A 70,132-nucleotide genomic window follows, 5' to 3' on the forward strand; every position below is an offset into this window, starting at 1 on the left:
CCTTCCTTTTTTGCCAAGGCAACAGGACACGGGATGACAGCGCACACGTGTCTGCCTTTCTGTGGAGTTTGGCTTTCCAAAGAAGCGTTTCTGTATCAGCACATCTGAGAAACAGCAGTCACTTTGGTAACGCTGACCCTGAAGAAGAGTCACAAAAACCAGTCATCCCCCTGGATGGTGAGCCTTCAGTTCATAACCTTTGGTGTTCAGCCTTGGCATAACGGCATAGCCGAACTGTGTGGCAGCTCTCAGGGATGATGGTCATGCAGGCATCTGTGATGGTGACAGCAAGCTGGATATGAGCCAGCGGTGTGCCACGGCAGCCAGGAGGGCCAACCATGCCCTGGGTGCACCAAGCACAGCATCGCTAGTCGGTCAAGGGAAGGGATTGTCCTGCTCTGCTCTGTGCTGGTCCTGCCTCACCTCGAGCACTGTCTGCAGTTCTGGGCACCACAGTACAAAAACTGTTGGAGAGTGTCCAGAGGAGGGCGATGAATATGGTGAAGGGCCTAGAGGGGAAGATGTATGAGGAGCGGCTGAGGGCAGTTGGCCTGTTCAGCCTGGAGAAGAGGAGGCTGAGGGGAGACCTCATCACAGCCTACAGCTTCCTCACAAGGGGGAGTGGAGGGGCAGGCACCAGTTTCTTTGGTCTCCAGTGATAGGACCCGAGCGAATGGTGTCAAGCTGAGGCAGGGGAGGTTCAGGCTGGACATCAGGAAGAGGTTCTTCACCGAGAGGATGGTCACGCACTGGAACAGGCTCCCCAGGGATGTAGTCACTGCACCAAGCCTGAGAGAGTTTAAGAAGCGTTTGGACTGTGCACTTAGTCACATGGTCTAAAATTTTGGGTAGACCTGTGTGGTACGAGGAGCTGGACTCAATAATCCTTATGGGTCCCTTCCAACTCAGGATATTCTATGGTTCTATGGGTTCTATGGTCAGAAGGCATCTGTGGGGGCATAGGCTGCTGTGGGAGCCTGCAGGGGCAGTGGGGACTGGGGCTGCCACCCACCAAAGGGACCCATGCACAGATTTATGGAGCTACGCTGTGTTCTGCCACTGCTTCCAGTGCAAGTGTCAAAAGGAGAAAAAACAAAGGTAGAAGCCAATAGATAGAACACCCTTTTAATCCTTTCACCAGCATTCACAGCCTTATTTCTTTCACATGTGATTGGGGATTTGTAGATGTATTTGCTTCCAGTTTGATCGAATTAATGGATGTATTTCACTGTGTGGTTTTATTTATTTATTTATTTATTTTCCTTCTTTTATTCAGGAAATACATTCTGTTATGGCATTGTTTTTCAGAGAGACTGCTGTTATTTCCTTTCATGTTTACCAACTGATGGAAATCTGTTTTTGGCTTTAGTAGTAGATTCTGACTGGAATGGATGCTGCACTTTATAGATAGCTTTCAATTGTTCTACAGCAATAAAAAGTTTATTAAAATGACATGGTTTTGCGACATGACATACGGCTATTGTTGCTGTCCAGGAAATGAATTTGCAACAGGCTTTTTTCCTATGATTCTTCTGGCAATTGTGTTTTCTGTTTCTGACAGCCTTTACAGGCTACCCTCAATTCCTGTGATTTGCAATAATGTTTTAAAAATAGGTTTTAATTCTGAAGTGGCAGCTTGAATTGAGGATAAATCATACCATTCTCTTGAGAAAAAAAAAATAATCCTGATATGGATGAGAATTACATTTACTTGAGCTTTCTCCTGTAAATGTTTTTTTTTGGGGGTGTTGGTCTGTTCTTTACATGTGCATTGAATGAACTGAAAGATGACAACATGCTCACCAGTACATGTTTCTTTGAGAAAAGCTTCTGGATTCGGCAGTGAACATCCACAGCCAGTAGCAGAGCTGAAATGCAGCCTCAGGAAAAGTCACAGGCACTTTGGAAACCTGGGTGATTAAATTCAGCCTCTTCAGCTTGGCCTGTTCCACAGTCTGTGGAAAGACTCAATTCTTTTTCTTCCAGACTTTAAGTAGAAGATATTCAGCATAACTGCAGTAGTTTCTGGTGCTAATAGTTTCTTCCCAAAGCCTTTTCCATTAAACTCTTTGTCAGGGAACATGAACCTGGGTTTTGCTCTCTGAATTCTATCAGAGTGTCCCCATGCCCAAGCAGTCTTGAACTAAATCATAAACCGGATATTGGTTTATGGTTTATGTCATTTCTTCATTGTATATGTGTCAAGGCAGCTGGAGAGAAGACCCTGATTATTTTTTCAAATGCTCTGTGTCATGCCTGTTGTGCGACTGTGGAACTGGCCATGTAGTTAGCAGGAACATCTCCGTATCATGTGGAGCAGTGGCGAGATGCACAAGGTAAAGGCATTTGTTTCCACCTTCCTGGGCTGCCCGCCTGCTGCTCACCTTCGCTCCTGTTCCCAGTGCCTCTGCCCTAATGAAACAAGGGAGATGTCAGAGCAAGGTAAAAAAAGGTGAGTTGCTTCCCCTGCGTGAAGTACTAAGGAAGAGGAGGGTGCAGCAGAGGTATTAAGAAATAAACCCTGATCCCTGTTTTTGTGGCAGCACCTGTGTCTCTAACTAAGCAAGAAAGTAACCACAAAGTGTCAGCAGCAGAACCAGAGCTAAAGTGCAACTAAAAACCACATTCAAAGCATGGGCTGCCCTTCACTTCCTTGCTCTCAACTTCTCTTTCTCTGCTTTTACTTAACCAGCCGGTGTGGCTCTTCCCCCATTTCCTCCTTTCTCTCTGGGCTCCAGGGCTCAGAGACGGTGGGACTGGGACCCCAGGGCTGTGGGAACTGGAGGGAGAGGGTACGGGAGGCTGCCGCCGCCTCCTCTGAGCAGCTCGAGGTTCTTGCTTTTTTGTCAGAGACAGCAGAAGGAGGTTGGGTGCCGTTACATCACTGCTGTGAAATGCATGTTAATGGCTCGTCAGCTCGGCTCCACGTTTGGTGGGAGGGAAAGCCGGTGTGTCTGGCGCTGCCAGGCCCTGCAGCAAATCGCAGGGCACTGGTGCTGGTGGTGGTACTGGCCCCAGCTGCTGTTTTGTTTTTTTTTTTTTTCTTTTTTTTCTTTTTTTTTCTTTTTTTTAGTGGAGAAAAGTAAATAAAACTTTGGCTTCTGCTTTATGGTTTGCCATAGGCTCCTTTTGCTGACCGTGTTACTTTGAAATCGTATTTTAGAGGCAGTTTTATCACTGAGCTCTTCAAGAAACCAACCCCAGGTGAATAACACCCTACAAGTACGATGTCCTGGCAGGGACGTGTCAGCCCAGTCTGGTTTTTGTCTGACAAGCCCATGGAGCAACCTGCAGCCTCTGTGCCTTCATTTGCTGTTGGGATCGAGGGGAACAGAGGAAGGCTGGCATGGCGAGTGAGCTGGTGCTGCGTGGACCTGGCATCCTGTGCCAAACATGGGGCTCTGCTCCAGATACAAAGGAAGAAATGAGGTGAGCAAAACAGAGAGGCTCAAGGAAGGATGAATTTGCTCCATTTCATAGGACAGCATGTTATTTTTCCCTACTTTGGCCATTTGTTAGGGCAGGATACTGATTAGAGGAGCTGAACCTAAGTTGCAGGGCTCCCTGGACCTCAAACCAGCAGCAAAAACCCTTACGATCCCATTCAGCTGTCTGCTCCTACTGAGCACAGTATCTGAGCATTTGCTTTTCTGAATACTTTTTTTTTTTTTTTTTTTTTTTAAACTTCGGCGAAGTAACTTGAATTTTTTTAGTCATGTTTATTCACTTCCTAATTTGCAAGAATTAGGCAATTCACAACGAATGTCTCGGTCAGTGTTGTGAATTGGTGAATGGCTATTGTACTAAAAGATCTCTCACATGTTGAATTCAATTTCTGAGAGCTTGGCAAACTCATGGTCTCTCTGCTCACGGATTTCCCCGAAGTACACCACATGGTGATGGTAATTATTCTGAACACATAACTTGAGTGGACTTTTTTCCAGTGGTCACTTGTAAAGCAGTAGTGTCTACATGTATTTTCCAAGTGCTGGCATTGAATCACTGTGCCGGTCCTTGTCTTTAATTCTTTCTTCTCTCTCTTCGCTACCCTGAATATTATCTGTTTAAACTTGAATGTTTTTAACATAATTACAGGTTAACAATTCGAGCTCAGACATACACACCCTTTCGATGTTGGCTGTGAGAACAATAATTTCCAGCTCACAAGCAGGATACACAAACTGCCAACATTTTGCCGACCGCATGCTGTGGGCCCAGACAAGCCTGGCAAACCGTACCCGGAGGCCTTGTCACCTTGTCACCCGCACCAGAGGCATGTCCCACTGCGCACTTCAGGCCCAGAACTGCCCTGTCTGTCTGTGAGACGAGCTGTCATCACAAGGAGATTTTTTTTTCCCTGCCCCACCTTCCAGTGGTTCAGGAAACCATCCCCATGGCTGCAGCGCTGCTGCAGCTGCCCGGCTGCGTAGCTGAATGCAAATTCATGTGCACTTTGACACTGCCATGCACAGGGCTGGTTACAGGTGTGGTCAGAAATGTTCTTCTGAGCCTGAGCCCTAGGACACAGCCCACCAAGCAGGCCTCTTCATGTGGGCAGCACAGGAGGCCAAGCCTTTCACTTGTTCCATGAGATCTCTCTGTAGCAGAGCCAGTGACAGGAATCTCCTTGTGTCTTAATCAGCTTTTACTATTATTTTTTTTAAATGCCCTCATTACCAGGAAATGCCACTGCTACTGCTCCTCAGAGAAGGGGAATACCTGTATCGTTAAGTGTCTCCCCAACCACCACACTGACCATCTCAGTACACATAAGATTTCTCCTTGTTTTTTTTTTTTGTTTGTTTGTTTTTTTTTGTTTTGTTTTGTTTTTGACAGACTTCTGTCTTGAATGCTGTATATTGTTTCTTCCAGCACTTTGCAGTGAAGCCCAGGGAACTATCAGGGCTGAAACTGGAGGTGAACAAGGGGACTTTCAACAGGGAAGAGAGCGGGATGTTACAGGCAGATGGCATGCAAAGGATCCAGGAATGAAAAATCAGTCTCACAGGGGCGAGAAGTTGGGCTGTGAAATACTGGAGGTTGATGTTAGGCTGCTAAAAGATGCAGTTAGGGCAGACTACACAGAATACACATAGATCCAGAAATGCAGCACGTGGGGCGATGCAGTGGCCAAGCATGTTGCTGGGGCACACCAGCTGAGCTCTGCTGAGCTGCTGTTTTCTTGGCCCTCTGGTTGCTGCCCAGTGAAGCAGCTGGTGGTCATATTTGTTGTCTATTTGGTGATTGTATGTGTTGTCTATGAAAACTATTTTTGCTTATGCTTGAGTGTTTTTATTATTATTATTATTATTTATTTTTTTTAATTTAGTAAACTTCCAGCTCATAGGAAGGGAACATCTGCCAGGTGTCAGGGCAGAGAAGTGCGCAGGGGCAAAGGTTCCCGAGGGCAGTGTATAAGTGCAGCTCCACACGGAAACCCCACTGTGCCAGTTCAGGTGCCCTTATGGAAATCGCTTTCACTTTTCACCTGCCCAGTCACCTCCTGGTGGTTTGAATACATCCTCACTCCATTCAAGATGAGAGTTATGTTTTACTTCCCATTTCTACTCTTTTCACAAACAAATCTCTGGTTGCCTTTCCCTAGAGGGAGAAGGAAGAAAATCAGCCTTCACACCTCCCTGCAGACCTTCACCTGGCTCTGGTGCTGCAGGTTGCCAGAAGCAGGGCAGGAGAACCGTATGAACCAGGCAGACAAGAAAACCAAATGTCTCATTTCCTCATATCCACTTCTTCCTTTCCTGCTCCTGCAGCTTGTCTCTAGTGGAGGGCACCAGACCTGCAGGGATTTGGGGGACTGGCTGCTCTGCATGACCTCTCTGCACAGGGACAACAGCAGAAGTGCTGGGCTGCCTTTTCAATCCAAAATGCAATAAACCCCACAGTAAGAGTTGTTGTGTCCAGTGCTGTGTCCAGGTAAGGAACGTGTGGGAGAGCAAGGGACAGCTTGGCCCATCTGACACATTTTTTTTTCTTTTAAAGGCAGAAAAGGCCTTAACACACAGAAAAAAAGGCATAACACACAGAATTCAAAGCAGTAACATTCTTCTGCACTGAGAACCCCAACAAAAACTTTCCCAGTGATGTGACAGGCAAGCTACAGGAGAGTAATGTGAAGAAATCTAACATGGCAGAGGTAATTAAAAAGAAACTGAAGATAGAAACTGTCAGCTGGAGATGTACAGCGCAGCAGAGCGTGAGGAGCTTAAGGACTTTTCAGAAAACCAGGCCAGCGAGTCCCAAATTGCCATACAGCAGTAATACATCAGGCCCGCAGGTGCAAGTGTTCAAATCATAGCTTGTAAGAAATTAATGACTTGTTCCATAAAAACATATTTTTCTGTTTTAGAATCACGTTGCGCATTATACTGTTCTAATGGACAACATCAGCTGGATGACTGTTGGGATGTATGTGGCTTTCTTCCACCCAAGCTAGCCTGTGTTTGTCACAGGGGGGTAATGCAGTGGTGTTAGCTGCCAGGGACACAGAAACAGCTGGAGCCTGCCCTCGCACACACGGAGCCTCACAAAAACCTCAGTGCCTTAACCTCGTGGGGCAGGGCAGGAGGCATCCCTCGCGCCTCAGCCAGGTGAGGATGGAGGCCCCGGCATGGCTGTCGTGGCTCTGGTGGCCTCAGCAGTGTGTGTGCGGCTGCTTCTCCTGGAAGAGTCTCGGTATCTCTAGGGCTGAGGGAATGTTTTTCAGCACCTGAAGGGAGCTTACAGACAAAATGGGGAGTGTTTTTTTGTTTGTTTGTTTGTTTTGTTTTGTTTTTGTTTTTGTTTTTACATGAGCAGATAGTGATAGACGAGGGAACGAGCACAAGGGTTTGTTTGGTTCGCTTTACATGGTGGGAGGAACTTCTCCACGCAGGGCGGTGAGGCGCTGCCCAGGGGAGCTGCGGCTGCCCCATCCCTGGCAGTGCCCACGGCCAGGCTGGATGGGGCTGGGGGCTGCACCCAGGGACCCTTCACCCCTGCCCCTCCCGGGCCTCTCGGCGCCGGACCGCCCGCCTCAGGCCGAGCCCGAGCGGGGCGGCGGCCGCGGCCTCGTCCCTCCGCTCCGCCAGGGGGCGGCGGCGGGCGGCGGGCGGGCGGAAGAGAGGCCGCGCTCCGCCGCTGCTGCCGCCGCCGCCGGCTGCTCGCCGCGCTCCGCCGCCGGCCGAGGGACGGGCGCCAGGGACGGGGCCGCTGCGGCGCAGCAGCACCGCGGGCCGGGGGGGGCGGGGGCCGGGCCGCGCCTCTGCCTGCAGCCGCCGGAGGAGCCGGAGCCGGAGCCGGGCGCTCGGGCCGCGCCAGGGGCAGAGGCAGGGGCAGGGGCAGGGGCAGGCCCCGCCGGACACGGACGCTTCGCCGAGGAGGCGCCAGGCCGCGGCCCAGGTACCGGGGCGGGGGGCGGCGGAGCGGGGCGGGGCGGGGCGAGGCGCGGCCGGCGCCGGCTGCCGCGGGGGGCTCGGTGGGGCCGCGGCCTCCCCCGCTGCCTGCGGGGCCCGGCCCGGCCCGGCCCGGCCGCTCGGTGCTCCCAGCGCCGAGGCCTCTTCTGGGAACCCCCGCGCAGGGTCGTGGCCGTGCGGGACCCCCCCGCCGGCCGCTGACGCAGCGCGATCTCTATCTCCAGTGACACAAAATGATAGTAATAAAAAAAAAAAGTGTTCCGTGCTTTCTGTCCCCTGCTGCTCTGTGACGTGCTGCTGGTCCTGAAACTAGGAAGCGTTCGGTGTTCCTGGTTTGTTTTCTTAAATATAACGTAAATTTTTTGGGGGAGCGGTCGTGCTAGGTGCGTGTGATGTGTTGTGAAGCTGTGTGCTGCCTGAGGAGAGCTTGGTGAGCCAAAGATTGAACGACGTGACCTGGGCGCCTTCGTTCCAGGGAGGCGAGTAACAGTGCTGGGAGAAGCAGTTTAAATGCAGATCAGAAATGACATTTGATTAGCATCGAGATACTGCGGAGCTTTTTTGTGCGTGCGGTTTTTTAACTCACCTATCGCAAGCTGCAAGGCCAGGCCCGGTGTTTTCCTTTCAGCGTGGCAGCGCATCGCCAGGAAACGCGTCTTCGTTTCGGCCCTAGGAGCTCCCGAAACCCTACAGTGACAGAGGAAGTGTCACATCCTGAGCTCGCACCTCTACATCTGCATACTTGTAAAGAGCAGATTTTGGCTCTGTCAGACACTGTGTGACTTTGGTTAATACCTACAACCTGATACCTCGTGGCGTGGCACATGTATTGAGCTGGAGAGAAGAAAAAAGACCAAGAAATACCATGAGAATTACAGTAAGCATGGTGCCTGTTCTGGTGTCAGAAGTGACTTTTTTATTTGCCATGAGCAATGACGACAGCTTACCTGCTTCATAAGACTGGCCTGATGCACCGGGGCACATGTCTTGGTAGGATCCTGTCACTGACTCACAGCTGTAGGAAATTATATTTTATGACCAGCTTCGTGGCTGTCTTGTGACACGAGGGCCTACTGAGTCAGCCAGGTAGCATGCACTCATCCTGATGGTAGTGCAGTGCAGGTGGAGGTGGCAAGGATTTTCTCCTCTCAGGCCAACCAGGTGCCTTTATGCAGGAGGAGGTTGTGTCTGGAGTTTGTGTGTGTGCAGAAACGTGCTGCTGGGTGTTTCTGAATGCTGAGAGTGATTATTTTTCAAGTTGGTTGCGTTCCCTCACGTTGAATCCCTGCTCTGAAACTTTGATGCCTTCTGTAGGCTTTTATTGCACGGTTACAGAGTGTTGAAAAGCAGTGCTACAAAACACAATTCACGTTTACTGCAGATGTATGTATTTTTACAAATAAGGGAGACTAAGTAAAAGCGCCAGTTAAGCAATGCTTTGTGACAATATGTCTTGGAGAGATAATTCTGCTCGTTGGGTATTATCAAGCACAGGCAAATATGTATTCCCAGGAGGGTGCGACAATATTAAGGTAACTCCACCTCTTCGAATTCCTTGATTGCCTTTACAAAACATTTATTCAGGAGGGAATGGCATCTGTTTTGCATTCTATCATGGAAGTTAGCGAGTTGCCTTCTTATTAATTAACCCATGGTAGTCAAATGAGACCTTACTATTGTGCTGTGTGCGCTGCACTTCCTAGTTTTTAAGGCGTTTTTATGAATGCTGGAATTACTGCCCAGCGTCCTCACTTCTGCATCAGTTCTGTGTTATTTGAATTTTTGCAGATTTTTTTTTTTTAATGAGCTTCTTTGCGACCTGAATTTTTGTATTAAGTATTTCTCAAAGCTTTGATAGTACCTTTTATGTACTTGGAGGCTACAGACGTTAGGTAAAATGCTGTCTTGTTTTCTACCGCATGTGGAGTTTTGGAAGGGCACGCTAATGGTTGATGCTAGCTTGAAGCAGGGGGTAGGAAGGAGTCTGGATGACCTTCTGAATTCCCTTTTGGTCCCGCTTTTCTGTAATTCTGACGCTTTATGATATGGTTTAATTACAAGAGCAGCTATTAAAGTGTGATTACCTTTGTCTAATTGGAGGCATCTTGCAGCTTTCTATCAAAAATAAGATTTGAGTCATCTGCTCCTTCCAAATTAATAGTGCCACAACAGTGTGCAGCTCTTTTATGTGGATAATGTGCAAAGCAAAAAGAGGAGTTGCAGTTCGAATAGCATATTTTCAAAGTTGTGTAATTGAAACCGTGTACATGTAAAAATTTCTGGTATGGAAATAGTCAGCTCTGTGCACTTTTACCACTTCTTTTTATCTGCAAATTGTAGCCAGGCATTAATTACATTGAACAAAAACCTCTCAGGTTGTTCAGTGATCTCCAGTCTCAGCATTCACTGTACCTGTAGGTTTTTGTAACTGTAGGTAAACCTCGAGCAAGATGAAAAATTCCTGCTGCTGTGAGCGCTTGAGGTTGCGCTGTTGCAGCAGGAGAGCTTTTGAAATGTCACATCGCTAATTTGTTCTCTAGTTTAGGGTGCTTATTAGGGCGAGTTGTTTGGCAGCTCCGCGTTCAGTCCCTTCTACCTGAGCCCCCCCGTCCCCATGTGTCCGTTCGGGCAGCGTTGTGCTTCTCGCCCTGTGAGGTGCGGAGGTGTCGGCCGCAGGGACACAAGTGGCTTCTGCTGGGAGGTGAAACTTTAGGCTGAGATCCCTGCCTCTTCCCCCTTCCCCCCCGGTTAAATTAGAAGATGATGATGTCTTGAATTATTTTAACGGACTTGATGTAGGCTTTTAAATGCATGCTTCAGTAGGACTTAAGGCTTAAACCGGTGTCATGTGAGTTTGGTCTTTCTTTAGCCTGAGCAGATTTACATGCTTTCGCTGTTCCACCTCACGGTGAAATGACACGTTCGCTTGTCCCCATTTTAAGTGCTCTTTGTGAAGGGTTGAATTCGGGTTTGAACCAAACTGGAAAGAGGCAAAAAACTGTGTGTCTACAGGAATAACTCTGGTTATTCCTCAGCAGCCCTCACGGCCTGCCTTTCTCAGATAACATTAATTTAGAGAGTAAGTTTCTTAGGCTTAAATAAGCAACTGCAATTTGCTTTCTAACTCCTTTGTTTTGGGTATTCTAGCTAACGTTTCACAGTCAGAAGACACTATAAAAACTTCCTGACTGTGGATTTCAAATATGCTAAAAAGAAGCACGTCTGAAGTCCATCCACAAGGGCACAAAATGAGAGGGGACATTACTGAATGTTCTAACTAATCCTTCTCTTTATTAAAAATCTACTCCTCCTGGTAAAATACCTAGCTGATTTTTAAAGATCCATTTCCTTTGCAGTTCTTCCCTTGCCTTCAAACGCTTAGAGAATTAATTACTGAAAAGTTAAATATGTCTTTGTAAAGAGAGCTCAAAAAAGGAGAGGTTGGAATTAGTACAGAGCTCCAGTAATACCGAAACTCAGTTTTCTAAGTTATTTTCAGAAATATCTTTTGATGAAGTTAGTTGCGAGTTACTGCTTGGACTTATTTTAAAATATTCAGGTATACTTTCAGTATCTCACCTAGAAAAATTAATTGCTTTTAACCTTACCCTGTTGTGTTTATTTTTCCTATCAGTTTATCTTGATACATTATTTCAGTAACAAGACATAATTCGTTAACTGAAAGTTTGACCGAAACACTGCAAGATTGGGAACATGATGTTAATATAGCTAGGATTATATGTTAAATTGAATTAATGACAACTTTTCACAGAATTGAATATGTGCGATTGTAAAAGAATTACCTATATTCGGTTGTTGGAGCGTGTGAAATGTCTTACCTCCTGTGAGGGTAGCTGTAGTAAAACACAGGAGACTGCTGCTGCTTTCGCTATCGCTTTTCTCTTTGCTCCTCTGGCCAGTGGCTCGCCTAGAAAGCCTTATGGTGGTCGGGTACCTTTTTAACAGCTTTGTTCAGAAGTACTCAACTTCCTAGTGTATCTGCTGAGGGATTTGCTTTAAAAAAATCCGTAGGCATTGAAATAGCAGCAGCCTTCTGGGTGCTGCGGTGGGTCTGTGCTGCTCGTGCCTCAGAGCATCCTGCTGCAGGGGAGTCTGACCTCTTGCCCCGGGTAAGCAGCTTGGGGAGCTCTTGCTACAGTGGTAGAAATGAGGCAGAAGTCATTTATGTCATTGTATTTTATTTTGATTACTACACGTAAAACATGCACATCACTGCTTTAGTAGGTCATACTTCTAATATATGTCAAAAGATCTTTTTTTGCCTGATGCTTTTTAACAGCTTTTTAAAATTAATTGGTGTAAAACATCACCTGTAGATCAGAACATCAACAGAAAAGCAGAAGAAAGGCTTGTTCGCAGAGAAATATGATTTTAGGAAAGAAAATCTGGGGGCTTTTCTTCTACCTTAGACCTTGGGGAGACTGACGTGCAGTGAACATAACGTGGATGAGCGCTGGGAAGCCTCTCCCACACAGTTTATGAATGCATCGTTCCTCTAACCTGTAACACCTGCTAATCGAGTCCTACGTTTCTTCTGAGCAGAGATTGGCACTGATGGAGAAACTTCACGGGGAATTTAAAGAGAGCTGGTAGTGGAGAGCTTAATGCACTTCTCGATAAAGGCTTTGTTCAACACATCACTAGGAAAATGCTGAGAAAGTAAAGTTAATCTCAAAAGTTGACTCTGAAATAACCAGAACATCAATTTCCTTCACTTACGCAGATGTGGTATAAAAAGTTTGTTTTCATTTTTTTCCCAGCAGGACCACTTGTTCAGGCAGTGCACAAGGGAATGCGCAGTGAATGGGCATCCTTTGCCCATTGTGACTTGTTCAGTCACGATGTAGTATTTGGTGTTTGCTTTATTGTGTCTTACTAGGACAGTTTTCTGAGGAAAGGAGGACCGAGGTCCCTCTTTTTTGCGGTTCCACAGATACGAATGAAAGCAAATTTCCTCCTGTTCTTCCCAGGGTGGTGATTCTCCCCCCTTTTCCAGGTGATGATGCTTAATCACGAGCAATTTTCTCCTGCGTTTGGGTGCCTGATGTTGAGTGTGTTATCTGGCCCTTGACAGCTGATGCTTTCCAAGCTTCATTTCCAGCAGCTTCCATTCACGGTGTGAGATTCGGTTCCCTAAATGTGGCTGTCTGTCTGGTGGTGTGTTAGGTGCTTTCAGGGGTGTGCCAAAGACAGGCAGGAGGTTTGCGAAGTTCTGGAGGGGCAGCTGGAAACCTCTTGGGCTGTTTTGATGCATTGGCTTTGGCCGTGGTATTAGCTGTTATCTGTTTTGGGCTGCCAGGAGGGGGTGAATACTTGAGCACTGTTAGGCACTGGGGTAGTGTCAGTATCTTGTCTAATGAGACAGCATTTGAGCTTGACTGAGGGACCTGTTTTTGCTGTCCTCTGCCTTGCTGCGCACTTTCCAACTAAGAATCAAACTAGGAAAAGGTCTATGGAAAAACCTCTTTAGCAGCTAGTCTGTCAGTGCAATGAATGAAGGCTTCTCTTAGGAAAACACGATAGAGGAAAACCGAGATAATTGAGGTAAATAGGGAAACTAAAATCTGGTGGTGTTGGGCTCAGGGACCTGGCTCCCTAAGCACTGGAGCTGCAGCCCCCGTTAAAACAGGGCCTGAGCAGCGCTGGGGCTGGTGGGCGAGGGGCAGCGGCCACGCTCCTTCAGTGCCATCCTGGCAGTGCCCCGTGGTACCTGGGCGAGTGCTGCTCTGGCCGTGGTGATTGAGATTTGTAATCTCTAAGAAAAGCAGCGTATTGACTCATCAGTATTGACTAATATGTTTCCGTTTTACATCCATAATTGAGGTTGAGCAATATTTAAACTCTGCTCGCTCTGTAACAGGGTGGAGCTGGAGTAAACAGTTTTCCTGTTGGAGCCGCGTCCATTCGCAGGGCACTAGGGCAGGGCTCTGGCCGAGCTGCGCCATCTGACCAGTGAGACTCTTACACCACGTGCTGCAGTCGACATCCCTGGAGCCAAGAAAGCCTCTTCGTTCCATGAACTTGAAACATTTTCCAAGAAAGGTCACAAAAACTTCACAGTGGTTGTACGGGATGCTACGGTTGGTAGGGTGACAGACCCATGGATGTGCCGAAGTGCTGGATTCTCTGAAAGGTTTTCTCAATTTTCTTTGTTCTTTGTACTTAGCTGAGGGATTGCGTGCTGTTTCGTTCTTCTTTCTACATGGTGGTTGTGTTTATTCCTTCCTGCCTGTGTGTATACATTTTTTATCTAGCTTAAAGGAAAATTAACTCTGTTTGCTGAGCTTTCACTGCTGGGAACCTTCACGTACATACGTGCACGTGTGTCTCTACATAAAAAACCCTAGAGCCACATAAGCATGGATTTATAATGTACCTCCAGCAGAAGATGGTTGATGCTTTTCCCTTGAGACTGACCGTGCAAGGCTTGTTGTGCTTCCTATAGGAACTGCACTGCATTGCTACCATCAAGTGGTAGGAGCAGACTGTGAAGAGCAGTTGTGTGCTCACCCTGGCACTGGCAGTCGCCCCTCCTGTATTTTTGCAGATAGGGAGCTTAATGGTATGAAATTGAGGAAGAAATGTCAAATCTGTGTCTCAGAATTAGCTGCTCTCGAGCACTTCAGCGAGCAAGGAGAAGGCGTGTTGCCCCCAAACACAGAATCTTCAGTCTGTAAATGCATTACTTGTAACTTTCAGAATGCCTTGCAAGCGTTAAATGTCCTTGGTGAGGACAGAGGAAGTTTCTACAACTTGTCATTTCTGTTTATTAAGGTACTCTGAGTGTTGGGGATTTGTGCCTCCAACATTTATATCAAAACTGAGAAAATCTGACTTTGCGCGAAGTCTGTAGATTAGATAACCAAAGCAAACTGCAGGTTGAGAACTTTGTGTTTCGTATTGAATGAGAAAATTGAAGATTATGTTTTAGGAGCTAAAAGGGAAATCGGGATAGCTTGACAAGCAACAAAATGCCCTGTCTTTCATTAAGTTTACTTAAAGTTTTTTGACTTAGTAGTAAAAATAAATAAAAGTAATAGGTATCTGAATTGTACGAAGTCCCCAGTTTTATTTCTGTCTCTCATGGGTAGTTGTTCTGATTCTGAAATTGTTACTGCACGCATCATATTCTTGTCATTTTCAGAAATTTTAAGCATACCATTACAGATTATCTTGTAGAATTTATAACCAATAGTCCATTTTGACTGCAGCCAAACATTAGGTTTTGGTCTTAAGCTAGTGTCCTAAAAGGAAGTCTTAATTTTGGCATTTTCCTAATACAGGAATCACTTTCATTGTTGAAAGTGGAACTAGAGTATAGAAAATGTTTTGGAGAGTGGTTTGTCTCAGCTTCATGATTACAAGCCTTTTAGCATAGAAAATATTTTTTGAGACAATTAAAGCTTTTGAATAACTTGACAGTTTACCAAGGTTGTGAGTTATGGTAGGTGCATTTCTTTTTTTTTTATTTCTGGAGGTGCTGATTGTATTACCCGATTTCCTTGCATATACTTCTAGAGGTGATAATTTCTGCTGGTGTTCACATTTCTCTTGGTAGCTGTATACAGTAACCGCGTTAGAGGAAAGTTGGGAGCTCTTATTTTAGTATTGTGAAACAATTTGATAGTTCCTTTTTCCATTCCAGCTTTTCATAGCAGATCAGATAAGGGGAACTGTGTCCCTCAGAGACGCTTCATTTTTTCCAGTGCTAGTTGGCATAATATTAGTTGCTTCTTGTTTCAAGCCCCATTTCTTACCTGCTGTCTCTAGACTGGTAGCTCTCAAAGCATTTTTGTAGGAGAGATGCTGACTCCAGAAAGTACCAGCTGTTTGCAGCACTGCTCTTAGTTATGTTTTGTGAACTAATGCCTGGTGAGTAATCACAGTGGCTCATAATTGCGTTGGCATGGCAAGAGCTTGGACTCTTTTTTTGTGGGCAGTCTAGATCTTTCTCCCTGTTTCCTGTGCTACATAGCACTTAATAACATGGAGTGAGGGGTTAAAGTGAAATTTCCTTCCCTCTGCCCAAAATATTTGCTACAGAAGGACAATACAACGGTATTGTCCGTGTTAAAATTCTGGTGCTCACCTAATGTTTCCTGAAGGCTGGTGCTGTTGTTACGGCACATAGTTCTCCCAGCGCTAGCATGTATGGTCTTTGCCCTTAAATATATCTCTGTGCTCTGCCTTGCCCAAGAGGAACACACCTGTCTTGGCATTGTAGGCGTGATGTGGTTTAGGTAGCAGAAGTTGAATCCATTTGCGGCTTCACAGAGGTAGGCCAAATGTGTGAACTGGTGGTGGAAACAGCTGATTTGTGGGAACTGCATCAAGGAGACCTCCAGACAGCAGTTTAGGTGTATCATCGTCTTGAAATGACTTTGGTGGAGTTTCTGTATCACTGGGGGCTGGTTCTGTTCTTGGGAGAAAGAAGAGAGTTATACTTGATTCTTTCTTGATTGATTTTTTTTTTTTTTTAATCATGGCACATAATTTAATCATCAATTCAATAATGAGTTCAAAACTTAGTCAAGAAGGGAGATGTTGTTAATGTATATTCTCTTTCCTGAACCCATGACAGTTTTATTCAGGTTAAATTTCAGCCAGCTGCTTTTCCTAAGTTCTTTTCTTGTAAGCACAAGGACATCTCGGTAGCAAGGAGGTGTACATCTGAATGCCACAGATGCGTTCAGGCCTATAACATGTCTTGATTTTTTTGTTGTTTCAAGTGATGCCATGTGAAAACTAATTCTTGATCTTGAGTATTTAGGGAAAAAGAGAGGTTTCTTCTGGCTAGTCTCAGATTTTGCTGATCTTAGCACTGTTCTCCCATCTGTCACATTGTCCTGTATACAGTGCTCTCAGGAAGAAGCAGGGGTTTTCATCTGAGGATAAGCTTGCTGGAAGATCCATACGAAAAGCTATCTCCGCATCTGCCTTGGGCAAATTGGACACTGGATTTGTGGTGGCACCAGTGCTCGTTAGAAGTGTGAAGGAAAGAGTGCTCATTTATAATGTGCTTACACCAGGCAAGTCCTGTTATAACGGTCAGTGTTGTTTTTTTTTAAACTCATATAAGCTGTATCTGTGCTACTAGGGTTTAGCAACACAGCAGTGTCAGTAAACTCTTTGTATTGTCATCAAAACTGTGTCTTGAGTGCCAGGGAAAAAAATAAAGGTTTGACAGAATGCAAGCTTGTCAGATGAATGGTGACCTTATGGAGCAGCTCAGATATTGCCTGTACATCAGCTCCCAGCACTAGATAAGAGATGATTGAAGGACAAAATCTACTGAGCAGCTTTTTCTCTTTACCGAATGAGGATGTAATGAACTAGAAGGAAAGGATTCACAAACATGGTGGGGTCGTGATTCTGACTTGTTTATTGATTACCCTCTCCCACTTCGTGACTCAGTGTGTAACTCCCATAGGTTATTTGTCAGGAACTCCCTTGCACAGAGGAGATACGTAATCATTGAATAAAGTGCCAAGTTCTTTCGGTTTTGTGTAGCAGGAGTCAGCTTGGATTCGTGAGAGTTGATCTCAGAATAATTTACTTGTTAATCTTCGTGTCGTGCCAACAAGATCTCTCAATCGAGTTAAAAATGGCAGAAACAAGGAGTCTCCTGTGGTTTCCGAGTCACCTCTCGGGGTTTGACCAATTGACTCGATATTTGTTTGTGGTGCAGCTTGTGGTGCGTGTTCTTACTGGGTTTCTGCCCTACTTATGTCAGGCTAACGCACAAAAGTAAGCCTAGAGACATTAAGCTGTGCTTGACTGCTTGTCATCTCAGCTAGTTTTTAGATGACTGTTGGGATTGAGGAGAATTGTATGGTAGTCTAACAAAAATAGCCTTTAATTGTGAACTCCCAGATTCTTGCTTTTGGAAGGGAAGCCCTAACAGGCACGCCATGTCAAAGCAGGGAGGTGTAGCTCGTGTTCAGCCTCGGCCAGTGCCTGGTAGGAATCATTTAGGTAAAATGGACACTCCCCAAAATATCTTCCTAGTTCTTCACTGGGTGGTGTTAGGCTGATCCCGAGCTACGTCTGGATCGTTGTTTAATAGCCCATTAACTTAATGTCTGAAAGTTGTCGTTCCTTAAGTGATCTTGTTCCTGTGTAGGTTATATTTATTAATGATCCTGGTATTCTCCAGATAAATTACACGAAGAGCTGTGATGTGTTGAACTTGGGTGGACTCAGGTTGAGCATTAACAGTTTCTAGCAGGCCACGAAACTTGGTCTCCAAAGGAAGTAAGGGAACTGTGGGCAAAATAGTGTTGATTTTCTTAACACTATTTCAAAAAGCAGTACTGTAACTACTTCTTACTGCACCTTACTGCTTGGGCAAATTTGTAATCTGTTCTGAAATTTATTTCCTATCTTTGTTACTTGTACTTCTAATGAATGGTTTTACCGAGTATGATTTTTTTTTTTTTTTGAGGGAATATTCTCTAAAGAAAATTGCACCACCCTGAGCAGCCACAGGATGGTTCTTGTAGCTCAGCTGTTTTCGGTTTCTCTTAAAAGGAAAACCTCCGAAAAGTGCACGTACATTTTACCTTCCTATCTTGTAATAATAATTATGTTTGGCGGCTTCTTTCCTTAAGTACTTAACTCATGTTTCAGGTAATCTGTTTTTCTTGTGTCTATTGCAACAGCTTTCTGTTTTAAGAATTAAACCCTGCTATTGTGGTGCTAGTGGGGTTTCTTGTGCTTTGGTTGTGCAGTTTTTGATATAAACTTCATACGATCCTATTAAGTGACTGGAACATGCACACTGTAGACCGTATTGCAACATGTGAAGGAAGGCAGAGATTAAACTTGCAGTGTACTTTCTGCCTCCCTTTTTGCCAGTTCTTGCCTCCCAAAATTAATCCTTAAATGCATATAAAAAAAAAAAATCTGATATGAAAGGCAAACCTCTAGGAAGGAACGAGAGCAATTCAGTGGAACAGAAATAGTTACAATGGAGACTAGCTTTACATTTTTGCTTCCAAGGGTGAGTAGAATGGCATGTACATAATTGCAGCGTTTTTTGTCATGTAACAAATATTCTGGGTTTTGTGATGATGTGGTAAAGGCATCTGAGCCATCAGGGGTTGACTGTAATGCCAGGTTATGAGAAATTTATCTGACCTTCAGCCTCACTAGAAGTGGGTATGACTGTCGTACAGCACTTCTGAAAGCTTGAAGTAAGTTCTTTCTTCTTGAACAGTTTGTTAGAGATACAAGTTACTTTCTGTGGTGGAATTATAAATATATACATATATTTAAGCTTACCGAGGAATGGGTGAGGCATTGTGAGGCTTGTCTGTATACCATATTGCAGTATAGCAGTAAGATTTGCGGGGAAATGAGTGGGTGGGGTGACTCTAAACAGCACACCAGGGAAAGAAGCTGAGTCATAAGATTTCCTTGAATATGGAGAAAGAACTAGGATTTCAGACACTAGGCATTAGTACTAACAAGCTTTTGTGCTTATGCTGGATCTCTGAAGCCCCTTAAGTACAGCAACCTTATGTAAAAACAATTTCTGCTCAGTTTCTGAAAAAGATCTGTAGCAGAGTGATAAAATGCAATGAATAAAGTAATGTACCAGTCTCAAAGTAGAGTGCAGTTTTAGGAGCTAGTAGAGACTAATGATAGCAGCTGCCCTCGTCTTCCCCAGCAGGATGCAGATGTCTACTAGAGAAGTAGGCTCTTGAAGAGGAAGAAGGATCAGTAAAGTAATTGAATGTCAAGAGAGAAGTCTGGTTAATGAAAAGGAATCAGCTGGCATTGGGTGCTAAAGAAACAAGCAGGGCTGTGAACTGCTGGGGACTTAATTTGTTAGAAATTTTCACAAAGGGAGAAGCTGTCTCATATAAACTATTTCCTTTTTAAGTAGACATTTATTTTCCAATTTTCTGTCTTTTCTGAATCTATTGAACTGATCTTTTCTGTTCTCTCAATTGTCCATTCTGTTACAGCAGAGAATTTTGTTTTGTTCAGCATTTTCATTTTTCTCTGAAATAAGTTACCATTCTTAAATAGAAGGTTTTTTCCCCCCATTTTCATCTTTAAATGGGTCAGACCACAAAGAATTCTGTAATGCAGAGTTGTGAAACCGCTGTTGAATCAGATTAAAGCTTTTTCATGCTGCAGACCTGATAGAATAAGTTGATAATGAATTTTAAAGAAGATGCTAGTGTTTAATGACATATTCCTCACAAAGTATTAAAACAGATCCAAATTGTTCTAATATTGGAATTGTTCAACAGATCCTGATGTTAGTACATGGCTAAAGCAATCAATGACGGTATCGAGTGTGTTACTTCATATATGTAAGACAGCTGATACAGTCCTTGTGTCCACATTAAAATGTGGACAAAATAAAATTATCTTGAAAGAAGTGCTGAAAAGAAGTGCAGAAGTACCTAAAGAATAGCAAAAATACCTTAGAGTCATACTATACTCTTAATTTTTGCCAGCTGGTAGTGCCAGTAATTATTATTTACAATCATAGGCATTTTGTTAATGGCATGCTTATGCAAGTAAAGTCATGGTTATACTAAATAGCTTATTCTGAAGCTCTGAAATATTCTGAGGTGTGGCTTATCCTCTTTATCAGTCTCATTTCCTCCACGATATGAAGGTTTTGCATGTGTATTGTATTAATAAGTTATGCTATTTAGATGTGTTTGGGTATAAGACTCTCATGTACCAGTTTGTTTAGCTCATCAAAAAGGGAACTGAGAAATGATCTTGGTGCTGTGCCTAGGCTCTAGAAAATTGCATGATCTAGTGGAAAAACACATATCCAGAACCAGGGTACTGAAAGATGCAGTAGATGACAGCACGCGAGCAATGTGGAAGAATGTTTTAATGATGAATACAAGTACCCAGTTTAAGTTCACACTGAAGAAAACGATGGCTGCTGCCTTTGGTTAACTGCAGTTCTGCATTTAGGGGTGGTGAGGCCTTCCTGGAAGATGTGCTGTAACCAGCAATGAGTTGGCAGTGGGTTTTGGGTGCTCTGGGGAGGCAGCTGGGTGCCGTGCCGTGCCGCAGAGCTGAGCTGGGCAGCTGCCGTTCTTGGCAGTGACGGTACTGATGGAGAGGGCAGCCGGTGACTTCACCACAGCTAAACACCAAGAGGAGCAGTAAAATTCTGTCGTCTTCTGTAGGAGGGCTCAGTAGCTCATATGATGTCTGCTGCTGTCTTTGAAGTACTTGACGTTGTTTTTTTTTTTCCCAAAGAGTACGGTAGCTTGCATAAAAACTGGTTCTTGGATCAAAGGGGTAGCTGCCAGTCTTCCTTCCATTGCTGTGTGTGTCGTGAGTGAGGCAGTGCTTTTAAAAAATGCATGATTTCTTGAGCTATTTCTGTTTTTATTACTCCAACCAGCCTTCAGAGTGGTGAATTCTAGCTGGAATAACAGTAACACGAGATGAAAACTGATTTACGTTGTTATTGTTTTTAATATTGGCTTACTGATCCTCATGAATCCAAGAGGCATTCAGCAGAAGAATGGGTTCTTAAGATAAATCACTTCTCTTGGGACACACACTCTTGCTACACTAAATTGTTAGTATGAACATACCTCTCCTTAGTAAGATGCAGCAAGTTTTGTCAGGAAGAGATAAATTTTGGATCTTGGGTGCATGTTAACTGGATGTTGGGTGTATGCTTTCACTGGGCTTTATTTTTTTTAATGTGTGCAATTGTAACAGAAAGTGGCTGAAGGTTTTTTTTTCCTCCCCCTCCTCCCTCATTAGGAGCTTAATAAAAGCAGTCACCATAAACTCCTCTCAAAGCAACAGGATCTAGCTGAAGGCTTAATATGGTGCAATTTATTTTAAGGGAAGCAAGAGAAATACCACATTAAACTGTGAGGCCTACAATAGAACAAGAAATTGAGATGATTGTACCTGGCTGTTTCATTAAACTGGGAATGAGACTTTTTTGTGCACCATTCAAATACCATTTTGCATGGGCTGAAGAGCCAAGCAGACAAACTGCCTTTCAGGGTGCATTAAACACAGCACAGCCGGCTGGTCAGCAGAGGTGACTTTGCTGCTATATTTAGGATTGGTGCGGCCTCACCGTGAATCTCGTGGGCAGTTCTGGGCTCCACAACATCAAAAGGGTGTCGAGGCTCTTGAGAGCACCCAGAGGAGGGCAGCAGAGCTGGCAGGAGGGTGGGGGGACACGTCCTGTGAGGAGAGGCCGAGGGGCGGCCTCACTGCTCCCTCAGCTCCCTGAGGAGGGGAGGCAGAGGCAGGCCCAGAGGATGGCCCAGAACTGCCCCGGGGAGGCTGGGCTGGACACTGGGGGAAATCCCTTCACCATGAGGGTGACCAGACACCGGGACATGCTTCCCAGAGAGGTGCTTGGTGCCCCGGGCCTGTCGGTGTTGGAGAGGCGCTGGGACGGTGCCGCACTGACAGGCGTCAGCTTCTGGGGAGCCCTGCGGTGGTCAGGCAGGTGGCTGGAGGACGGGAGGGCCCCTTCCAACCAAACTGTTCTAGTCTAAAAGCAGACTTTTATTCTTCTGAGCTGGAATAGTGTGAATATTTCAATTCATTTGATGTTTTATTTATGCATTATACTTCCATGAGGGGGGAAAATATATAACTTCTTCATGATGTGACAATTCATGGTATGCGATAAGCGGAAGGGCTGAGTTTGCTTTTGTTTCCCAGCTTGTACTGCCAGTGTTCCTTCAGCTTCGTTACAGATGTAGAAGCCTGCATCACTGAGACCTCAGTGCCTGTTACTCTGTGAGTAACTTTCCTCACGTCACTGCAGTCATCAGTATTACTCCGCTGTTTCTTGTACCGGGACATTGCTTGAAAACAGTCATGCAGGCATCTTACAATATGCTTTATTTAAAAGCAAAATCAAACCTTTCTGCTGTTAAGTAACCATGATTTATACCATAATGCTTATTTGTACCATTATATAGGCAGCACATTTCCTCACTGTTCAAAATAAAAGAAAGATTACAATGGAGAGAGAACATACTCCACGCTACTGGTTCTATTTTTAGAGAATTAAAATATAAAAAAAGAGAGAGAGAAATTTGTGTATTTTGCTCTCATATCTGCTGTTGCAGCAATTTTAGGAACATGGTTGTTGGCACAGAGAAGCAAACGCTTTTAAGTGTTATCTGCTTAGTTATATGGAACTTATTAAATTGGATTTTAATTGGTTATGTGGTCAATGCAGGCAATAAAAACATAAAAAGCCTTATATATAAAGCAAACTGTGTGGATACTGATGCGTAGTGTGGCTAGAAATCATATACTCCATGAAACAGTGGGACTACTATTGTGTTATCACAAAAGCCCAAATGTCCCAGTGTGACTGAGCGTGTGTCAGGTGCTCTGTGTCAGTTGTACTTAAATCGCTGGATGTTTGGCTGCCTGCCGTATTTTTGTTTGACAGCCCATTGGGATTTATAAAGTCATGTAAGATTTCTAAATTTGACCGTGACACCAGTACTTTGAGGACTCTAAATATCGTTAGGTTTGACGTGCTTGAATATTGGTGAAATAAAATACATGCCTAAGAGATCCTGAGATTTGTGTAATATTGTCCAGGATTTCTTTTAACAAACAAATAAAAGTAGTGAGATTTCCCAGAAGGTAAGATGAAGCAAAGAAGCCCAGCAGAGCCCAGAGCCATCCATGTGCTCGTCTCGGTTTAACTCTTCAGGAGTCCTGTGGTTGCTTTTGAAAGCTACAATTAAAATTTTGCAATGAATTTGCAAGGAAACCAGATGCTAGTAATAAGAAACGATTATCATTTGACGTGATGTAAGCTCTGTTCTTCAAATATTTACAGAAAATGTCATTTGGTGGTGTTTCCTTTTTTTCACTTTGCAGATGTGGCTCTTTGCAGTTCTTTCCGATCTCACACAGATGTTGTCATTGTCTATTGTTTGCCGAGCGCTTGTTGGTGTAGTTTGACTGGGCTAAAAAGGGAACCGTTTGTGTATGTTCTCATCGCTGCGTTAAGGGCGTCTCTGCGGGACGAAGGACTGTCCCTGCTCTTTCGGGCAGGATGTGGCACAGGTTCTTCGGTGCTACGTTTTTGCTTCAGGGTTGGTAGGACCTTCAGTCCTGGGGCCTCAAATGATGTTCGTGACAGTGCCGCTACATTCCCTCCAGCAGTGAAAGTGAAATAGCAGAAATGATACATTTATTCAGTTTTCTGTAATAAAACATTTTGAAGCAAGATGCCACCTTCGGTAATTAAGCGTGTGGATTGCCTTTGTACTGCGGCTGGCAGTTCGTTCCTGATTTTCTAAATTGCCTGTAAGAAATTCATACAGAAACTTACGCAACATTTTTCACAAATCAGATATAAATATATGTTAATGGATTGTTATTAATTAATTGTCTTCTAATAATGACTGTACTAGTAGATAAAGTTGTTTATGACTTGTGTATACATACATGTGTGTATGATTTATGCAAACCCAGAACATTTGGTAAGTCAGTGCTAGACTATTGTTAATTTAAAGAAGCTGCTGAGGCTGCTTTAGTTGTTGAAGCACTATCTGGAGGAAAGCCTAGTTCGGCAAGCCAAGATAGTGAGCAGAGCTTAAGAACAATTATTTGTTGCAATTCTTTATATCTTATGTTATGCATGTGGTTGTTTAGGTTAGAAGTAACTTACATGTGACCAAGAAATGAGTGTAGAGAAACGTTTCCTTGTCTGATACTTATTCTGTTTCTGTATTATAATAATACCGTAACTTTTTTTCTGTATTTTTATTCTCTCAAAAGAAATGTCTTAATTTCTACTCGATTTTATTCTGTTCTAACGTGTGATCCAGGGGGTTAGAACATGCGGTTTTCTGAGCAAATCCTGTCATGTTATGTGGGCATAACCATCTTTTGGAATGGATGTACACGGTAGTTGTTAAGTCCTGTTATTATCAGAGGTGATAGGCCTGAAAGAATCCAGCTTTGTTTTCAGGGCTCATCTTGTCTGGGCAGGGATGGAAATCAAAGGGATGGATAAAGGGAACATTTCAGATGTTTCTGGGATGCTAGAGTTATGTCATCTATGTTGTGGGGAAGTTGTGCTTCCCTCCTATCTCTTTACAGGAAAGAAAAATGTCGTAGTATGTGAAAATACCATAATTTCCATTAAAGGTTGTTTAAAATGGCATTGCATTTTCATAAAGTAGTAATAAGTAGTGCTTTTCTTAGGGTAGGTTTCTCTTCCATTCACATGTGACAAAGCTGAGGCATAAAATTCTTATGTCTGAGGATTGACCCGTGGTTGTTTCTTTATCCCTTAGGGAATCAGTCCTGTGTTTGTAACTTCAGTTTTACGACCTCTTCTTAGTGCGGATTAGTGCAGAGAGACTATTACATGTGGGCAGTTACACTGCAAAATAGAAACAACCAAGTTTTTGTGGCCTCTTAAAAAATGGGAATAGCTGATGGATGGGTCTTGTTGCTGCTTCATGCTGTTATTTCTTCCTTTTATCTGAAAGTAATCTGATGTAAAAACTGCCTAACTTATGCTTTTCATCAGGTGCGGTAGGTCAGCTGGAGACATGAAACAGTGAGGTGTTCATCTCTGTAGCTGGTTACCTGAAACATGTGCTTATGGACACTTTCCAGGCTAAAGATCTGGTTGCTTCTGTTCATCTTTGTATTGTTGTCCTTGGAGCAGCCCAAATTATTAAAGAATCAAAATAACTCAAAAATAGCATAAAATCAATATTTTTTTACTCTTGCGTAACATAATTGAATAAGACCAAGTTTATTGACGCTCAAGTGCTTGGTGTTAGATAACATATCCTAGTTGTGGTCGACTTGTTGCTAACATTACTGGTGTTGTGTGAGTGTAAAATTACCAGTTTTCAGGGTAATAGCCCTTCTTTGTAACGACACTGTAATCTGTGCTCTGTCAGCTTCTACTGTCCTGTGTCTAGCAGAAGTAGCGCTGTCACCATTTTTTAGGGAGGATTTCCTGTTCTATACCTAGATAAAAGTGCTAGATGTGTTTTATGGAATTCACTTGTAAGAATTTTTTATTGTTGTTAAAATGGGGGCATATGTAACAAAATAATAACAAAAGCTTTTGTATACTCATTTATGCCAGTAATACCTGTCTATTTTGTACACAGAAGTGAATGGTTATATGTATGTAAATATACAGAGGGATAAAGGTACTTGGTTTCAGGAGCCAAGTATTTCAGGGAAGAAACAATGCTCCCATAAGACAAATTTAATTTCTTTGAAACAATGGGCCAGGTATTGGGTTTAATGTTTGCAAGTACCTTATTACTGGTGTCAAAGTTGGTTTCCCATGAAATGAGTCGGGGGCGGGGGGAGACTGTGTTTCAGTATGAAGTTACAGCAGTATTGGTACAAGAAAGGCAGGACATAGCAATTGCTATGATGTAGGCAATAAGCTGCTGTCTGCAGGCTCAGCTGTGTCACGCTTCTAGCTCCTGTGCAGAGCAGCAGGCTTTGCTGTCCACTTTGCATTTGTTATGGAGTGACTGTGGTAAAAGCATGTACCTGGACAGTCACTGCAGAGCAGCTGAGGCACAATGACTTGTGGCAAAGACCTAATATAAAATAAGTATTTTTCTTGACAACATTAATTGGGGTAATTTATCCATGTTAGTCTTCCCCATATGCGACATTCATACAGTATGTGCCTGTGGTTGCAATTGATGTTCTCTTTAATTTCTTCTTGAAACATAAGAGAGTGATCTTAATGTGAGTTCTTAGATGCAGTATTTTGTGTTTTAAAAGAATTAGAAACACAGGTAGCATTTAAGTTTGTGATGGCTGGAATGGTTATTTATTTTGTATTTATTTTATTTATAATGGTTATTCCACGTACGAATGCCTTTGCTGTACTCTATCTTCATGTGTTGTTATGCTTCTGGTTTTGACGTATTTGTTCTTTTCCTCCTTTTCCAGGTGAAGCAGGAGCCCTAGAAGGAAGACCTTGTGGCTCGCAACCATGCCATTCCCTTTTGGCAAGTCACACAAGTCTCCTGCAGACATAGTGAAGAACCTGAAGGAAAGTATGGCAGTTCTAGAAAAGCAAGATATCTCTGACAAAAAGGCAGAGAAGGTACGGTTGGGACTTCTCTTTTTTCCCATTCAGATACTGTTTAAAAACTGAAATGTGTAGCTGTTTATGCTGAGCCAATTAGGAATTATTTTTTATGCCACTCTGATAAAGGATAGGTTATTACGTACCTTCGAAATGGTGTGTTTCATGTTGTTCAGCTTTGCATTTTAATACCACTGGCAGATGATGTGATAATTAAAATAATTTGCCGATGGTCACAGAGCAGAGTGGCTCTGTTATTGAAACCAAGGAGCTTTGCATCTCCATAGCTATCAGAGCATGTACTCTCACCCTCTCTTGCCTTTTCATCAGTCCACAGGAAGATGGTATGGTGTAAAGTTCCTGTGCTGCTGCAGTCCCATTTGGATGGGATGGTTTGCTTGTTCAGAATCTGTACCTGTCTTTCAGGATCTGTGCCTTGCAACAGTCATTTACTTCTCAACTGGTAGTCTTGATAGCTTCACTAAAAATTACCCTCAGATTCAGACTGTGTGCAGCAGCAACCTACCTATTGACTTGTCTGACAGGGTCATTTACTGTTTAGATGAAGTTTTTCCCGATAAACTCAGCAGCAGAGCATAGATGTTAACACTTGCAAAAAAACACCCTCAAACCAAACCAAAACAAGAAAATGAAACACTCCCCGTCTCCCAAGGCCCCCCGGTTTTGAAGCAGGCTATGATACCCTCTTCAGATCTTCTCCCAGGATTATTTAACTGTTTTGTGCCAGTCTTGGCATCCTTAAAGAGTCAAGCGTAGGAATTAGTCACAATCTTTTCTGTGCTCACCAGTCTTCTAAGCACAGTGTGGCCAGCCTCACTACATCCAGTTTCAGCCAGGTTTGGCACTTCTGTTTTAAAGTGTAGCAGAATCTGGGTCTTAACTGAATCACTGGCTTTACCTTGATGCTCTCTGGGACCAGCATTCTCTACTGCAGTGTCAGGATGTGTTATGTTCCAGGTCTCTTGCAGTGTGCCATACTATTTTTTTTCCTCAATGCTTTTTCTGTCTTGCCTAGGACTAGGGCTGTGTGGTCCTGTGCAGAGTGCATGCTCTTGTCTCATTGCGGGTTTTATCCTGGTTCATGACAGAGCGTTAGCATAAAAGCTGGGAGGATTTTCATTTGCTGCTTCTTTTCCTTCTTTCTTCATTAACTGACTCCATAGGTGCATTCTGAAGAGTCTGAGATGAGACTTGGCACTGCTTCCTTCATATCAACCTCATTGTTAATTCCTGGAGACGTGGCTTAGTGTTGAAATCTGTGCTCTTTTGTCATCTTTTTCTTTTTGCATAGACCTCTAATAGGGAACAGGCCAGCTTCATTCCATTGTGCATAGCTGTGTGCGGCATCGCATTCCTTGTTCTTGATGCTGTAACTACAGATTATTACGTACAATTTGCTTCTTGCTGGCCTTTAATCCCACACCTACATCTTCTTTAAAGACCTCATTTATGGGTCTGCTTTGACAAGAAGTAATGTACCAAGCCTGCAGAGTTGCATCCTGTGTCATATAGGAGACAATACATTCTGCTTGAAGGAGAAAAGGCCGGTCGTGTTCACTAGGTTAAATGTGAGGCGGGTTAAATACTGACATTCACGATACTGAGCTGGGTGGTGCTGGCCTCTGTCATCCTCATTGTTCACAAAGAGGACCAGCAGGTGAATCTGAACTTTCACAACTCCTGTCCCCATGTGTCCATGCACAGGTTCTTCAGGAAATAATTGGTTCATTGGCAAGCCAAGACCTCTGTGAAGGTGACTGTGGTTGTAGCAGTTTCTCTCAGGTTCTCAGTTTGGTTAAAAAGAAAGAGATCTTCAATATCCTACAGGCCAGTCGTCATTTCTTTGAAGGTCCAGCTGTGATTAAATACGATGAATTCATGCCCTTTTCCTGTCCAGTCTATTAGTTTGTTCCAGGGTGTGCTTTTGTAGTCTGTCAGATAACAACAGAATTGTCAAGCCCAAGTAGCGTGGTTTGTATTCAGCGTTGATTACTTTTTGTATTAAGGAGACACCCTTTTGGGTGTTACTTCTTTTGTGTATGTTATTTGTCCTACTCTATTTCTTAAAGCAAAGTACACAGTTACATATTTTCTTTACTATTGAACATATGGTATTTGAAATGTGTAAATTAAGCTTAAAAAAACTTCAGCACATGTTGAAGCGAACTAAATATTTCAAATATTAATCATTGTTTTAAGTATTTCTTCTACAAAATTAAATTCGTTGTAAATGGCCTTTTGTTTTATACAGTATGTCTGGCTGAGGTTCCAAAGACAAACCGGTACTTTTCTACTGCAGTATGGCAGTGCTTTGTTTTCATATGTGTAGTTCAGAGTAGGTCTTACCAAGCAGTAGCAGCACAATGCTGTTAGGAAGGCTGTGCTTCTCATCAGTTTCCAAGCATGCTTGGAAATACAGAATTTGAAAAAGAGTTACATGAATGATTTTCTTTAAAAGTTAAAGTAGTAATTAATTATCATTGCATGGATTCTTTGCTCAGATTCTTTGCAGCAAAAGATGTGAAACAACAGTAGTGGTCATGGTGCATTTTGTTCAGTTATGAAAAATTCTTCTCTGTAATACTGCACAATTTATTCTATGAACAAAAACCTGAAGCTTGAGAAGTGAATTCTAGTTGCATGTTACTTTTTTTTTTTTTTTTTTTTTAACTGTGCAAATATGGGAGAAAATGTAAACAGGTAATTCTCCAGGTCATTTTGAAACATTGCTTAGGCTTGCAGTACATACTTAGGAAATGAGATCTGAAGTGCCTGTAGAAGCTGGACTGTGTCTCCCCGCCGCCAGTCTGCCTTCAGTACCACGACTCTGGGTGTGCTGAATGCAGCCTGTTGCTTAGGGTAGAGGCAATAGCTTACTCTCGTATTATTTTTGAAGAGTAATTTCGGAAACTTGAAATGAGAAGTGCTTTATAACTGAAAAAGTGTTCATTACATACACTGTTAGTTTTCCTTTCAGTGATTTTTTTTTTTCTTTCAGAAGGAGGAGGAGGAAGGGAAAGTCCCTTCATATAAATGGGACCTACCTCTGAGCTAGCACATTAGTTAGTATTTCATTCTCATCTCTTCCTCCTCTTTGACTTACCTCAGCATTTATTTTTATACTACCAGTTCATTTAGTTTGTAGCACACATTTACTGTCGTGAAGGTAAATATTTACTCATGTAATAGACTTGTTCTTCCCTACCCTCTGACCTTGGGTTAACCTGCTCATAACAGCTCAGGTTTGGGCTTCCTGATAATTGGCTCAGACACGTTGTTAACCTGTGCAGGTTCCCTATTGCCAAAAAAAAAAAAAAAAAAAAAAAAAAAAATACACCATAGATCTTAGGCAAATTGGATGTCTCCCCCTCCCTTTAAACAGTTCAATACTGTGGACTGTATGCTACATGGCATGGGAAAATGCAATATGCTATCTGATTTGATTCAGGTTTCAGTGCAATATTATGACATGGTCCCACAGACATACATCAGATTTCATTCAGTGAGTTAACAGGGAAATTTACGAAGCAGTGAAATTCTAAGTTTGTTATGCACATGTATGCAATTAATTCATAGTTGAGAGGAAGCTAAAGGTTAAGTGCTCTGCCCTGCCTACCGCGTGGGGCTGTTACCCAGAGGATAAAGTTGGGGACAAAGGTTTTTGTTTGCTTTTTTTTTAGAAGGCTTCTCTTCTAATTGAACTTAGCTCTTTAATGTTACCTTCACGACAGATGTCTGCTGAAATCTGGTGCAATCATTTTTAAACCTAATGCCTTTAAATTAGTGGCATTGATGTAGATAATCATATTTTACAGAAACTTTATATTTTTGTAGGAGTTTTAAAATCCAATCAATTTCAGTAGAACTATTAAAATTGTGTTAGTTGTCTATGGTAAATATAGCTATAGACTAGACAAAATGGTAAATACAGGCTGAAAACTATAGATGGTTTCAATTTTTTATGAATGTTTTCATTAATGGTGCAATTTATGCAATTGCATTGTTGGCACGGACGGCTCCTAGCCGCAGGTCTAGAGCCTGCTGTGCTCTCCTGCTCTCTAAGTAAAGGCAATTGTTATTTGATAAAACTCGAGCACTAAAGATGTACAAATCTAAGTGAAGTATTTGGTATTTTGTGAGTATCTGTGAAATACCCTAAAGAATAGAATAAACCATACTGATTTGTAGATATAAAGACATGCAACAGATTCTGCTATGACAATCACGTATGTGACTTCATGATGTCTTGTTTTGATATAATACCTTTCTATCACAGGAAAAAAAAAAAAAAAGAATTTAGTAATCTTTTTGCTTTCCTTACTTGAAGCTTTACTTTTAGAGTTTGACTTATCCTCAGACATTATTGATTATCTGGCACTATTGAATTTTAAATGTGACTTGTCACAGAACTTCTTTCGAAAACTGAAAAATTGTTCTTTCTCAGTATCGAGAATCTATATAATACACATGCATCCTGTATATATAAAATATACTCTGCTTGTATATTAAAAATATAATATATGCCGTGTCTGATTAGATCTCTGTATCTTAGGAAATCTTACAAGTAACACTAGTTAGCCTTTCCTTTTCTGTCTTGAATTTTTAACCGTTTTTTACTCTTGACTTGATATTTAATGTAGCATTATATTTTCAGGTGTAGCTATCTAAATTCCATTCTGCATCTTAAATGGTAAAAATAGCTCTGCATGTTGTGTATCTGTAATACATTAGAGAGCTCATGGAATAGAGGAGAATAGAGAGAGATTCTAGAAAAAGCTTGTAAGAGTTTTTCTAGTCCTTTTGATGTTGAGTTTTAGAGTAGAAGAGGAGAGAATATAGAAATATCATCTACGGATACATTATGCACCAAAAGACACGGGTTATTAATAAAATACTTTCAGAAAAACTCGTATTTCCATATTTGTGTGTATCCAAAAATTATAGTTTGGCCTAAGATGAGATGATACAAGCAAGTCTGCTTCGCGTTTTCATGATGAAAATGATGAGATATTGGCACAGGTTGCCCGGAGTGGTCATGGAGTGACCAGCCGTGGAGCTGAGCATGAGCCCGACCAACTTGATAGGACTTCGGCGTTGGTCGTGCTTCAAGCAGGAGGTTGGACAGTGGCGGCCTCCTGAGGTGTCTTCCAACCCAAGCTGTTCCGTAATTTTGTGTCTCTTACCATTAATTACCACTAAAGCAGCGTGTCATTGCAAGATCAAGTGAAGCACCTGCAGATGGTCTTGGCAGTTATGACGACAATGAGAAAACAAATTCAAGTCCTGGTGTCTCTTCTTGCAGCTACTGAGTTGTATGCTCATGTTAGGGCAGAAAGCTTCTTTTGGAAAAGCATTCACTGTGTATTTTTTCCTGTTGGTTTGTCAGTATTTCGGTTGCTAACAGTGTCTCGGACTGATGCTGAAGGAGAACTTTTACATATGATCATTAAAGTTTGGGGAGGGTGCTCTGTTTTCTGGATTCTCGGTATGAAAAATTCTTCAGTGGCATTCTTACCTGCAGGTGTGTCCTCCATGTTGCCACTGTCTTGCTTAAAATAGATAACTCCTCAAACCTCAGCATTCCTTCCTCCTTCATCTTGCTTTCTAAATTAGTGTGCAGGGACAAACTACAGAAGAATCCTTTAACATTTCTTCCTCTTTTATTGGCGTGCTTCAAGAACATCTCTCTGTAGCTCCAGATTTGACAGGCATTCCTGTTCTTTTCTTAGTAAAAGTGTATTTCTTCTGAATTTTAAAGAAAGAGAGCAGTTGTATGCCATAATACCATTGTAATATGGTGAGCTGGCTTTCTCATTTTACATCTTTAGAAGATGTCTAAGCAGTTGCGTTGAACACCTGCTTCTTGCTGTCTTACTGACAGTGTGCAGAAAATCCCTTGGAATTTTATTAAAGGAAGAGACAACTGGGAATGGGAACCGGAATTAGTGAGAAAATGGAGGCAGTGGGGAGTGGAAAGTTGTGGAGGAGCTAAAACTGATATGGAGTCTCCGTAAAGGTCATAGAATCCATACTTGCATACCTAGCAAAGCTGGAATGGCTTCGTCTTTAATAGTGCATGGGTCATGCAGATCTTAAACCTCTCTAGATATAGTCCACAAATGGAATCTTTCTGCATATCCCTTGTAAGACAGGCAATATCCAGAAAGGTGTCATTCTTGCTCTTTATTAATTTTCCATGTGCTACCAAATAAATACTGTACATACCTTGTGGGCAGGTTCATCTAATGACTAAAAATCAGTGCACTTAAAAACTGTTCATACTTTTTAAGCATGTGAAAAACTAATGTAATATAGCTAAACCAGATATTGAGGGTGATCATTTTCAGTGTTTTATCCCCAAGCTATGAAAACACACAATTAAAGTAGTTCTTCTCTCCCCCCTCCAAGATAACTGTGCTTTAAGATTTAGAAATGGGTGTTGAGAAGTGTTCTTGTTGATTTTGTTTATTTTACTTATGAGAATTCTGCTTCCACTTCTAAACATTGCTCTAGGCCTACACAGCAACTTAGGAATTCCTCGCACTGGCTTTCCAGAATGAGTAGTCAGACCTGACTGCCTTCTGTAAGATTGACTTCAGAGAGGAAGCGTTTTACATTTCTGTTGTCCCCTCTATTGATGTTTTCTTTTGAAGGACCCACTTTTTGTAGCTCTGACATTTTTTTTATTTTTATTTTTTTTCATTTTTATTTTTTGTACTGAGATAACCCGGAGCTTAGGTGAGGTTCTCTTCAAGGTTTTCCTTTGGAAAGGAAAAAAAACATCCGTAGTGACTGCAATGGGAGTCTGCTATTTGCCAGAAAACAAAGTGCAAAATCTGTAGGAGTACATTTGGTCTGTCTGGGCGCTTCACTAGACAGGCACATATCTCTGTCATGTTTTCCAGTGTGATCCTGTGATCTTTGTTTTACTGTATGGAAATTTTGTCCGGTTCTTTTCATACCGTCACTATTCTTCAGGGGATTTTTGAATGGGAAGTTCAGAGGCACTAAAAAAGAAGATATTTTACTTTTGACAACTTGTCAACTAAATTGCTTGTGTCTTGCCTCTGCTCCTTCTCTTCTCTTTTTTTTTTTTTTTTTTTTTAATAACATGTAACAGTCTTGTTTGCAGAGAGATCATCTATTGTTTTCTTAACAGGCTGTCATTTCCTGATTTTTTTTCCTCCTTAATGGAAGTTTGCAGTTGATAAGAATAATAGTGTGTGCCGTTACAAAGAAAAATGACATTGTCTGTGCTCTAACTATTTTTTTTCCCCTTTTCTTTAGGCCACTGAGGAGGTTTCAAAAAACCTTGTTGCCATGAAAGAAATCTTGTATGGCACAAATGAAAAGGAACCACAGACAGAAGCTGTGGCACAGCTTGCTCAGGAGCTGTACAACAGTGGTCTCCTTAGTACCCTCGTAGCTGACTTGCAGCTAATTGATTTTGAGGTAAGAAGAGAAGTTTAATGTTTCATGTATTGTATATTTTAAAATAAATACATCTGAATTGCTATCTCTTTAACTGGTTAGAACATCTTTCGATCTACAGCTTCTATTTTCTGGCTGGGGCCAAATCATTAGAAAAAGAACTCAGTATTCCAAACTATCTAGAAAATTAAGCAAATACTGAATACAAAATCACTGAATTTAGGCACCTAAGCTGCAGAAAATTGAAGTAGATAAACCTCTAATCCGTATGATACAGTTCTGTTAAAATTATAGAATAATCCTTAATTGTTATGTAGAGAAAAGGATTAATCTCTTAGTACTAATATTACAGTGAACACAAGCGATAGTACTATAAGCCACCTCAGTATTCTCATCTTATTAAATAAAATGACTTTCAAATTAAATAAATAAATAAAAATATAAATATAATAAAAAAATATTAAATAACTCATAACGTTTAAGAAGAATTTAAAGTATGTATGGTAAAGCTGTTCCTCTTACTAAGTCTTCAGTGTTTCTCTCTCTTTAGAAATGATGTAACCTTTTCTGTTTCCCTCTTTTTCTGTTTATATATTTATAAGCAGAATATATTATATATAACGTATGTTATATATTCTACTTATATATATATACGTATAAACAAATAGAAGATTTTATTGACTACTTCAAAATAGCAATGCTTACTTTTATTCAAATATATCTCTATTCAAACCTCGGCCGTATGTCACCACATCACACAGAATAATCTAGCTTCCCACTGCCATGGTGAAAAATCACCCTATTTAGTTCTAAGAAATCGCAGTACAATTGGATTTTCCTGTTTTCCCTGAGGTCCCACAAGAAGCGTGTGGTTGTGTAGGAAAGGAGCCAAAACCCATGTATCTCACCCCACAGCCTTGACCATAAAGGCCATACCACTTAAGGTTGCTTAAGGATGGTATTGTTCATAACCAAGTTGTTCATGATGGGAACAGACTTTGCAAAAGTCCTATTGTAGTATGATGTTCCAAAAATAATAGCTTTCCTCCCTGTTCTTTCTTCTCTCGCCCCCTACTCCTTGTATAAGTCCCTCTGATATGTGTTTAATTGTAACATGGTGGTATTTATTTTCCTACCCACACAAATGTTTACACCAAACATAAAGCATTCAGATTATTAAATAAGCATGGAGACCTGGGAAAGTTGAGAGTGAATGCTGAAATATGATGGCCTTTAATTGGCGAAGAAAGGAAATGATGAAACGTCATCTGGATTTTGCTGACCTCTAGATTCTTATCAGTTTGGTGTTTACTCGGCTCGGTTATTAGAGAAGGAAACCTTCATTATCTTCTGGTAATGGAGAATGATAACAATTTGTACAGGCTTGGTCTCATTAAAGAGAACTATTCATTTTATTCTAAAGGGACTGGAAAGGACTGCAAGTAGTTTCCTGCTTTTTAGATTTTCTGCTGTTTTGTAACACAGGGATATAACCATTCCCCCTTGAGAGAGAAAAAGTCATTCACCTTGGTTTCCAGGCTGGACCATGTCTGCTTTTTAAGGATGGGATCTGGCAGGCTGTCCAGCTATTGTTTTACCTAGAATTAATGTCAACACACCTGTGCTCCAAACTTGCACTAGATTCAGATTTTGGCTATTATGTCCCAGATCTCTATGATTTGGGGCTTACTACATTTGAAATGATTTTTCTGTCACTGAGAGAGGTACAAACTTGATTTCCTGTTGGTTTTTAAACTTGAATGTTGATTTCAGCATTTATTCTTTCTGGCGCCTCCCCTAAAGCTTGAGGCCATTCAGCAATGAAGTAAATGTCACCTTTTTTTGTCAAGAACTTTGCTCTTCTTGAAGAAGATTTCTGTGGTGGATGCTGAGGTTACAGACAGGGACTGTCTACCCAGACACTTCAACTTTCGCAACAAACTTAATGTTTTAATCTTGTGCATAGGAAACTGCCTATCTGAAACTTGCTGGGTGGAAAGACCTGGTAAAAATTATATCTGTAGCTAACAAAACCATCTATTTACCAGTGTTAGTAACTCCGCTCTTATCTTCCTGCTGACTTACATGTTTGTAAGAGAGATGGCATCCCTTCTGGAACTGTATTTTCTGTTCTTGCTCTTCTTTAAATGAAGGGAAAAACAAAAACAAAAACCACACTAAAAAAAAAAAAACACACACACACAAAAAAAAAAAAAAAAAAAAAAAAAAAAAACAGAAAAGCCTTTTGCGTGAGGGGGCCTGGATCCTGCTGGGAAGACAATGCTAGCACAGTTTCACTCTCACCTCTCGTGGTCGTGACTATTGGCACAAGGTTCGGTGCCTGTTTGCTCTTGTTAGCCCATGAGGTCACTTCGCAGTGCTTTCAACAATAACTTGACTTGGTATTACTGCGTGCCACTAGCAGTTCACTTCTGTGGAGAATAAGAAAATGTTGTTCTGGCTGGGGAATCCAAAGCAAAATGTGAGATCTAGAGCAAAATTGGCAATGTTAGTGAATGAGAGTCGATGACTATATTATGTGGAGTTGGAGTAAAGCAGTTTCTGGAAACACTGCTCTACTCATTTCAGAACAAAGAGTTCTGGTGTTGCTTTAGGCTGGCGTTCAGTGAAATTGTAATAGAGAAAACAAGCATTTACAAACAAACTCTTATGTCCTGAAAACAACAGTGCCTCAAACCGTCCGTGGTAATTCACAAACATGCCATTTGTAAAACTACAATCCTCCTACATTTTTACAAACATTCAATTTTTTTTTTCCTTATGCAATCTTCTTTATGGTGATTGGAAAAATGAAGGAGTTATGAAAAATTGCTGCTGTTTTTTAAATACTTGCTAATTAAATGCAGTCTGAATTTTACTCCAAAGCTTGCAAATGTTACCCTGGAAATTTATAGTACCAGGTAGAGTTCATCAAGAAAAATGATCTACGTGTGGTCTGTGTTTAACATTCAGGAAGCCTTCACGTGGAATTGCTTAAAAGGCCTTTCTTAGCAAACCCAATCTTAGTACAAGTTTGCCTGGTGGTTTTTGACTTACATCTGATAACACATAGTCGTGAAGTTGTATTTATGGCAGTCTGAAATGGAAAGCTAATTGCAGAACTTTGGCTTTTAAATGATGCATGTGAATGATGGTGAGAAGTGCTTATATTTATAACCAGCTTTTAGTCCATACCAATTTGGCATCTTTAGCTGTGGTCTGAAATGTCAAAGAATAAATAAATAAGAGGTGTATATCTATTCAGAAGAGAACGTTCCCAGCCACTTTCATGCTGCCTGGTTTTTTCATTGTGCATTTTTCTGTGTATAGTCTGTGCTGAATTCAAGCATCTTGTTCTTTTTTATACTACTTTGTATGTTGAAAAATGTGAGACTTGCATTTTAGGTCAGTGGGTGAGTTCTCTTTGTAGTTTTATTTATTTTACTTCCTTAAGTTCCAACTTTAAGTTGAATGTTAACACTGCAGTCAGAAGTGCTCTACAGACAACTAATGGTGGAATTAAACGTCCCTAGAGAAAGGGAGAGGATAATGGAGTATTGAAGAAACACACTTTCATGCAGAAGCACAGTTGAAAACTGGTACGTTATTGGCAAAAACACAAGAATAAAGCAAGTCCAGGAGACTGAAGCTTCACAGAGGTGTCAGATAAAATACAAACTGGCTTTATTTCTTAACATAAATAACCTGTGATCTGGCTGAAACATCTGGCTGATACTGTTTAGAATGTTTTGGCGTATTTGAAATGGGTATAAAGAAACAGACTATGGATGTGATCTGATTAAGATCAGAGTACGGAGGCTGACTGAACTCAGAACTCACTGTGGTATGAATGTATGAGATTATGGTAATGTTTAATTCTTACTTGAACAGTGAACTTGAATATTATGTGTTTAACTACTTATGTTTTTGACAGGGCAAAAAAGATGTTGCTCAAATTTTCAACAACATCCTCAGAAGGCAAATTGGTACAAGAACTCCCACAGTTGAATACATCTGCACTCAACAGAATATATTGTTCATGCTGTTAAAAGGGTATGTATGCTGTGAGGCATAAATACACTTTTTAATGAAGTAAGCAGTTTGTAAATTCAAATTCATGGAGAAGTGCTGAGTTTTGGAACACTTTTTCTTCTTTTGCAGTATAATTGTTTTCCCCCACCCCACTTTCCTAAGGGCCTGTAAATCCCCTAAGTAAAAGAATATTTGAGTAATAAACACCAGAAATAAACTTTTGCATGAAATACAACTGAAAATTGAGAACTGATTGTAACCTAAAATATTATTACTAGGGTACTGCAGACATTTTCCTTTTGGTATACTGTTTGATCCAATTGAAATTATTTCCTTCTGAACTTACTCATTTAGTGAGTAGTAAAGGCTGCTTTTTTTTTTTTTTTTTTCCCTTTAACCACTGTCCTTTCCAGTTTGCTGTCATACCCCATGGTCTTAGTTTGTCTTAGACGTTTTATTCATAGTGATTCATATTCCTGTAGTCACATAAATGCACCAGCTCAAACTCAGCCTAACAGAATGACTCAGAGCACATGCATGTTAGCCTCCTCTTTCTTCCTCCATTCTTGTATTAGGGTTGGAGCTGTGTGATCTTTAAATTCCCTTCCAACCTAAGCCATTGTATGATTATTTCTGGTTCTTGGTGTTGGAGAATCATGTCATACCGAACACATGGTTGCACGTGTAGAGCTGTGGATCTCAAACATGAAAGTAGAATATGTTGTTAGCATTTTCTTGTGAAAATAAGATTTAAAAAAAATGAGAATGTGCTACATGTAAGAAGAATTGTTCGTGTTTCTATTACTAGGAAAGTTCTATTACTAGGAAAGTTCTGAAAGTTGCAACTCCAATATGTAATTCTAGGATAGAAAAGTTCATCAATATTAATAAGCTATTCTTGAAGTTGTAGCCATTTCAAGTATTAATTATATAATTTATATTAAAGCTTCTGGGTAAGCTTACTTCAGTAAGCTTCCATGGACCACAGTTGGTTAGTACTCAATCCACTTACTGGGTTGGCTAGAAGATGAAGCAAAGGGACATACTTTTCAGTGAGATATTTGCCTATGTTACGTTGAGATATGAGATAATCAAATATGTTTTTAACATCTGAACAGGAAGTGTTACTTTGTTCTTCCTTCCTCCTCCTCCTAGTTCATAGCAGTAAATAGAGATGCTCACTGAGTTCAGAGCGAAACCTGCCAAATACATGGTGTATTGGGCTAGTTTATTTTCACGTTGTAAGATGTACAGTCTGCCAGAGGTGCTTTGATTTCCTTTTTCCTGTGTTGCAGCCATGATTCCGAGAAGGAAGATTTAAATGTTACAAGGGCAAAACGATTATTAATTGTGGCATAATATGAAAGAGGATATTGATTCAGTACTTCTGAAAACAGTTTACAAAAAGACGAATTTGAGATGCAGAGCGATGGAACTACTTTCTCAGCATGCTCTTCTTAATGTGTGACTGAATGAGGATTGCAACACAGTTGTCCTAATTCTTGGTCTGTGTTGTCACTCTTCAGAGAGCATTATTCTGACAGGGATCGTTGAAAGATATTCATAAGTCAGGATGTTTGAAATGGGCATTTAATTAGCTTTAATGACTTAAGTGTTACATCTGGAATCTGACTGAGTCAATTTATGCTAATTTAAACTATGTGGTAAATTACAAAAAGTCCAGTAGATTCCAAGTCTTCGTGACAAGTTAAATAGAGAGTATTGCAGCACTTAATGTGAAAATTTATTCATAAGCAAATGTTTTTGTATGATAATTTAGTAAGTGCTTAGTACACACAATGATGCTTTGCTCCGGAGTTAAGCTGGTGAATTTAAATTGGCTTCAGATGCGTTAGGTCCAAGACCTTTTTAGATGGAAGGTGTGTAAGGGACTTTGCTTCAGAAGCAAGTAGGAAACAACAGACACAACTTGTCTGTGGATTGGGATAGCCTGTGTTGCAACATGCTGAGATTAGTTTTGGGGTCAGAAAGACAGACCCTTATTCATCCTGTTTCCTACTATTAGTGTGCTTGGGAACTCAAGGAGGTAGTAGAAAGTACAGAGGTGGATTTCTGTCAAATAGGTCTCAGAGACACTGTTGTGAGATTTTAGCAGCTGCTGTTGGCATATGCTAAAATCAGCCGAGAGAACACACCAGTATTTGAGCAGGAAAGCCTGCCAAGAAAGTGTAGCGACAATTTCTAAATGAAGCTGTCCCTGACGGCTTCATCGCTTTCATCAAATCAGTGGTGGTCATGTTCCAGAAGGTCTCTGGTAGGAAGTTGCAGATACTGTACTTGAGGCAATAAAGACTCAAGCACAGAGAGTGTAATCCTTAAAATTAGAGGATGCTGCTGCCAACATGTCAAGCTGGAAGCCCGTGATGTATAGAGCAGACGGTGATGCTGAAAATGGTTTAATGAAAGAGTGGCCATGAATTAATGTCCAGTGTTATTAACCATTTAGCTTCAAAACTCATATTAAGGGTAGTTTTATGTAAATTATTGTCATCTGTAAGCAAATAGCTTTCAAGACAAATCACGTATTGCTTTTCCAGATGTCTGCAACTGTACCAATATGTAAAAAGAAAACTGATTTTGAGTACAAAGAAAATAGTTTTCTTTAATCTTGTTTCTCACTTTATGAATGAATATTGGCAATGATTTGGCAATAAATTGGCAGTGATTTCAGTGATATTTCAGACAAGTATTAGAAGGTGAAATTTAATACAGAAGTGAGTACCTCATTCTTTGAATTCTTGTTCATATAATAGAACAGAAAACTGTAATTAGTGCAGAATTGCAATGGTAACTTCTGAAAGTATTTATAAAGAATCTGTGGCTTTTGTTTTTAAACAGGTACGAATCTCCAGAAATTGCTCTAAATTGTGGGATAATGCTTAGAGAATGCATCAGACATGAACCACTTGCTAAAATAATCTTGTGGTCAGAACAATTCTATGATTTCTTCAGATATGTGGAAATGTCAACATTTGACATTGCTTCAGATGCGTTTGCCACATTCAAGGTAAATTATGCCCCATATTTAAGTTATTTCTATAGTTTTCCACTGTGTGGACCCAGATGTTGTGTGTTATACTCTTAAGCAAAAAGGTTTAAAGAGAGGAGAAAAATATTAGTGAAAATGGGTAAGCTGAACATTGTTCTTCCTTATTTCTCACAATGCAAGAAGTTTAAACATGCATATTCTGTTCCCAATAACAATTCTAGAAAGCAAGATTTAAACTACCATGTTAATACACGTACACTTTCATGCCAGTGAATTTTAAATCTGTCTCTCCAGCTATTCAAGTGATTGAACTCATTTTCATTGCATTATGTTTGTTTATTGAGTACATTTGATACAACTTCTGGAGGTATTTTTTGTTGTCCTAACCAAGAAAACCCAACCCACAAAAAACAAAACAAAACAAAAAAAAAACAGTTACAGGACTACAAACATAATAGTTATCAGTGTTAAGTAGTGGTCTCAGCCTCAACTGTGTATAGTTCTGTGCAGAGAACCCTTGATCTGTAACTGCCATTCTTCAATGATAGTTCCACAGAACTGCGTGAATTAACATGTAGCAGACTTTTCCTAATTGATCTGAAGGTCCTTTGCAATTCCTATGTACAAGTAACTACTTCCATATCTTAAGTTTCTTCTTTGTTTAAAAATATAGCAACATTGTCTGTTGGATGCCTTATGTGCACTCCCAGTTTATTCAGAATGTGAATGTACCATATGTACCATATAATGTATCATACAAGTTTTTATGGAAAATACTGTTTTTACTCTTTTACAGGATTTGCTTACAAGACACAAGTTGCTAAGTGCAGAATTTTTGGAACAACATTATGATAGGGTGAGCAAATACATTTCATTATTCAGAATTTTCTAGTACCGCGTATCTTTGAATAAAACAGTATTTTCTCACCTTGTTTAGATTCCTTTTTGGAAATTTATATACAATATTAAGCCAAATGAACCTAAAATAATTTCTTTCAAAGCAGTACAATTAACATTAAGATCTTACAGTTGAATGTAAAAAGTGTAAAAGCAGTAGGCTAAGGCAAAAATCTAATTCTGTGAAAATGTGTTTTTTCCACTAGAGGGAACTCTTTCCTAGTCTTTATCGTGTGTCTGTGTTAATGCACATCAGGCCAAGAATGCAAGATATCTGGGGGCTTCTGAAATTAATGAATAGTGTTCAGTGACAAGAACTACTATAGTTCAAAAAATAACAAGAAATGCTTTCAGTACATTGCAGTCTAGAGATTAAAGCCTACTAAAAGTGTAAATACATATATTTTTAAAGCATATACAAATTTTAAGCAGCACTGACTTACAGGAAACTATTGAGATTTCAGATTTTGTTTACATTTTTGTTCATGGATTTCCATCTCAATTTTTTAATAATAATTTGGAAGAAGAGCACTTGTGTCTCTTGGAAAGGTTTTAACCATTCTCTTTATTCTGTGTTCAGTTCTTCAGTGAATACGAGAAGTTACTGCATTCAGAAAATTACGTGACAAAGAGACAGTCACTTAAGGTAAAGCATTTTTTTGTTCTTAGATGCAAAATTAGAGAATGTCTTCAATTTCAAGGTGGGTTGACTAATTTAAATTACTTAAGTTACTGCCTCGGATAATATGTGTCTTTTTACCTATGTTTTAATTCTTGGGATCACTTAATTTCTTTTAGTCCAGTCCTGCCATTATTTGGCATCCAGTGCACACCAAGTCATTTCCCTCCCTATGCAGAAATGGCTATCTGCAAGAGTTGGTTTATTTATCATTTAATTTCCTTCAACAAATATCAACATATTATTTAATAAAGAGACTCACGTAATGTGACTATAGCAATTCAAGTTAATCAGAAATATTGAACATAAATACAAATGTAAGTTAACTTGTAGCAAGGGTGGTACTCATGAGGAATCTTACTACTCCTGCGACAATGCTCCCCACAGCAAGAGGTTCTGTGTAATTTTGAGAGCGTAGGAGGTAGGGGAAATAAGTGTATAAAATCCAGTTTCTGCTTTTTTTTTTTTGTTTTGTTTTTGTTTTTGCATCCCTTCTGGACCAAGTAGGTAGCAAAAGAAGTGCAGATACTTCTCATTTGAAATACTAACTCCCTTTCCTTACCAAATTCTTGCAGATGATGTATAAGTTTTGTGTAAATAGAAAAAACAATGAAGTTGTGAGGGGAAAAAAAAGAGTGAAAAAGTCTTTTTACTTTCAATCCCAGTTCATAACAAAAGGGGAATAAAAGGATACTTTTCAGTTGCATGTTGAAAAAAAGGACGTTAGGATGTTTTAGTGTGACTTTTTCTACTTTTACAGACTGATGTCAATTATCCAGCATGTTTAAAAGCAGTTATAAGTTGTCTCTCATCACTTATCTCACCTTGTTTTCCACTTCTAGCTTCTTGGTGAATTATTACTGGATAGACACAACTTCACAATTATGACGAAATACATCAGTAAACCTGAAAATCTCAAACTAATGATGAACCTTCTACGAGACAAGAGTCGTAACATTCAGTTTGAGGCCTTTCATGTGTTTAAGGTAAATTTAAAAACAAACACATGCACAAAAAAAAACAAAACACCAAAACAAAACCAAACAGGAATTGTTGAGTAAACTACTGAGTCTAAATGAAGCTTATCTGAATCTCTGCTAAGTGGTTAAATCAGAAAGAACTACTGTTTGCTATTATGATCCATCTTTACGAATTATCGTTGTATCCAGTGATGAGTGACATTCATCGGGGGGGACCAGTGCTCTTTAATGTCTTTGTCAGTGGCATGGACTAAGTGCACCCGCAGCAAATTTGCTGATGACATCAAACTGTGTGGTGGGGCTGACACGCTGGAGGGAAGGGATGCCACCCAGAGGGACCTGGGCAGGCCTGAGGCCTGTGTGAACCTCATGGGGGTCAACAAGGCCCCGAGTCAGGGCAGCCCCAAGCACCAACACAGGCTGGGCAGAGCATGGGCGGAGAGCAGCCCTGGGAGAAGGCCCTGGGGGTGCTGGTGGATGAGAAGATCGACACGAGCCAGCAACGTGTGCTTGTGGCCCAGAAAGCCACCCGTGCCCTGGGCTGCACCACCAGCAGCGCAGCCAGCAGGGTGGGGAGGGGAATTGCCCCCTGCTCTGCTCTTGTGGGGCCCCACCTGCGGGGCTGCGTTCAGCTCTGGAGCCCCCAGCATAACGAGGACATGGACCCGTTGGAGCGGGCCCAGAGGAGGCTACAAGGATGATCAGAGGGCTGGGGCACCTCTCCTATGAGCCAGGCTGAGGGAGTTGGGCTTGTTGAGCCTGGAGGAGAGAAGGCTCCAGGGAGATTTTACAGCGGCCTGCCAGTGCCTAAAGGGGGCTTCAGGAGTGGTGGGGAGGGACTCTGTCAGGGAGTGCAGTGGTGTAGGACAAGAGGGAATGGTGTTAAACTGAAATAGGCTAGGTTTAGATTAGATGTTGGGAGGAAATTCTTCACTCAGAGGGCAGTGAGGCCCTGGCCCAGGCTGCCCAGAGCAGCTGTGGCTGCCCCATCGCTGGCAGTGCCCAAGGCCAGGCTGGATGGGGCTGGGGGCAGCCTGGACTGGTGGGAGGGGGCCCTGTCCAGGGCAGGGGGGTTGGAGCCAGGGACTCTTTGAGGTCCCTTCCAACCCAAATCATTCTATGATTCTATGGTCTTTAAAAAATTGTTTGGAAAGCACTTAAGAACTTTCATATGATTGGTCAGGGTGATCTCTTGGAAAATTTTGAAATTAAGAAAGATGGAGTACAGTAGGACAAGGAGGAATCCATGATTTTATGTGAAAGCATGAAGCATATTGGAGTTCAGAAGTGTTTTCATCATGCTGCATGATGCTATGAAGGATAGCAGCGTTTTAACCAAGCCAGCAACATTTCAAAGCCTAAATGTAGTCTGCATATTAAAACAGATACATTTTGACTTTGCAGCAGACAAGCAAATAACTAAGAGCTTGGAGTTACAGCTTGAGGTATAAAAGTTTTCAGTGAACTTTAATATACCCGTCTGATATCATATACAATAGAGGATGATGTATTTGCTACAGAATTTAACTGTGTGGTTTTTCAGTGGATTCTGCAGAGGGTATTGTGACTAATCAACTTGTACAAACTGGATTTACCTCAGTACTGTAATGTTTGATTTCTGTTCTAATTAAAATAAAAAATGGTGGGTAGTTTTATTTTAAAATTTTGATTTACTCCATTATGTTTTCTGTATACATTTTGGGATATTGAGTAGGTTTGTTTTTTTTTTTTTTTTTTTTTTTTTAACTTAAACTCCTGTTTCCTATTACACTAAATGCCATTTGTTTTCTTGCAGGTGTTTGTAGCCAATCCTAACAAGACACAGCCTATATTAGACATCCTTCTAAAGAACCAGACCAAACTTATTGAGTTCCTCAGCAAGTTTCAGAATGACAGGACCGAGGATGAACAATTTAATGATGAGAAGACCTATTTAGTTAAACAGATCAGGGATTTGAAGAGACCAGCACAGCAAGAAGCTTAATCTCCAGTAAACCCCTATAATATTAAACCCAAGTTCAGCATTTGCTGTTAGATATTCAGCATCAGGCACTCTTATCGATTCATGAGGAACATTACTGCTAATCTGCTGTTCAGTGAACGGTTTTTGTTTTTCTTTTTTAGTCCAAGTTGAAAAACATAGCTGCTGCTTTCTTGCACAATGTGGACTTTCTTGATATTTGTGTCATTTCAGAATTCAAAGACACTGCTTGTTTTAGGAGTCCTGAAAAGAAAGATTCTAGGTTCATGAACGCAAACATATAGATACTAGTTTGGTTTAGGAAAGAAGGTATTAATGTAGTTAAGTAACAGGTTGCATGCTTGCAAATCTGAATAAATCTGTATGTTTGCACTTACCTTGTTTGAGATATGAGCACAATGTGACCTGTGCATTCCTGGCACCCTAGTATAAGATTATATGCCTTGATTTAAAAAAAAAAAAAAAAGTGCAGTGCTTTATTTGTAATCAAAGGGGAAATGTATCTAAGATGTGAGCTTATTGGGATAAACAGTTGTCTTGCAAATAAACTGATATTGAAACTTAGCAACTTTTAAAAGAGTGAAATCTCAAGGTTCATAAGGAAAATGTATATATGCCTTTCACTGCTTTATAGATTTTTTGACATGATTTGATTTTTCTGAGAATTGACTTGTAAACTTGGAAATATGTTCTAAGGGTTTTTGTTAATTTTACTTTTAAAGGTATTTCAGACAGTAGACCTAGCAGTGACATTTTGCATTTCATTTCAACAGTGCTTGCTGGTTTCTTTTGTATATAACTCCTAGGCTGCTCATTTCTTTAAAATATGATTTAATTTGTACAGCAGAGGAATGTTATTGTATTAGTCTGTAACTATTACCTAATATTGAGTTTTGCAAAATGAATGCTCATATGTAATTGAATACTTCAGATCACATGGAAATGCTGATTTAACGATCTTAAGTACTGCAGCATTAAAAGAAAAAAACACAACAAATTCTTTGTATTCACTTATCTAATGGGGTGCCATCAATTAGAGTAGGCTGAAATAGAGAACTGGAACCCTCGATACTAGATTCTTACTGGATACTATTGGCCTTATTCAATTAAACTAGTGTTGTGCTCACCCGCTCTGCAAATGGCAAAGATTATGCTAAATTAATATTGATTCCTCTTACTTCTGGGGAGCCTGCAGTGTATCATTTCTTTCTTACAGTAGGTAACTCAGTACGGTAGTTATGAAAGTGAATGATTTAATCCCCCCTGACTTCAATAAACATAATTACATAGATATCCTAGGGTAACAAAAGACTTAATTTTGTTGATTTTGTTTTTTAATGCTGCAAACTATCAGTATTTATAAAAACAAAAAAACAACTTTGATTTTGCACCATGTTTTTGTTACTGTGACCATACAAAAGGAATCTACTAAATATAGCTAAACAATGTTATTAAAGTTGTATTTATCCATCATATAGTAACGTTAAGATCACAACCAACCAAACATATGGATTGGAGTCTGAAAGTTCAAATTCTGCATGGCTGAATCTGATTGAGAATGCTATAGAAAATGTTTGTTGCTTCCTGTCCTTTTCCTAATTAAAATATTTTGCAGTCAGCAAAATGAAACTCCTAAGTGACATTTAAGCTGATTTGAAAGCCTTCACAAGGGAAGTCAGCTCCAGAAAACGAAGTGTTTTCACTCAGTAGTTTAAAATTTCTCTTAACATTAGAATTGGCCTTTGCAAATTCCTTAATGCGTCCTTTGCAAACAGACTCATTTTGCCTACTGGAAAGCAAATAGCTTGCTCTTCGTGGAGATCACTTACAGAGGCAGGCAAAATTGGCCATGAGATGATGATATAGTTCAGTACCAACAGTCTCTGGTTTTTTTTTTGGTTTATCACAGCTGAGTGGAAGAAAACATCATTTGCCAAGTTACTCACCATAACATATAAGGCTTCCTCTCTAGAAAAATGTAGAAGTGCTAAAAGATTTGTGTCTGTAAAGGAGTGAGAACATTTGGACTGGGTTATAGGTTACTCTATATTAGGTCTTGGAAATAATGGCTATGGTAACTTTTTTTAATATGTGAAAACATTTGAATGTTGGCTTTCGAAAAGAAGTTGTATTTAAATTAAAGCTCATTTGACGTGCTCTTCGTATTAAAACAAAACAAAACAAGCTATTGTTCTGGAAGTGGTTTCTTATCTGCTTGAAGGCTTAAGGATATTACTACAAGTTATTTAAATGTGAGCGGTTTTTGGTTTTGTGTGTGTTTCTTTCTTTTTTCTTTTTTTTTTTTTTAAATAAGAGATGTATACAATTGTAATTCTACTTCCATGGTAGCATTTCATTTCCCCTGAGGAAAATGCATTTCTTATCCAAAAAAATCTGGCTGGCCCCATAATTTAAATTGAAATAAAATTTTGAAGAAAAACGTGTGTGCTTTTACTGTGTTTGTGAAGATCGTAAGTTTCTCGTGGATATGAATCTTTTTCCCTTTGTTGCCTTAGAAGGGTTCAGCTTTCTCGCTTTTGAATAGGAAATAATTCTAAGTCATGAACGACTCTGGGTTGAAAAAACATTTCTAAGGAACTAAGGTGAAGTGCTATATTAGAGTTACAATCAGTTTTAATTAATTGTAGGTAGCCTTTCTTGCTTATATGTACTATTATCTTCTGATTTTATTCCTCTTGGCATGACCAAGGGCAGGGAGAGGAGATGCTATGTCAAGCATCACATCCAGAGACAGGATTAGTGGAAGTGAATCCCTGATAATTTTAGCCCCTTGCCTTCTCTCCACATTTATAGAGCAAAAGTCTGTGGGACCGCTAACTCTTTCCATAGGAAATATTATGGTTTCTTTATCTCTGAAGCTGTCTGCCTCTGTTATTCACAGGTAACCCCCTAAGTAGCGATGTCAAGAGGATCACTGTGTTATATTGAAAAAAGCAACATTCAGGGGGGTTTGTTGTAGATTCTTCAGAGTTTTGTTTAGCAAAATTACTGAAAAACGTGGTTTCCTGCTGGGAACGTACTAATGCTGCAGACAAAAATACTGAGTCTATTACAGCCTGCACTAGCAGCTACGCTTCTTGGAGCCTTTATACATAGTTTTAGCATGTTTTTTTTTTCTTCTGAGACTAAGACCGCATATTACAAGGGAAGGACTAATTTATACCTGTAGTCAACTTGTGCACTTTAATGAAAAGAGGTGCTCCAGTAGGTAATGCTAAATAGTGCTCAGGCTGGATACCTGAATGGGTGTTTGGCTGAAACAAATGAGGGAGAAAAGCATGGGAAAGCAAAGAGATACTGTATTGACCTGTAAAATTTATTTTCACAGCAGACCTGATCATAGGGATGTGAGCTGACATCTCAGAGCCAGAGTACCAGCTGCCCTTGGAGCACGTGGGACCAGGTCACACACAAAGCTGCGTGCAGTAAGTTTGCCTCTCTGGCCTGCCAAGTTGGTCCTAGGCCACAACTTCATTTGTTTTTCCTTTTGCTGCTATTCTTTCCCCAGCCTTTGCCCTCTCTCTATTCTGGACTTTTGCTAGCTACTCGGCTGAATAATTTTTCTGTCCCCTACATGTCTGCTTGTTTGAGTTGCTGCCATCTCAGTGGGTGCAGTGGCTTGATTTTCTGTTGTCCTTCTGATTGGTTCTCGTGACACCCTTCAAAGGTTTTAGCAATTGCAAAAGTTACTTGTTAAAATTCTTGTAAGTTTCTTTTAGTTTTTCAGCGTATTGTAATTACAGTTGATTATTAGTCTTGTATGTGAGAAAAATTAACCCTATTACTTCACATGTAATCTCTTTAAATCAGCGTTGAGCTTATTCTGTGAGAGCTGTTGCCAGCATTGAAAGCTGTACTTACAAGCATACCTGATTGGATCCGATTGAAATTTGGAGGCAGGAATCAAAATGGGAATTAGGTTAGAAAGGAGAGGAGAGAGGGACAGCAGTATATTGCATTTTTTGAACGAAATTGGTTATTTTTGGAAAAGAGACCTGTTCTGCTTCCCATTTAAAGCTATCTGCTGATACAATGAAAAGAACACCCTGTGTTATACAGCCAACGTATAATTAGACTTTTGGCAAGTGTGTTTCATTCACAACAAAATACTGTCTAAAAAAGACAAGTTATTTATTTATTAATTTATTTTTAGAAGGCTCATACTGCAGATTCTGTTTTGTACTGCAAAAATAAGGATTTTTTTTTCTTGCTCAGAAGTGCACTGCCCAGAACTGGTCTTTTGTCACTTAGCATAAATGGATTGCTTATGCTATAGACTTCCACCATCTACTGCAGGAGAATTTTCCAACTATGTAGGCTTGAGGCTGAGTGTGACTCAGTACACAGTATTTCATCTGCTGTGGGAAAGCATCACGCATCTGGATGTGATGCTAGCCTAACTGCCTTACATGCTGCTAATAATGTTAAAACTAAAAGATTGATCTAGAGGGCTTGTGCAGAAGGAGGGAAGATAAAAAAATACGCGCTAATGTGAAGGTACATTCTGGTTTTTTTTTGGAGTGGTATCTGGAAAAAATGAGAGACATATTTATGGTACTTTTATATCCATGTGAACAGCTTTGTATGTACCATTTCAGATAAATGCCCGTGAGTGGAGTTGCCTACTGTCTTGCCCAAAATTAAGTCAACAGTACGCCTTTTTCCATTTTTTCCACAGCAGGTGCCTGGTGCTAAGCTGTTGTGGAGGTTCCCCTTACAGTTTCTTGTTTATTCCTATTGTGGCAGTCTTTGGGAGTGCCTCATGTCCTACCACAATGAAATTCAGGGAGACATAAATGCAAGTTTTGACTGAAAACCTTCTACTCTTAAAACAAATGTTGAACAGGACTTAATACTGCTTAGTCTTATTTGGAGACTTAAAGGAGAGGACTAATCTTCCTTTAAATTTGGACAAGAAACAGAAAAGTAAGAGTTCATGACTGTAATTCAGGGCATCTAGGTAAGGAATGCAATACCTGGAAGTGCAGTGTTTACGTAGTTGAGGTGTGAATAAACCATGATTTTAGTCTCAGCTCTTTAACAGATTGTAAAGCTGAGTGGAATTAAAAGAAAGCCCATCACTAAGAGAAATTGGAATATGTTGCAGGCTTTTAGGCACCTAGAGAGGCTGAGAAATACACTCTGGAGAGAGCAAAAGTTGCAAAAGCTTCACGTGGATATAAAACTTGGTTTGCAGCAGCTGAATGCCCTGTTTTTTATTCATTTATTGTACATCTCTGGAATTACAGACTGCTGGGTTGTGCCAGCTAATGTCCAGACAATTACGCAAAAGCCACACTTAAGGATTTACAATAATACATTTTTACAAAAAAAAAAAAAAAAGTTACAACATTTTTTAAAGAAGTAGGAGAAAAATCTCTCAAAGAAAAACAATTTATTGGCTGAGCTAGGTTTTTACAGTGTTTGTTCAGGCTGTAGAACAATCTGGAAACGCAGTGGGCTGAACTGCAATCACAAGTGTGCATCGCTGCATCTCCTTAGTGTTTGAGGGGCCCTCGTGATATGCAGAAATACTGATCGGCACTGAGTCTTGGTTGGACATCACATCAGAGCAGTGCTTTAGAAAAGCATAGATAGAGCTATCATCAGTGTGACACAACAGTTAGAAACCTGCAGGGAAACATGGGATAAGTTTGTTACTTAGAAAAAGGATTTTGTGACTAGCTTGTAGATATCTATTGTGTATTTGTATGTAAGTATGTATAAACTCAAGTTTATAATGCCCACCTTCTCTTGGTTATCCACTTGCTTTAAGCAGAACCTGCAGGTGGAAGGGGAGAGGAATGAATGTTGGTGAAGAGGAATTTACTAAAATACCAAGGAAAAGCATGTTTCCTTTCTCACAGCCACTTTTCAGTCTGACTGTGTTTCCCCCTTTATGTCTTTGGAACAATGGAATAAACTGAAAACTGGCATGGGATAGTTTACATTTCTGTACAGAAACTCATAAAAGAGCATTATGCTCTGAGTGAGTTCATTTCTTTTAGTTGGAGGTTTCTTCTGAGATGTTTTTTCTTTTAGTATAAATTAAATTTCCCTTGACTACACATTGCACTTTTGGTAATTAGTGATGTGTGACATCTGTGCACAGGTGTTTTTGTAGTTTGTAATCTGCTTTGGTACAAGATTTGAATGTGAAAAATCAAAGTAGGCTGAATTCGTGAGAACGGTGAGTTACTGAGAGTACTCAAAATACCAGTCCAAAAAAATGAAGTCCTTTCTTTTTTTTAACCAATAAAGATTTGTAAAACCTAGGTATTGCTAGTAAGTGCATTGCTATTGATGTTGACTGATTGCTCTTCAGAATGAACAGTAAAGCACAGTATAGTTTTGAAAAAATAAAAATAAATTTGTGGGATAGGTAACACCCAAGGTGAAATATTCCTGTGTAACTGTTGGGTTTAGCTGGTTTCTCCAGCTCTGTGGGCTCTGCTGCCAGCTCCATCCTGCTCAGTAGAGCAGTGGCACTGCTGCCAGTACAGCTGCCCCTTGCTGTGGAGTCAGCTCTCTGCAGTCTCTTGGTTGAGCTTCATCCCACACGCTGCTTCTTCCACAGCAGGCACAACCCTCTAGGAGAATGGGAACATGGAGCAAGACAGGGCAATGACAAAAAGGTCAGAAAAGATCCAGTTTTGCAGCAGAGCTGCCAGCATTTTCCTGACACAGCAGTGTGAACAGCAGGTTTCTTCCCCATCTGACTCAGATAACTATGTTAATTGAACCATGTTAGCTGAACTGCTTCTGGTCTGGGGATATGGTAGTTTGTAAATCTTAATCTCTTCCAGTGCTTCCACTCCTTGCTTCTGAGTTTATATGTATTTCTATAAAGGATTATTTTCGGCAGCACTGTTTCCCATTAGTTAATCTCTCTCCTACGGAGTCTGATTCTTCACTTTAAAAATCCAAGTCCTTGTGACAAATCACTTCTTTCAACTGCTGCCCATCCCTTCTGATTTCTGCTGTTTGTCTTCTCAGTCCTCTTCCGAAGGGCTCTTTTGGATATTTTGGGAAATGTTCTCTGATTGCTGAGTCTCATAACAAGTGCAGTTATTTATGTCTAATCATTTTTCCCAGTTCTAAAGTTTATCACCCAATATCATTGCTGCAGGCACTGTGTGGTTTCCTGTGGGCACCTATCAGTTTATCACTGGAAAATAACGAATGGGCAAAGGGAGAACGGGTAATGACTGCAGCACATATGGGGCTCACAGCACCGCATCAGGTACGTGAGAATTTTGACAGTGATTTGGGGAAGGATGGGAGCAGCAGTAGCTTGGTTTCACCAGGGTGAGCTTCACTGATGGTTGAGGTGCAACAGCTTTGGCCTAAGGGCTGGCTGACGGGGCAATGTTAGGAAGCCAGGAGCTATCAATGCCTACACACAGCTATGCAGGGCACTGAATAAATACCTGGCCATTGCTGTCGGGTTGATAAAGCAGCTGGTGTTTCACCTCTGCTTTGGAAATGCTTCCTGTTTTTTTAAAGCCAGAGGTGGACGCATTGCTTCTGTGTTTGGGTTTCTGGTGTCAGTGATGGGCTCTGTCAGTTAGTGAGCTTTTGCAATCTTTTCTCGTTTCTCTGCAGTAGGGAGGTGGCTGGTGCAGTCTCCTTCCTCCTGGTCTAGGGCTAGCCAACTGGGTGTTGCTACAGGTGAACCTTGCTCTTCACGTAGGTTGTATTCATATCATCCTGTGACTAGGCAACAGCCTGCACTGAATCTTCCAAACACTGCAGAGGAGATGAGATCTTAGATTTTCTGTTCTCTCAGTCCAATAGACTTAAAGAGACTGCTTTTGCTGCAGCCGTTTGATTTGCTGTGCCACGACCAGAAGTGACAGGTTTGAGGACTAATCTCTGCCCCCAGCGCCCAGGTTCAGACTGACCCTTGCAATTGACATGCACGGCAAGTATCTCAGCCAGACCCAGTTCCCCTCCACTGCTTTGTGTCTTATTCATTAGCATGCTCAGGATAAGAAAAGGCAATTAGAAATCAAAGACTGTTTAAATTGGTACACCAAAGGGACAAATGAGCTTGAAACATTGCCCAGACAACTGACTTTCATGGCCTGATCTGAAGGCTGTTCCGAGGGCTGGCCTGGAGCCTCCTCTGAAGAGCACCGGGTGGTGATGATACCTGTGGCACTGTTGCCTGTGAAACTGCTTTTTGTGCCAACGTTCTCCACACCTCTCCAACCTCACCCTCGGCCACGGTTTTGTGCAGTTTGAAGGCTGCTGGAAATAATGCTGTCAGAGGTAAGCTGCTGAAGTGACATGTGTCAGCCTTTGGCTGTTGAACCTCTGGAGTTGTGTGGTTTGCTTCTGAAAGGTCTGCAGTGTCACCAGGTTTATGTTCACTGTACGGGGAGGCTTTGTTTTCTTTGTGTGTGGTGGGGAGAAAGTCCACAGATCAAGGGTCTAAAGGCCTTTGACTGCCAGGAGATGGTTTAAATTTTGATTGCCTTTATCTTACAGTGTGGCTTTTACCTGTAGGAGGCAGAAGATTAAGTGAGGAGGCATCTCTACCCAGATAGAGGACTGGTAATTCTGACCTGGTATTCTTCATACCTTGAAGAAAATTCTGTCGGTTTCTGTTGGTTTTTGCCTCGACAGGATTAGACGGCGTGGAAGCAGATCTGGGCCAGATACTGCTTGTTCATGGTCACATCGGTTTCAGGGCTTGAAATGTCTTGGTCTTGTCCAGGAAGCCTCTTGTGGCTGCGGTGGGCTATGTAGGTCAGCGGTATCCAGCTAGACATGCATGTGCTAGAGAAATGAAAGTCTGCCCTACAGCAGCAGTCAGAGGACTCTGAAATGTCCACCCTGGTCAGCAAGTTCAACAGACAGCAGTTGTCAGCAAAAGGCGGTGCAACAAACCTGCTGCCAGGAAGGCACCCCGATTTGGGGTGCTTTGATGGAGACAAAAATGGAAGTAATGAAACTTGGCTGATTTCAGCTTTTTTAAAGCTCCAAGAATTAGTCATCCTAGGCAAAAAGACATCAGTCAAATGTGACTCAGATCATCCTCCTCTCTCCCTGTGGGGAGTGTAAAAGAGTTGGGCTAACTTTGGCTTGTTGTCCAAGCAGGGCATCATTCCCACTTTGCAGATGTCAAGTCCCGTGGTGTTCCCTGTGCTTACGGCTGGGAACGTCTGTGAGCTGGTGGTGTTCCTCAGAGTGGGTTCCTTTCGTTTGTAATGCAGAAGAGGACTAGGAAAATCCAAGCCTGGGAACATTCACAGCTGTAGGAGAAGTTTTTGCTGCAGGAGCAGAGGACTGGAGGCTTTCCAGTGGGTTTGTGTCCTACTCTTCTTGCCATGGCACGGGGAGCAGCACGGAGGTGGCCGCTGGCTCTGCCCATGGCCCAGTTCACTGCTGCTTCTGCATGGGGAGCCCGTGAGTGGAGGCAGGCACCCAGTGAAGGAGAAGGAGAGAGCTCTGACTGTTCCTAGCATGGAAGTGGAGCTGCTGAGCAGCAGCCAGCAGGTATGTTACCCCAGGGTGGGAGCAGAGGTGGGAGCTGAGACAGGGAGGGGTCGGGAGAAAGGAGACCGCTGTCCTGCAGGGGGGTGGGACTGAAGGGGATGGGAGGAGGACGAGGACACTCAGCAGGGAGGAAGGGACGTGGAGGTGGGAATGCTACCTCAGAAGGCATCTGGGGATGACTAGGAAGTGCCCCCCTGCTGCTAGAAAGCTTGGGGCTGGGCTGTGAGAAACCTGTCATCCCAGCCCTGGCCTGGTCTGGGGCTGGGCTCTCTGGGCTGTCTCTGTCTGAAAGTACCCAGAGATGATGTGATTCCTCTCGGACACTGAGCAGTTTGGTTAGCCTAAGTCAATTCAACAAGAAGCACTGTGTGTCAGTCCTCTGTATGAACCAACCTTTTTTTTTTTTTTTTAATGACTTCTTTGGCAGAAAGAAAAGTCCTAATGGAAAATTGCCTCTTTCCCCAAAACAGATTTCTCTTTCAGCTCTTCCCTATGGAAAATTCCCAGCCAGCTCCAATCCTAAAGCATGATGCCAGAAAATATCTAGCAGGCTTTAGCAGAGGGTGACTTTAGGGTATGATGTACCATTTAATCCTAACTAGGGCACCATAGCTACATGAGTTTGAGAACATGAGCCGGCACTCAGCATCCCTAACTCAACATGCATTAGGCAATCCATCAAAAACATACACGTGGAACGGGGAAAACAGTTACAATCATTTTTCAGTTTTGAAAGCTTAGTTCTACCCTGAGAAAGAAACTGGCAAAATGTTGTCAGATGTGCCATTTCTGCTTCCTCTTACTGAATTCCAAATGTGATGTGTTTGCTTTATAAATAAAAAAGATGCATTTTCTTAGCAGATAGTTTCACCAACAACCAATCTGAAAGAGAAAAAAGGTTCTTCCTTTTATAAAAAGAATGGTGGAGAGAGAATTATTTGGCATGTTTACAGGTACAACAGACTTGAATGTTGAAGTTGGTTCTATTGATGCTCGAGAAATAATAGCCTCCAGTTCTCCCACAGTTCTGCTGCTGCTTTTCTACTCAGAAAAGAGACCAGCTGACTGAGAAAGTACTGTTGCCTTCAGCAGCAAAAAGGATTTGGGCTTCAAGCCTGCCTGAAAAGGTAACTTAAAGCCTATTCATGGAAACGTTGCCTGATTTAGCAGACAACCTGGGAAAAATTCAGGCTTCTGGACAGGAAACAGCATGGATTGGCAGTGGTAAACAGTATCACATTGGGAAGGGAAGGAGAGAGAGGTAGGTGAAGTGCTTCAAGATGTGGTAGAACTTTAGTGACCTTCCATGATTTGTTGATGGGTCTTGATTTTGTCTAGACTATGCAGATTTGCCTTTTAGAACTTAGCTCACAGGCTTTAATCAGGTATCTCAAACTTGTGTCCTGACACTGGAGAACTTTCCTAGTTTCAATGTGAAGTGCTGGCTTGCTTGCCTGCCTTTGACAGGAGCTGAGCAAGGAGCAGCTGTGGTTCAGACATGGGTGCCTGATATCATGGTCCGGCGCTTGGTCTTCAGCAGCAGCCTGACACTGCTACATCAGCACAGCTTATGGGCAGAACTTCAGTTTTGAAACTTAGTATGGGGATGGAAGTTAGCTTATAGCGTTTCTTGGAGCCTGAGAACAGGCCAAGCCTTACAGAGGCACTGTCTCATTGCTGCTTACTGAAATCCCAATAGCACGGGAGTTCTCACTGGATGCACAAAATGGTTGCTCCTTTTCCTTAAGAGTGACTTCTTCCAGACATGCCTAGAAAGATTGTCTACAACCAAAATGTAAAAGATACTCAGTCACAGACCCATCAATGCAAATTACTGTCAAAGGTATGAAAAGATATTTTATTTATCACAAATTTCACTACAGGTACCAAGGACAGGTTTCCTCTGCCCAAAAATAGCTGTGAATTTTTGGAGGCCATTAACATGGAACCATAGAATATCGTGAGTTAGAAGGGGCATACAGGGACCGAGTCCAAAAACCACCCGGAGACCAAAACCACCCAGAATCCAAACCCTATGTCCAAGAGTGTTGTCGAAACACTTCTTGAATGCCAGCAGGCTCAGTGCCATGCCCACTGCCCTGGGGAGCCTGTCCCAGTGCCCGACCACCCTCTTGGGTGCAGACCCTTTCCCTAACCCCCAGCCTGACCCTCCCCTGTCCCAGCTCCATGCCGTTCCCTCGGGTCCTGTCGCTGTCCCCAGAGAGCAGAGCTCAGCGCCTGCCCCTCCGCTCCCCTCGGGAGGGAGCTGCAGGCCGCCACCATTAGCTCACCCTTAGCAATGTAGTGATACTTTTTTTTTTTTTTTTTTTTTTCCAATTTGAAAACTTCTGTTGCAGCCAGACTAGTTTTGGTTTAGTTTGGTTTTTGAATCCTCGGATTTGTTGACTTCCATTTGCTGCCTTGAGAATCCGATGCAAGATGGACCAATAACCAAACGTCCTTGACAGTGTGCTTGACCCTGTCTTGTGCATATCTTTGCTGTTTGCCTCAGAGCCTTGCTTCTAGGCAAGACTTGAAAATTTAATGTAAAAAATAAGTAGGAACAACAGATTGTTTTTAGATTAAGAAAGAACTACTAAAAAAAAAAAAAAACACAACAAAACAAAACAAAGAAGCCAACCATAAAACCATAAAAACAACCTTTCGTGTCCTCTATGCATTATGAAAAGGGGAAAAAAAAGTCCAAAGGTTCTGTGCCCCCTTTCTTTGTTGGTCTCCTTTGATGATTCTTTCAAGCGGTTGTATCTTGTTGGTTTCTTTTAGGTCTTCTCTGGTGTGGGACTTCCCTGCAAAGAAAGTTTCTCTTGTTTTTCATTATGTAAAATATGAAGCTTTACATTGCTGCCTGTCACATGCCATTATAAGCTTCTCTTGCAGTTTGAAACAAAAGGCACATTCTTGCTGGCTTTCCTTGTTGTTGCATCTCATTTTTGAGAGTGATAAAGATGGAAGTCAAAATGAATGGCAGCATTTAGGATCCATTTTGTTTCTCAGGGCTACAGAGTAAGAAGCACTCAGCATTTCACCATTCCTGTGGAAAAGACCAACCAAATGCTTAATGAAGGAAGTCTTGTTTCTGAACAGTTTAACCACAGTTCCAGTCTCATAATGGTAAGATTTCCACTGCTGTTGGCAGTTCTGAAATGTTTGGTTAGTGCGTTATCTTTTCTGAATATATAAATACAAAGATGCACTTAAAAAGTTAGAAAGTAATAGGAAGTTAAGTCATGCAGAGTGATACGCAAGCCCCAAATGTACCTTGTTTATCTCGTACCTCTGCACTGAGTGCAGTATTGCATAGTCACAAGTGCCGTGTACTTTCTCTAGCAAGGTGATGCATTTTAATTAAATTCACTGTTTAAAATTCAGTTATTCATTAAAGGTACCCAGTTATCCAGAAAGACATACTGACCTTGGGTGAAGGCCTTCTGGCTCAGGAGGACTGATAGGGCTATAGGTTGAAAAGACAACGTTTCGTAATTAATAAAAAAAAAAAAAAAAAAAAGTTTCTTGGCCAGCTAACCATGTGGATGTATACAGTTTACCGCCATCATTTTATCTGAAAATGGCAAAAAGACACTGTTCTCTGATACCAGCAAACCAGCCAGGGCATGTGTGTCGTGCTGCTTCTCTTCCATGGGCTTTGGACTTTGCTGCTGCTGGCCAGGCCAGGGCTGAGTCTCAGTCCCTCTCCTTTGACCACAGTGGGGGCCTGTGGGTCTTTTTGGTTTGCGGTTCACCTCTGAAGGGCCTTTTTGTGGTGGAGACCTGCAGATATAAAAGCTTCACAAACTTCAGTCTGCTTTTATCCTCAACAAAGCATGTGCAGTTCTCATCAAACAATAAAACATTGATTCATTCGTGCCCTTATTTTTTGTTTTCCACTGCTCAAGTGTTCTCTGTGCTGAGGTTGAATCTTTCGGGGCCCAGCAGCTGTTTGCCAGCAGATGTCTTCTTTGCTGAAACAGAGAGTCCCTGTTTTCTCCTAGTGCCTTTTGTCCTTGTCTAGCCTCAGTGTAAAGTAACCTTTGCTGTAGAAATAGGCTTCTCGTTTCTCTCATCTGCCCAAGGTTCCCTTGTCTTTGAATTTTGTCTTTTTTCTTCTCAGACCTAGGACTAATTTGGCCTCGTTTTCCTCTTGCAGTGATATCCCATCGTCAGCCACTGAGATAGGCAAGAAAAGTGGCTTTATCAGGAAGAGAGTTATTCTTTCATTTTCCCAAATTATGATTGACTTGGCCTCTGATGGTCTTTGCTCAACTTATGCATAGGTAAGCAGGTAAAAGACACTGTGGTCTTAACATAAGAAACATGGGGCAATAGGCAGTGAAAGATGGTCAAAAGAAAAGGAAGCAAACAGATTTCAGACAAATAAATTGGATTGAAGAGCTTTCCTGAACTACTGAAGTGTCAGTGACGCTGTAAGAGCTTACTCTACCTGTGAAAATTTAAGCTGCAGTACAAAATCCATGTGTGCGTTGGTAAGGGTAAAGGTTTGAAAAAGTAATTTTTTTTTGTTTTTTGTCAAGACAGCATAATCTCTTACTATCTAGGAAAGCGTGATCAAAGAAACACTGTCTTTGGGGGTTTCAAGTACGTGAGCTGGGCGAGTGAAGTGAGTGATGGTTAAAGGTCAGAGCACGCTGTTGATAAGAGGTATTGAAAGCGTGAAAGAACCACAGAGGACCAATTTCAGTTCCTGTATCATTACAGCAGGTGATGTATGAAGTTGATAGAATAGCTGAAAAAGCAAACCACAATGAAGACAGGATATTTAAAGCAAAATGCAGAAATAAATGAGTCATGCCCTTTTATTAAAGTGGAGGGAAATGCATATCTACCTCAGTTAATTTCTTAGTGAGATATAAAGGCAGCCTTTAACAAAATGAAAAAATCCCAGTTCCACTCCATTCCCTTTAACCCAATCAACCAAAATCCCCTTACACTGTGGAAGTTACTGATAATGTAGTATTACCAAAAAATCAGTATTTGTTTGTCAGGAGACTCAGGTTTAACCTTGCTTTGAATCAAAGTGATATGGTGCTTGGTTGGAAACAAACACATCTGTTCTCACAAATATATCGAACATCCAGAGTTAAACAGCAGGAGCAAAACCATGCAGTGTCTGTCGCTGAGAGCAAGTTCTCAGCCAGATGCAGTGCTGTCTGAGGACACCCAACCTCTCACCAAGGCGTGGCACAGGAGGGCTGATGCTTAATGCATTTTCTAAGAGATTACTGCTGACCTGTACTCCAGGCCCTCTCAAATTGCCTCTTTGCTCATGAGAATCTTTGCCTTTTATGCAAGAATTTGCTTTTATGTAAGTTCTGTTGCTTCCTACTCTATTAGTAAATTAGGTTGCACATGTTGGATGCCTACACTGCCCAGCTCTCACACAGGTGATGCCCTCTGAAACAGTCCGAAACAACACAGGCTGATGCTGTCAGGAGAGCTCAGTCCTCATGGAGGTTGTCCGTGTGGTCTGTTACTATTTTGTCTGTTGGTAGGAAGATAAAGGTCTTGCAAGAAATGGAAGTCTAATAATGTGCTCTCTGTGTGTGGAGGGGTAGGTTCATGTTGACATCATTAGTGCCTGGTCACCTAGGCGATGGATCTTGCTGCCATAGTAACCCGAAGGCTGCATTACTCATCAAATATGAATTTTAACAAACAGGAGTGTTTTGAGGTGTTTGTATCTTCTGTCTCTTGTAACTGTCTGCTGCCCTCGAAAAATGTTTCCAGGAACTATAAAATAAGACTCTTAAGTAAAGGTTTTTGTTGCAAACATGCCCTGAAAAAGACCTGAAATGTATATGCCTACCCACCAAACTTACACTAGAGATTTTTGAAGAAAGGTGATGCTATTGCTTATTGCTGGCCTTTTGAGGCCAACACCTCTTGCTTTTCCCCTGCTAGGGAAGCTGACATTTTAGTTTGTATCAGGGGAGTGTGAGCCAACTCAATGTACATCTTTAGGCATCCCCATGGATCCATCATATACTTGTGCCAACATCATACCCACAGCCATGTGCCAGGGGCATGTCAGGAACGTGGATGTTCTGTGGTTGGCTTGGGGTAGGTCGTGGGACACTAACTTCTTTTGTGACTTAAAAGTGATTTAAATACAAGAGGTGCTTCCTGCTTGCAGCCTAGTACATTCATTCAGGGATGCAGTACTAGGTGCTGCTGGGGGCCAGGCTTTCTTGCACTCAGAACCACCAGGTTCATTTGAGATCTGAGAGAGGTGATAAATAACAAGCCGCAAAACACAGATTGGCATATCAGCTCCGAAGAGTACCATTTTTTTCTTTTAAGTGACTTATATATACAAATTGCCTATTACCAGTAGTCACACAGTGTATGTCCTCCACTACCCACAGTGTCTCATGTATTTAATTTGGACAGTAAAGATAGTAGAAGATGTTTAGATTCATATAGAGGTACTTAACATAAGAGATCAGAATGGGATGGGACAAGGGGAGTATGTTCTGTTGACTCTGGGGGGACAAGCTGACATGGCTGACAGACCAGATTTTCTGCTCTTTGTAAGATTTTATAGGGATTTAGTATAAATCTGAAAGAATACCAATGAAATCAGAACCCTGTGTGATTAAAAACTCTTCTGCCAACTTCCTGTCCCACTTACCCAGAGCACTCTAGGCTAACTGAAGACAGCAGGGCCTGTGTGTGCATCAGAGACAGCAAGACAAATCCCCATGTAAATGGGGAGCTGTGGGATAGGGGAGCCCAGTTATCATCAGCAGATCTGTGCAAATACTGCTTGCCAGGAGGCTAACTGTAGAGTCATGCTTGAATTGATCAGAAGTGTGCTCTGATGTCCTCTGCAGTAAGGAATTTTCAACAGCTCCTGGCACAGTCAACTGATGTGGTTGTGCGGCTGTTGATGCACCTCTTTTAGATGTTTTGAGAAATCCTGGGAAAAATGCATGTTAGTGGTGCTTCAGCTGTAACGTTAAACCCAAACATATTTCCTCTGGACGTTAATGAGACCCTTTAAATTTTCTCCTGACCAGCCTCCTCACTGGCAGAACAGGGACTAGCTGTGTCCGCACAATCTGCTAGCCAGTACTTTCCTAGATTTAAGACTAAATTCACAAACCTCGTGAATAGGTGAAATTGTGGAGAGGGGTGCAATTTAATGGGCCTTGAAAACCGAAACACAGGGAAATGGAGGCTGCTGCTGGAAGATGTTCCATACGTAAAGGCATCTGGGTTTGCTACCTATACGCTACAAAGAAAGGGTGGGCAGAGAAACAGATTGCAGCATAGCTTTGGGGCATCTGCTTGTATTCATTTGGTTTGCCTTTGCTCCTGGGAAGAAAGGTGTGAAGGGGTGTATGGGGACAAGAAGAGGGTGTTCAGAGAGCTTGCTTTAGCAGCAGGCTATCTGGCCTGTGTAGTGGGGGTAATGTAATACAGCTGGGTTAGAGCTAATCTAATTATATTTTTGTTGCTTATCCATTGGCACTATTGCCTCCTAATTGTGGCATCCAGCTGACCTCATGGATCAGTCACTTCTAATCAGTGGACAGCTGCCCTGCATGTCGTGTGAGATTAGGCCAGTTTTAGAAGAAATAAACGTGTGAGGTGTGTGTGAGAGAGGTTTCATAGCAACCTGTTCTTCTAAATGTTTTACATGTATAATTAAATCATCCTTTGTCAGTCCCTTACAAGGCAAATGCCTGCTCTGGCAGACAGAATTTGGTGACTGCTGGCAAGTTGGCTGAAGTTGAGAGTCTGGAACAACATCCTTCACGGCTGAAGTCTGCAAGGGGCTTAGCTCTCAATTCCTGGTCTGTAAGATCGTGAGGCTCAGATACTACAGACATGTTCATGAAACTGGAGCACTGCTGTGTGTGTGTACCATGTGCTGTAAATAGGAGTGAGTAACTACAAACCTTCTTTTTTCCCCAAAGGAAAACCAGCTGCTTTGCCTTAATCCCTTGGGAGATAAACCGAACTTCCATGTCAGCTGAATTTGATTGTAACTTTAATCTTAAAATTGTCTAGGATAGTAAATAACAGAAATGAGGGAAGAGGGGACAACTGTAATAGGTGGGAATAAATAATGTTTCTCGCCTGTATTGACTTGCTTATATTTTTGTAGAACTGAAGCAACAGAAAGCTGAAGGTTCCTAGACCAGGTGTTTGCTTTCAGTGTCTTTAACACAATGATCATTCTCATCACTGGCTGCAGTGACCACGTGGAGTTCAGGATCTTGAGAAGAGGAAGCGGGGCAAAAAGCAGGATTGCGACCCTGGATTTCAGGAGAGCAAACTTTGGCCTCTTCAGGGATCTACTTGGAAGAATTCCATGGGTTATGGCCCTGGAAGGAAGGGGGGGTCCAAGACAGCTGGTCAGTATCCAAGTATCACTTCCTCCGCGCTGAGGATCAGTGCATCCCTATGAATAAGAAGGCAAGCAAAGGGGGCAGAAGACCTGCATGGATGAACAGGGAGCTCTTGGCAAACCTCAGACAGAATAAGGAAGCTTACAGCATGTGGAAAAAGGGACAGGCCACGTGGGAGGAATATAGGGATACTGTCAGAGTATGCAAATATGCGACAAGGAAGGCCAAGGCCCAGTTGGAATCAAATCTGGCAAGGGATATCAAGGACAACAAGAAGGGCTTCTTCAAATATATCAGTAGAAAAAGGAAGACTGGGGAAAATGTTGGCCTACTGCTGAATGGGACAGGTGCCCTGGTGACAAAGGATATGAGAAGGCAGAGGTGCTGAATGTGTTTTTTGCTTCAGTCTTTACTGCTAAGATCAGCCCTCAGGAATCTCAGACCCTGCAGACAAGAGAGGAAGTCTGGGGAAAGGAGGACTTTCCCTTGGTCAAAGAGGATTGGGTCAGAGATCATCTAAACAAACCTGGCATCCACAAATCCATGGACCCTGATGGACTGCACCCATGGGTGCTGAGGGAGCTGGCCGATGTTATTGCTAGGCCTCTCTCCATCATCTTTGAAAGGTCGTGGAGAACTGCAGAGGTGCCTGAGGACCGGGAGAGAGCCAAGGTCACTCCAGTCTTCAAAAGGGGCAAGAAGAAGGACCCAGCAACTACAGGCCAGTATCTGGGTTGGCAGTTGGCTGGATGGCAGAGCTCGGGGGTTGTGCTCGGTGATGGTCTGGTGGGAGGCCTGTAGCTGGCAGTGTCCGCCAGGGGTCAGTGCTGTGCCCAGCGGTGTCCAATTCACTCATCGACAACCTAGACGATAGAATTTTTTGCGGATTTTTCTCACAACCCTCAGCAAGTTTGCTGGTGGCACAGAGCTGGGAGGAGCGGCTGAACCCCCCGAGACCTGTGCTGCCGTTCAGAGGGACCTTGACAGGCTGGAGGGTTGGGCCGAGGGGAACCTCATGAGATTCAACAAGGGCAAGTGCAGGGTCCTGCACCTCGGGAGGAATAATCCCAAGCACCAGCACAGGCTGGGGCTGAGCTGCTGGAGAGCAGCTCTGCAGAGAGGGACCTGGGGGTCCTGGTGGGCAGCAGGCTGACCAGGAGCCAGCAATGTGGCCTTGGGGCCAAGAAGGCCAGTGGTATCCTGGGGTGCATTTGGAAGAGTGTTATCGGCAGGTCGAGGGATGTGATCCTGCCCCTCTCCTTAGCCCTGGGGAGGCCACATCTGTAGCACTGTGTCCAGTTCTGGGCTCCCCAGTACCAGAGGGACACAGAACTACTGGAGTGAGTTCAGAGGAGAGCTATGAAGATGGTTAGAGGACTGGTACACGTCTCATACGTGGACAAGCATGAGAGAACTTGTCCTGTTCAGCCTAGAAAAGAAAACTGAGGGGAGACCTCATTAATGTATATAAATACCTGAGGGGAGGGTGTCAAGAGAATGGAGCTGGTCTCTTTTCAGTTGTGCCCAGTGACAGGACGAGAGGCAGCAGGCACAAACTGAAGCACAGGAGGTTCCAGCTCAATATGAGGAGGCACTTCTTTACTGCAAGGTGACAGAGCACTGGGACGGGCTGCCCAGAGAGGTTGTGGAGTCTCCTTCTCTGGAGATATTCAAACCCCACCTAGATGCCCTCCTGCGCAGGATGCAGAGTGGTTTTGGGGAGTAGGCCAGGGTGAAGGTGGAGCTGCTGAGGCCACGCTGAGTGCTGTGCACAGGTAGCTGGCCTCAGGGTGAAGAGGCTGCTGAGCCAAGAGAAGTCAACGATCCTAGGTACAGAGGTCCACGCTCAGGGTTTGAACAAATGCTATTTTTGGTGAAGGTCCTCTTAGATCCCATCTTTGTCCCTGGGCCCTTCTGAACAGGAGCATTGCAATTCCTGTATGTAGTAGAATTTGTTTCCTTTGGCTTTTATTTTATTTGGGCTGCAAAACAGAGGATACTTACACAGCAAAGGCTAGATCAATTTCTGCCATTTGCTGACTCCAAGTTTATTTGAATTTGTATAATAGGTGCTGGTGCTATAAATAAAAGCGCCCCTGTCTCTTGCACTGAGAACTCTGTCAACCGTGAAATACTGAGATTTGGTTAGGTGCTAATTATGTTAGGCGTATGTATAGGATGCTGCGTGTTGCTAGGAGGGACAGCTGATTCTTCCTGCATGGTCCAATTTGCAGTAGGCTTGGGTATGACAAACCAAGGCAAGGGCAATTTCCCAAGTATCTGAACAAAAGGGTTATTCACTGCATTATCCCCCACAAAAGAGGGGAGAACAGAGGATGTCCAAGCAGTTGTTTGGCTTAGGTTCTTGGTGAGACATTTTTGTCTGCATGTTTGTCTAACATTGCTGGCCATGCTTTTGATATTCTTGCTTTTCCTCTTCTTTCTGGTGTGTATATTCAGTACTGGGTTCAAAGGCAAGCAACCAAGAAGCACTATCAAATCTAAGGAACCATGGCCAAAAATAAAAACATAATAATTAAAAAAAAATAGTGCTTGCTGTGCTTTGGGCAGTGACCTGGCACCAGGCACAAATTTAAGTAAAGATTAAAGAGACAAAGAGGTATGAAAGGAGATTCAGGCTCTTTCTTCCCAGTCCTGCAGCTGGTTAATATTGAAGTCTCTATCTCCTAGGGATTATGAATAGTATTATGGTGTCCTGTGGTTCTTCATCCCTCTTGGGTTCAAGGTAATTTTCTAAGCATGTAACATGAAACCCTGAGTTGTTCATCAAGATCTGCTATTTGAAGAGACAGCAGACTTGTTTCAGAGGACATGGCTGTCAAAACACCACAGCACTTCTCTCTGAGCTCTGAAAAACAGTTCTACAGAGAACTCCTGCACAGAGAGCACCTTTTCTTGCCTTCTTCCCTGCCTGAAATCCTCCAGTGGTGATATTCAGTGTCATGCTCCTTTCTCTCCAGCACATCCTGCTCTTGCCAGAAAGTGTTTTATTCAGGCTGAGCATGCTCGCTCACTCTTAGCAAGCCCTGAAGTAGAAACTGAGGATGGTGATACTGTTGTGCCTCATTTAGTTGTTGGCATGAAAGAAGAGGAAAACTGGGAGATAAGGAAAAAGAAAACAGGAATCGATCGGGCCAGACCATTCTGGTGGCTCAGCCTCATGCCTAATGCTCACTGAATTGAGCTAACTCCTTCGCTCGAGCTTTATGCATCTGATAGCTGTATGATGGTCTGGAGGGCAGGGAACATTTCTTTGGCTTGTGGTAAGTGCTCGGCTTGTGTCACAAAGGTAGAGAGCTGACTGCTGTTGTCCTAGCAGGCTGGGGGCATGTGGGTAAGAGAACAGCCCCCAGCCTGTGGTTTGCAGGCCAGCAGGCAGTGATTTGTACCAAGGCTTGCAGATGGAGTGCCTTTGATCACAGTGTGCGTTACGAAGGAACACTTACCTGTACCTTCAGCTTTTTCCAGGGCTAATGACTTTGTGATATTAGTCCTTATGGCAAGGGGGCTATCCGCCAGCCTCCCAAAATTCCTTTTCACTCTTTCTTTACAGGTCCCTAGCAGGAAGGAGGAGGGGGCTCTGGTTCAATTTCTTGCTTCCAGAGAAGACACGTGCCCTCAGCTTTTCCACATCAGCTGGTCTTTTCAACATCAGACAAGCAGAACATTGCGAGCTTGCTCAAGTCCAGCTCTTGAATATGGGACTGGAAATGAGGTGGAGAAAGCAAAGGGAAAGCAAGAGCTCAGGTTACATCTTCTCTTGTTTTTGGGGTCCGTCTTTGGGAACTGGGGAAGGGTAGAACTTCTTGGAGCTAAGCTCTGTAGCCCCCCAGCTACCTTGTGCCACAGCACTACCTAAAGCTAGTCCCGTGCCTCTTATCTTAAACCAGTGTCTCCCCTGTGTTCCCTCTCTGGTGCTTTTGCTTGTAGTCTTTATCCTAACACTTGCATTCAAACGTAAAGGTAAGAACTAGAGCCTTTCTGCTTCCTGGGCTTCCTCAGATTTTGGGCTTAGATCCTGCTCTTTTAACTAGTGCTTTCCCACCCACTCAAATGTCCTCCTTACCGGCCACAGCCTTTCCAGAAGGCATACAAAGTACTCTATGCAGGGTTTTTCAAGTGTTTTGAGCTGTAGACCCCCAACATATTTCCAGTTAAATTGTGGACACCTCTGTAGAAAAACTCCCCCTATGTCATAAAAATATATATATATAAAATCGTTTTAAACAGTTTTGGCAATCTTGTTGTTTCAGGTATGCTCCCTGCTTATCCTGTGACATAAAAATATAGATCAGGTATTTACAGTGCTGTCTGCAAGCCACTTTTTCACTGTCTCTCCCCACTTTTTCACGTATATCTGTTGGGGGTCTGGGTGGGTGCAACAACAGGCAACTGAATTTATCAATTGTATGTCTGGTCTCTGCATCCTTTTTGAAATGTGTGTCCTTTTTCTTTATTTTTTTATTTTTTAATACTGACTGAAGGACGATAAGCGTTTGTTTATAAAAGATACATCTGAGGTACCTGGAGCTTGCTTGCCTTCCAGGAGTGAGACTAATCCAGGATAATTCTTACTATTAGGGGAAAATTACTCACCTGTTATTTTTGAAGAACATAATGGTAATAGATTTCCTTTCCCCTTCCTAGGTGGCCCAGTGCTTCCTGCTGCTGCCTAACCATCAGTTCTGTCCCTAAGGAGAGGGGAGAAGGAACAAAAGGCTCAATCCATGATAGCTGTAGTAGGGATCAACGTGCTTCCCCAGCTGGGTGCAGCATGAATTCCCAGGAATGGCAACAAATTCAGCTCAGCTCAGCTACGGATGAGCACTGCAACTTTCCTTGGAAACTACTGGATTGATCCTCTACCTTTGGCTACAGGTAATTGCGTTGCCTCTTGTAGTTATTTTGGGGTGTTTAGAAGAAGATTGTACTAAGACTAGCAAAAACTGTTGTTGCATCCTCTCTCTTTGTGGTCTCTTCCTTTAGAAATTATTATGATTTATTTTTTTGGCCCAGTTTGTCTTCATGCTTTCTACCTAGCTGATCTGTTACCAGTGTGGAATAGGAAGGGAAAATTAAAGTATACTTTGAGCACATGGCTGTGTTCTGTTCATTTTTATAGCACAGTATCTAGTGCAAGCCATTATTGGAACTGCATTGGAAAAGCCAGATGATATAAGGACTTCAAAATCGCATTTTCTTCCAGCCTGATATAGTTATGGACTGTTAATACACCGGGCTGAACTCTGGAATAGATGCAGCTCAGTAAAAGATAAACACATTCTGGCTGGTTTAGCATGTATTAAGGCATGTTTCTTATGCTCTCTCTTAATCATTTGACTTTTTTTTCCTCTACATGAAGTGGTACACTTTTAAAAGGTGAAAAGAGGCAAGGTAGCAGACGGCTCCTCTAATAAGGGGTCATAAAATTCCCACTGATCTGTTACTTTAGAAGTGCTATCATGCTGCTATGCTTAATGAAAGATCAGTCATGTAAATTGTTCCTGGGATTCAACTTAATTACCTGCAAGAGATGGAACCTCTGTTACAAAGGCCTAATAAAATATCAGGTGGCTTTAATGAAGCCAGTAAGGTGGCAGTTTTAAACTGAAATCTGCTTGCTTAATAATGGAGATGACAGCGGATTTGAGCACGGCGTTTTATGGACAGCATGTAATTTCTCCACTGCAAGGTGAGAGTCACAATTTTTAAGCTGTGTTAGTGAGAAACCCTAAGTTCATTGTCAGTGTTTCTCCTCTAAGCCTCAGACTATATGGCCCACACCTGGAGAAGATTTCCTACTGAAAGATTATTTTAGCCTGAAACTTGGCATACAATAACTGGGGTGATTTTTCTTAATACTTGCAAAGGAAGCCATTTATCCAGATAAATAATTGAAATCTGGAGGTGCTTCAGGATAACATGACTGCGACTGTTACTAAATATTGAAACGTTAAATAAGTAAAGATGCTTAAAATTTTAGACCTTTAATGTGACTAATTTTGTAATCATTTGGATGCCTTCCTATACATTTTCAATGACATATTTGGAATTTGGAGAGTAACTTGCCTTCCCTACCACTACTGCCAGTTTTGTGTTATTTTAATTTATTTATTTAATGAGAGTATTCCAGTTCTATTTGCAAATACTGAAACTTGTAGATTGTTTGAGGCACTTGTGCATATTTCCATTAACAAAGTGCAGCAGGCCATCACCTGAGGCTGCTTTTTGGAGAATAATGAGCCTGATGCAAGCAAGCTGCTGGTTCCAAGCTGTGAACAGGGGACCCCCGACACACACGCTCTGGTGTCAGTCTCGTGCATTTGATCAATACTACTTTCCATTTAAAAGAGGAAATTAATTGTTTTACTCCAGAGAAAGGCCCGGGTTGATTTAGTCCATGGCAGGCCAGCACCTGACTTGCATGGAAAGGGAAGAGCCACTGCCACATCTTCCTGGTGCTCTGCTGCTGCCTTGGCATGGGGTGATGCTGCCTTTTATTTTGTTTCCCTCTGCTAAAATCAATAGGCAAGTTCCATCAGGATCCCTGGTGAATGTTAGAGGACTTGTGCTTATTTCTCTGTTTCTTTCACAAATGACCCAAATATTACTTGAGCATTCTTTGCCCCCCTGCCTGCAGGCTTT

General features: G+C 41.9%; 1 protein-coding gene across 1 annotated transcript; it reads left to right on the forward strand.

The window, feature by feature from the left end:
- The first annotated feature begins 7,135 nt into the window (after positions 1-7,135).
- Positions 7,136-47,992, forward strand: CAB39 (calcium binding protein 39). Its single transcript, XM_084292398.1, has 9 exons — positions 7,136-7,398; positions 26,379-26,535; positions 33,826-33,990; positions 37,904-38,022; positions 40,861-41,029; positions 41,808-41,867; positions 42,489-42,554; positions 43,430-43,573; positions 45,363-47,992. The coding sequence occupies exons 2-9, from the start codon at positions 26,422-26,424 to the stop codon at positions 45,549-45,551; spliced, it is 1,026 nt and encodes a 341-aa protein (XP_084148524.1). The 5' UTR covers positions 7,136-7,398; positions 26,379-26,421; the 3' UTR covers positions 45,552-47,992.
- The last annotated feature ends 22,140 nt before the right edge of the window (positions 47,993-70,132 follow it).

This window comes from Netta rufina (assembly GCF_964035555.1).
Source record: "Netta rufina genome assembly, chromosome: 9".
Taxonomy (NCBI): domain Eukaryota; kingdom Metazoa; phylum Chordata; class Aves; order Anseriformes; family Anatidae; genus Netta; species Netta rufina.

What these genes read in the sequence shown, in the direction of transcription:
- CAB39 (XM_084292398.1), top strand. Translation starts at nt 26,422, where the DNA reads ATGCCATTCCCTTTTGGCAAGTCACACAAGTCTCCTGCAGACATAGTG. An exon ending in TGCAGCTAATTGATTTTGAG is followed by an intron (nt 33,991 to 37,903) that starts GTAAGAAGAGAA and finishes TGTTTTTGACAG; the next exon opens with GGCAAAAAAGATGTTGCTCA. An exon ending in CAAAGAGACAGTCACTTAAG is followed by an intron (nt 42,555 to 43,429) that starts GTAAAGCATTTT and finishes TTCCACTTCTAG; the next exon opens with CTTCTTGGTGAATTATTACT.